Raw genomic sequence first — 72,089 nt, 5'->3', positions numbered from 1 at the left:
AATTTACATAGTATTTTACATACGTTACTCACAGACAATGCAAAGAACTTCAACCTCCAGTATAGCACACTTTACTTTACATACACAGGAATTATTTAAAAAATCAGATTAATCATAAACAAATAATGTTATACACCAGCTTGAACAGTCCCCTGCTGATATGCAGGGTCCATGGATTCCTGAGGTAATACCAGTTCACGTCTATCCGTTCGATTCTATTTGAAACGAGACTCGTTCGACCAGGCAACATGCTTGCAGTCATCAACAGCCCAATGTCGGTGCTGCTGGGCCCAGGCGAGGCGTAAAGCTCTGTGTCGTGCAGTCATCAGGAGTACACGAGTGGGCCTTCGGCTCCGAAAGCCAATTTCGATGATGTTTCCTTGAACGTTTCGCACGCTGACACTTGTTGATGGCCCATCTTTGAAATCTGCAGCAATTTGCGGAAGGGTTGCACATCTGACACGTTGAACGATTCTCTTCCGTCGTCATTGGTTCCGTTCTTGCAGGGTCTTTTTCCGGCTGCAGCGAGGTCGGAGATTTGACGTTTTACAGGATTCTTGATATTCATGGCACACTCATTAACTGGCCGCACCGGAAAATCCTCACTTCATTGATTCATTGAGGATGCTGTGTCCCATCGCTCGTGCATTGACTATAACACCACGTTCAAACTCACTTACATCTTGATAATCTGCCACTGTAGCAGCAGTAACCGATGTAACAGCTGCTCCAGACACTTATCTTATACAGGCGTTTCCGCCCGCAGCGCCGTATTCTTCCTGTTTGCATATCTCTGTGCATGCCTATACCAGATTCCTTGGCGCTTCAATATCCAATGTTGCTTATTAGAGTATCGTGTAAAAAACTGAAGTAAACTGGACAAAAACTTTTCGAGATGTTTGGTAACAAAGTTAAACAACGACTTGTCTTTATATGGCAGTATAGAGAGATACTGTAAATAGTAATGGACCTCTCACACTTCCTTGGGTACTCTTCAAATTACCTTCACTCGTGATGATTTTGTTCGGCTGAGCATCACATATTGAGCTCTGTTTGCAATGTAGTCCTAAATACAACCACAAATCTGATTCTAAACTCGAAAATCTCGCGTTTAGCTCATTAAATTTCAGAGCGATGGTGGTGAATTCCAGCAGAAATCGGTACTTTTATGTGAAAATTAGTTATACTGCATTTGCACAAAAACACTGCGGCGTCTCGCTTCGAGTGCAGTTTCTCGGAGCGGACTTGGCCGACGGTCATCGGCAGTGCCGGCGCCATTCACTCCGAAGCGCGCTCTCGGAACAATTGCGCGCTGCCGCCGCCATTTGCATAACAACTGCGAGCTGAAAACGCCGGGAAAGGCCCGCGTCAGATTGCCGCGCATCACTGACGGCCCGGCAAACAAGAGAAAATCGCGCCGTCCTGATTTACTGCCGGAGCGGGTATTTAAAAGCGCTTTAACAATACTCGGTAAAATATGCCCTCAATTAGGCGGGTGCGATTTATGGGGTTGGCGCGCGCGAGTTATGGCGGTGCGGTTCGAGGAGCAGAGCGGCGGCAGGTGTTCGCGAGGGCTCGTCTCCTGAGGCCTTCTGCGGCCCAGCACAGGGATTCCCACAGGGGCCGATCTCATAACCTGGAAATACTTTATTCTCAACACGTAATATTTGGTTACTTGTTTAGGACGTCTCAAAGAGATTCAAGCGATTTCACAAGCTACCTCAATCTACAATCATGCTCATAAATTAAGGATAATTGCAGAATGTGGTGCCACACAACGTGGCACTACACAAAACTGGCGCTAATAGCATAGGCACATAGGGAACACACACGACACAGATCTGTAAGTCCACGGTATTGGTGATAAGTTGAGAAAACCGTCCCGAAACGCATGTGCTACAAAACGCCACTCCTGCGCATGTACCCCGACATCAATATGGGATATGATCACCATGCACACGTACACAGGCCGCACAACGGGTTGGCATACTCCGGATCTGGTGGTCGAGCAACTGCAGGGGTATAGCCTTCCATTCTTGCACCAGTGCCTGTTGGAGCTCCTGAAGTGTCGTAGGGGTTGGAAGACGTGCAGCGATACGTCGACCGAGAGCATCCCAGACGTGCTCGATGGGGTTTAGGTCTGGAGACCAGACAGGCTACTCTATTGACCTGATATCTTCTGTTTCAGGGTACTCCTTAGCGATGACAGCTCGGTGGGGCCGTGCGTTATCATCCATGAGGAGGAAGGTGGGACCCACTGCACCCCTGAAAAGGCGGACATACTGGTGCAAAATGACGTCCCGATACACCTGACCCGTTACAGTTATTCTGTCAAAGACATGCAGAGATGTACGTGCACCAAACATAATCCCACCTCACACCATCAAACCACGACCTCCATACAAGTCCCTTTCAAGGACTTTAAGGGGTTGGTATCTAGTTTCTGGTTCACGCCAGATGAAAACCCAGAGAGAATCACTGTTCAGACTATACCTAGACTCGTCCGTGAACATAACCTGGGACCACTGCTCCAATGACCATGTATTGTGTTCTTGACACCAAGCTTTACGGGCACTCCTGTGACCAGCGGTCGGTGGAATACACCTTGCAGGTCTCCAGGGGAATAAACCATGTCTGTTCAGTCGTCTGTAGACTGTGTGTCTGGAGACAACTGTTCTAGTAGTGGCGGTAAGGTCCCGAGTAAGACTACCTGCAGTATTCCGTGATTGGTGAGATTTCGGTCTTCTTGTGGTGTTGTACACTGTGGACGTCCCGTACTGTAGCACCTGGACACGTTTCCTGTCTGCTAGAATCGTTGCCATAATCCTGAGATCACTCTTTGTGGCACACGGTGGGCCCGTGCTACGGCCTGCTGTGTTTGACCAGCCTCCAGTCGCCCTAGTATTCTACCCCTCATAACGACATCAATATGTGTTCTTTGAGCCATTTTCAACACACAGTCACCATTAGCACGTCTGAAAACGACTGCACACTTACTCGCTGCACCGTACTCTGACAACCACCGCCGGCCAGAGTGGCAGAGCGGTTCTAGGCGCTACAGTCTGGAATCGTGCGACCACTACGGTCGCAGGTTCGAATTCTGCCTCGGGCATGGATGTGAGTGATCTCCTTAGGTTATTTAGGTTCTAAGTTCTAGGGGACTGATGACCATAGTGCTCAGAGCCATGTGAACCATTTGACACGCACCAAGACACCTCTATATATGTGGACTGCTGCCGGCGCCACCTTGCGACGATCGCAGGTCAAATGCACCGCATGGTCATACCCCGAGGTGACGTAAATCCGCAAACCGCCCACCAGAGCGTTGTTTCATCATGTATCAGCATTATCCTTGGTTTATGAGAATGAGTGTATATTACCCAGTAGGAGTCCTTAGCAGAATATGCCTTGAAGACGCATTTTTTGTGTCTAGTATGGTAACCCACACTCAAAAAAAATTGTAACCGTCTCAGTTTATCAAATTACACGCTGTGGTGAGATACGAGGAGCAGTCAAATGAAAATGAGCACCTGTCGCAAGGGAACGACGAAATGGTTCCATTCAAAAGTAATCACTAAACGCGGTAAGATATTTATCCCACTGGGAGACAAAACAATCAATTCCTTTTTGGTTAAACGCAGTCGGCCGCTGACGGATCTCCAACCGCACCCACTCTTGTATTTCCTCGTCCGACTCAAAGCGGCCTCCACGCATGTCTTTCTACAGGCCACCAAAGATGTGAAAATCACACGGTAAAAGATACGGTCTGTACGAAAGATATTACAGTGCTTTCAACGAAATCGCTGAAACGTAGCATTCGTCCGATTCACAGTGCGGAGACGGGCGTTATCGTGCAATAGCATGAATCTGTGTAGCATTCCGACAGCCAAAGGGCAAACGGCAAAACCAACAGTGGGAAAAATCCACGTCTACTCTGCCAAAGAAATTCGAACCTGTTCATGCAGTTTCCGAAAGGGTCATGATGTCCTTCTTCTTTGACTGTAGATACTGCAACGCGCCAAAAAATTAAGTCAAAACGCCCAGGACTGCTGTCGGACGGAATCCGTCTGTTGCACAATAGCCCCCCTTCTCCACCAAACTGCCAACCACACGAAGGTTATAATTCAACGATTGTGTTAGGAACCACTATAACATCCTCTTACAGCCTGTATCTTTCACCGTGTGACTGTAACATCTTTGGTGACCTAAGTCAGTTTCAGTTGGATGAGGAACTGCAAAAGCAGGTGCGGTTGTGAATACGTTAGCGGCCGACTGCGTTCTACAAAACAGCAATTAACTGCCTCGTGCATCAGTGGAATAAATAACTTAACACGTGTGGCGATTACTTTTGAATGGAATCATTCCACAGTCCCGCCGTGGCTGGTGTTTGGTTTTCATTTGGCTGCCTCTTATAGTACATATACAAAAATTAATAATTCATTATTGTAGTTGCCCAAATATCAACAGCAAAATATTATCATTGTAGGTGATATTAATAAAGAAGCAAGAGTAAGGAGAAAAAATTGTGATTGATGTTATTAATTCCCTGAAGGAATTGAACTATTGCCGTCTCAATGAAAATCCCACCAGATTGAATGCGTGTTTTGACACCATAATTAGTAATGTACACAGATACACTCTTGCATGCGATGTTATAGAGTTATGAATATCAGATCATGTAAGACTATGCCTTCCTGTGGAAAATTCAACCTCTCAGTTCTGCAGTATGACAAGTCGCACATAAACTCCTATAAGAATCCAGTCTAAACGATATGATAGACAAGTTACAGTAAATAGATTGGTCTCATGTAATGGATAATAATAATAAAAACAACTTATAAATTATAGAGTGCAGCAATTACTCGACCTTTTTTAGATTTTATTACGTAAATCCAGATTTCGGCTCTTAGCTAGCCATTCTCAATGCACTATTTTCTATTCTCAATGCATGTAAGCCCCTGTTGTTCGGGCGTCAGTCACAGTTCTTTCAGTTCTTCAGTTAAAGAACTGTGACTGACGCCCGAACAACAAGGACTTACATACATTGAGAACAGAAAATAGTGCATTGAGAATGGATAGCTACTAGCCGAAATCTGGATTCGCGTAATAAAATTTAAAAAAATGACGACTCATTGCTGCACTCTATAAGTCACATAACAGTCACTGGGTGCACCCACTTTCCGAATGGAAGGTAACCTGAATTTTCCTGACAGAGATTAAGTGCGTAGTAGAAAACATATTACACTATAACTAAAAGGCATCGTATTGATATTCCACATATGCAGCATCATAACAACAAGTGGTACACTCTAGAACTTAACAAATTCAGCATAGTACTACTACTCATTCGGTAAGGTAAGCCTCATGAAAGTGATATGAATGTAGAAAATTACATATATATCAAAAATCTCTACACAACCAAAATAAAAAATGCAAAGTGCAGTGCTAGTGATGAGTAGATCTTAAATTCTAAAAATAAATATAAAGCAGCCTAAAATGTCATTAAAAGAGAAATTAATATCGATGAAGAAAACAGTATGTCTACTGACTGCTCAACAAATATTTTGTGAATGATGCCAGCGCCACCACTCCACTCAATAGTTCTACCTTAGAAGCTGAAATCCCACTCGCTCATGCAAAACTAACAAATGAGAACTTTAGTTGGACACTAACCGCTTGACATTTACAAATCGATAAACAAACTAAACAATTCAAAAACAGAAGACGTCTTGGGCTCCAAATTTCTTCATTAGTGTACACCAAAGGAAATCAAAATGCCACTTCTCTCACTGTCAGAGTTGTAAAAGCAGTAATTTTCTCAGAATGTATTAAGCTCATGGTTAAAAAATGTCTCTGAGCACTATGGGACTTAACATCTATGGTCATCAGTCCCCTAGAACTTAGAACGACTTTAACCTAACTAACCTAAGGACATCACACAACACCCAGTCATTACGAGGCAGAGAAAATCCCTGACCCCGCAAGCTCATGGTTACTTTACCATTCTATAAAAAGTGATAAAAATACCAAACATCAACAGATCTTTTTCAGTAGTACCTCTCATATCCAAGATAAAAGAAAATTATATGACTAAACAGAAATATAGCAGTTTAAACGAACAATTGTTCAGATTGAGCTCTCACCTACAACAAATCAGTTGAGGCTTCAGTGAATAATGTTTATGAAAGTTATGAAAAAAGGCTATGTTTGGAACACTTATTGATTTAAGCAAAGCATGGAGCTAAGTGTCACACATCATAACCATCAAAAAATCTGACTATTATGGCATGAAGATCGCACACTTTACTCAAAGGTTGCAGTTTGTGTTTGTTAGTGAGTAGAGATATTCATTACTTTCAGTAAAAGGAGAAATACCTGAAGGCTCTGTTCTTGGGCCTCTCCTGTTTATTGTTTACATTAATGATTTTTCGAATTATACACCTCGTAAGAATATATTATATGTTGATGATATGACACTAATTATAACCAGTGAGAATCTACAAAGATAACAGAGAAACGTTGCAGCTGATAGTCACTGATTTCAGAACAATCGTCTGTGCCTAAACGAGACAAAAAGAAAAGTAATTTTAACCTAAAAGTGATTAAAAATGAAAACAAAACAATAAAATTACTTGGACGGTTCATAGACCAAAGGGGAAAAACTTACAAGTTATCTGTACAGCAAACTAAATCATGTATTTCTCTTATTGTACAAATTAAGAAACACCGTGAGCAAACAGTTGTTACTCCACTTATATTTTTCTTTCTTCATTCTAATCTGGAGCATGGAATACTGTTCTGAGATAATTTACCAGGATCTAAACGTACTTTCAGATGATGACAGAAGACAGTCATATATGTACTATGACTAGCACTCAGAGAATCCAACAGAAACTACATTCATCATTATTCGGCATAATGACATAAATGCTACACAAAATCTGGAAAAATTCAGTTTGAGATGTGGTTGTCCACAATACCAGGAACAGTCACTTTTTAGATTTGCCTTCTTCTAGACTTGCTGCAATTCATAGTAATTATAGAATCTTGTGCATAAAAGTTTTTAATAAGTTACAATCCTCAGCTGGTATAGCACCACTAAATAAATATGAAAACATATTACAAATTTGGCTAAAAACAGTGAATTCTATTCAGCTGAAGAATTCCTAGAAAGTAATCATTGTAATATATGCTGTTCCTAAGTGCTAAAGAAAATCTGTTAGTTTTTAAATAAGCTAGTTATTTTCTGTGTATTTAGATGATTATTGTATGAAACCTGAGTTCACTGTAAACTATAAAGAAGCCAGTTCTATGAAAACATTCAGAAAGGCGAATAAAATATTATATTCCCTTCTATATGAAGTAAGATAAAGGATTCGGATGGATTTTCACTTATGCTTAGGGCTACAAAGATTTTATTTTCAAAACAACCATTCGACTTTATAATGGTGTATCTTTCACGTCAGGATCGGCCACGGAGTGCAAACCGCATACATGCCCAACGTGCTGCATGCATGCAGTCCGGAACTCGCCCTGTCTCGGTACGTCTTTGGTTTGTTAAGTTCGTTTCGGGTAAGTCGGTCCTTCTCAGAGCCACGAGTGCTGCCACCTGCCGTCTATGAGTGGCTGTTACGCGTAGACATTGAACACAGGCAGTGGTCACATTAAAGTGACGGGACTGTGTATGTGCATATGTTGGCACCAAATGGGAATGTCCTATGGAGCGCATCAAACATGATCTCTCGCCATCGCTGTTGGATGACCACTCTCCACTGTTCAGTCTGTCTGTGGTAAACGTTCTTCCACATAAATGGGGTTCCCCAAAATCGAATGCAACGAGGCCACCTGTTACGCATATCTCAACATTATTACCGGGTCTTCCTATAGAGCCATTTCCCTTGTAGAAAAGGCATTCACCTAATGGAACGACAAGAGAAAAAGCTTTGCCTTCCTCAGGCCGATGGCTTTCTCCTTTCTTTGGCAGAATTTTATACTTTTCGTAATAATAAATAACATCATACTAAGGAGGAGCTCAGACCATACAGAAATAAATTGTTTTATATTAGTAATTATAAAGCAATGAAGTAATTGTGCAATTTGCCCTCTAATTACACTTATACAGAATCATTAAATAAACACATCAAATCTCGACAACACTTGCTAGGAAACTGACATTATTCCTTTATAACTTCATCAGTGTACCTCCTATTGTGATCAAGATTCGACCGAATATTTGGAATGACTTAAGAGAAACCTGAAGATGCTGGACTGACTGACTGGCGCTATCAACAGCAGTTTACTGAGACGGAAAACAGAGTTTTCACACATATGTTGATTGAAGCATTGGTATCACTTTTGGAGCATCATTATGGAAACGTAGAAGCTCTTCACGAGGAAAAATGATCACAAGTGGACTGCTTTAACGTAAAAGACTTTATTTTTTAAACGGATATTACGTTGCAGACGGATGCGTCTCATCTGGAAGTGCACACGGCGCTTTCAAATGAAACGTCAGAGGGTGTCGAAAATAACTCAACAGCTGATGAGAGATGTTCAGTGTCCGAAAAATCTAGGAAATTGTTCCTTTCGGCATCGCAATGGATTTTTCAAACTTCATATATTCTTTAACAGCAACAGCGCAAGAAAATGGGCGGTTTTATTTATCAGAAGTTGTACCTTCCTCAAAGCAATTTTCTTTTTAATAAAAGACTAGCTTCTCACCTTTCAACGTTTTACTGAAAGCGTTCAGATGTGCTCTCAAGTCCACTAAAAATACAATGCCTGCAATCCATTCTGGGTCTTCTCACTGTATTTCAAAGTTTTCTGTTTCGTTTAGAAACTCGAAAATAGTGGATATTAAATGGAGAAGTTGTTCCAGGCATGCCCTTCAATTTAAGCAATGTACTTCACAATAATAAATTTATGTGCCGCTTCTGTTCTCTTAGTTCAGTTCCATTAAGACTGTTGAAAACGTCTTCCCAAACATAAGTGGACGAGCACAGGAAGTGTACACAAATTATCATAGGACCAGTTTTTCAGCTACTACTGAAACATGTAACTTGCCAGCAGCATCTTTACTGGCCCTGCTAACAGAAAGAAAATTTGCTAACATCGAATAAAATGGCCTTTCTTTGGATGTCCACTACGCCACGCCACGAGAGAGACTATGGATCTATTGCAATAAGTGGTAAAATGTCCGCCCCCGATAGCTGAGTGGACAGCCCGACATAATGTCAATCCTAAGGGCGCGAGATCGATTCCTGGCTGAGTTGGAGATTTTCACCGCCCAGGGATTGGGTGTGGTGTTGTCCTAATCGTCATCATTTAATCCCCATCGACGCGCAAGTCACCGAAGTGGCGTCAAATCGAAAGACTTACACCTGGCGAATGATCTACCCGACGGGAGGCCCTAGGCACACGACATTTTTAGTTCTGAAATTGTCTTATTATAATGTTGACTCGCATACACTCTTTGAAACTGTCAAGGTAGCAGGGATAAAATGCAGGGAGCGGAAGTTTATCTACAGCCTGTACGGAAACCAGGCTGTAGCTATAAAGAGTCGAAACGCATGAAATAGAAACAATAATTGAGAAACTTGTGACAGGTTGTAGCCTATACCCAATATTATTTTATCTGTACATTTAGCAAGCTGTGAAGACAATCTAGGAGAAATGTAGAAACTAAATTAAAATTGAAACTTTGAGATAAGCCGATGACATTGTACTCCTGTCAGGTACGGCAGAGGATTTGGAAGAGCAGCTGAACGGAATCGACAGTGACTCGAAAAGGTGTTATAAGCTGCATATCGAGAAAAGTAGAAGTTAAGTGATGGAATGTAGTCGAAAGATAGCTGTCTACATTGAAAAGGAAAGCAGACACTAGAAGCCATATATGAGCTTCGTTATTTGGGCAGCGAAATAACTAACGATGGCCGACGTAGACAGTATATAAGATGTAGACTCGGGTTGTAAATAAAAGCGTTTCCGAGAAACAAAAATTTGTTAACTTGAATTTAAAATTTAAATGTTAGAAAGTTTAACTGAAGGTATTTGTATGGAATGCAGTCTTGTACGGAAGAGAAACGTGGGCAGTTAACAGTTCAGACAAGAAGTAAATGAAAGCATTTTATATACACACATCAAAACAAATATTGCATCACCTCGGATCCGAGAGTTCCGGAACAGAAAATTTGAATATAGATCAACATAAACATTTTTCCGCCCTTTTTATTGCTCATGAAAACCCTACAATGCACCATACGGCGAGACCTTCAGAGTTGTTTGTCCAGATTGCTGTACACACCGCTAATACCCAATAGCACCCAGCATTGATGTACTCCTGTGTACGTCGTGGCATACTATCCACAAGTTCATCAAGACACTGTTGGTCCAGATTGGCCCACTCCTCAACGGCGATTCGGCGTAGATCCCTCAGAGTGGTTGGTGGGTCACGTCGTCCATAAACAGCCCTTTTCAAACTATCCAAGGCATGTTCAATAGAGTTCATGTCTGGAGAACGTGCTGCCCACTTTAGTCGAGCGATGTCGTTATCGCCGGCTTCTGTGGTCGAGCGCTTCTAGGCGCTTCACTCCGGAACCGCGAAACTGCTGCGGTCGCAGGTTCGAATCCTGCCTTGGGCATGGATGGTTGTGATGTCCTTAGGTTAGTTAGGTTTAAGTAGTTCTAAGTCTAGGGGACTGATGACCTCAGATGTTAAGTCCCATAGTGCTTAGAGCCATTCCAATCATTTTTGATACTGTTATCCTGAAGGAAGTCATTCACAAGATGTGCACGACGGGGGCGCGAATTGTCGGCCATGACGACGAATGCCTCACCAATATTTCGCCGATATGGTTGCACTATTGGTCGTAGGATGGCGGTCACATATCGTACAGCCGTTACGGCGCCTTCCATGACAACCAATGGCGTACGTCGACCCCACATAATACCACCCCAAAACAGCAGGGAACCACCATCTCGCTATATTCGCTGGACACTGTGTCTAAGGCGTTCAGCATGACCAGTTTGCCTCCAAACACGTCCCCGACGATTTTCTGGTTGAAGGAATATGCGAGACTCATCGGTGAAGAGAACGTGATGTCAATCCTGAGTGGTACATTCGGCATGTTGTTGGGCCTATCTGTACCGCGCTGCATGGTGCTGTGGTTGCAAAGACGGACCTCGCCAAGGACGTCGGAAGAGAAGTTGCGCATCATGTAGCCTACTGCGCACAGTTTCAGTCGTAACACGACGTCCTGTGGCTGCACGAAATGTATTATTCAACATGGTGGCGTTGGTGTCAGGTTTCCTCCGAGCCATAATCCGCAAGTAGCGGTCATCCACTTCAGTAGTAGCCCTTGGGCGGCCTGAGCGAGGCATATCATCGACAGTGCCTGTCTCTCTGTATCTTCTCCGTGTCCGAACAACATCGCTTTGATTCACTCCGAGACACCTGGACACTTCCCTTTTTCAGAGCCCTTCATGGCACAAAGTAATACTGCGGACGCGATAGAACCGCGGTATTGATCATCTAGCCTAGAGACAAAACAAGCTGTGTACCTCCTTCCTGGTGGAATGACCTGAACTGAACGGCTGTCGGATCCCCCCCCCCCCCTCCCCCAGTGTATAGGCGCTGCTCATGCATGTTTGTTTACATCTTTGGGGGCGCGTTTAGTGACATCTCTGAACAGTCAAAGGGACTGTGTCTGTGATACAATATCCAGAGTCAACGTCTGTCTTCAGGAGTGCTGGGAACTGGAAGGTGTAAAACTTTTTTTGATGTGTGTATGATGCTAAAGAAGAACGCGGAAGATTACATCAGTAGACTGGCTAAGAAACTAAGAGAAAATGGAGCACATTCGGGGAAAAAGAAATTTACTGCACAAATTAACTAAAAGAAAGAATTCATTTTGAAGCTAAGTTGTTATTTTATTAATTAATGCTGAATATATTGTAATTTTATAACGAAATCTCCGGAACTAGTAGTAAAGTGATAAGATTGTTTAAGATCCCTCGAAGTGAACTCAGTATATCAGTATATGTTAAATGGGGACATGTGAACAATTCAGTATGGAATCACGCAGAAGTAGCTTGCATAGTCACACTGCGGCGTGCGGAAACGAGAAACTGACAACTGCCCCCTATTGGATATTCAGCTATGCACGCGCGTCCATGATTTTGCTATCTGATCCACAAGTCAATGACGATACATGACATACAGGAGCAACTTCGCGGTCTCTGGGTGAAAATACTGCTTTCTGGAGAAGTATGGAGATGTTTCCTATCCTGCTGTACATAGTTTATGGATTGTAGAAAAGATGGTGATGATGATCATGATAATGACGAAGGAGCTAAGCCAAATTTAATTTTAATTGTGAGAGTCCCATACAAGCAACTATGGTTCAGAGCAACTAAATATAGTATTTACGAATTTTATTTATTTGCTAGCTGACTATCAGGGGTTACCCAGGTACATACACTGCCGAAAAAATAAGTATTGTAGAGTAATTAAATTTCGAGAATACATTTATCTGCTTTTTTTTTCCGATAACGGATCTGATGTATCTCCACGCCACTCTATCCTGTGTAAGCTTCATTAAATCCGAAGAACTACTGCAGCCTACATCTTTCTGAATCCGCTAACCGTATTCATCTCCTTGTCTCCCTGTACGTTTTTTATCCTCCACATGTCCCTCTAACACTAAACTGGTGGTCCTCCCCCCCTCCCCCTCGGTTTCTAAGAATGTGTCCTATCAACCGATCATTTCTTTTAGTCAAGTTGTAAGTTGTGCCACATATCATTAGTTACGTGATCTACCTATCTAATCTTCAGCATTTTTCTGTAGCAGCACACTCTTAAATTTATGTTCGACGTTAACAAATTTATCTTCGCCAGAAATACTTTTCTTGCATTAGCCTACATTTTATATCCTCTCTACCTCAGCCATCATCAGTTATTTTGCTGATGAAACATCAAAACTTATCTACTACTTTTCCTAATCTAATTCCCTCAGCATCACCTGATTTAGTTCGAGTGCGTTCCATTATCCTTGTTTTGTTTTTATTGACGTTCATCTTAAATCCTCCTTTCAATACACTGACCATTCTGTTCAACTGTTCTTTCGTGTCTTTCGCTGTATCTGTCTACAATATTGTTTTCATTTCTTCTTCCTGAACTTTAATTCCTACTACAATTTTTTCTTTGGTTTCCTTCACTGCTTGCTCAGTGCTGAATAACTTCAGGGATGGAAAAATGAAAATGAGCGTTTGGTGTCATTGGCCAGGAGGCCCCTTGCGGGGCAGGTCCGGCCGCCTTGGTGCAGGTCTTATTACATTCGACGCCACATTGGGCGACCTGAGCGTCAGATGGGAATGAAATTATGATGAAGACAACCAACACCCAGTCCCTTAGCGGAGAAAATCCTCGACCCAGCTGGGAATCGAACCCGGGCCCATAGGAAGGCAATCTGTCACGTTGGCCATTTTTTTTTTCATTTGTTTCTTTTTAAATAAATGACGGCCTTATGCATAAAATAAAAAAAATATTTCTTTAAAATGTAAATTAGGTTACTTATTGGATATCAGGTTTTTGTTTTCAAAATACTTACGAAAATTGTATCACACTGCAGTTATGAAATATAGCCCTGGTGTTCTAGCATCACTCCCGCTTCGCACGTCGGGCGAGAATGTTCCACCTTTTCTCACCTCTACCATTGCACTGCGAGAGTGTCCTTGTTTGTTCTCAGTGCCGTGTGAGTCGATGTGAGCGTCATCGGTGTTTGTCTCTCAGCGTCTGGTGTTTTATGATTCAATTTTTGTGATTCCATTTTTAGGCAGCGTTGTCTTGCCCAGTGATGTCATCCATGGCTCCCAGGAACATTCCAAGCACAGGTATGGTCAGTTTTAGCTTTGGCAAGTCCATGCGTCATGTGCAGCTAAGTTCGTGAGAAATTCATGGTTGGCGTGTAGATACGATCATAGTTCATAGACCTGTTTCAGGCTGACAGGCTTCTTTTGCAGCATGGACAAGAAGTCCCTTTCACTCATCGCAGTGGCTCTAATAGTACGGTTATTCTGGCGAACGTGGAGGTATATTATATGAATGGTATGGTGCTTAACCTTCCACCTCAAGATGATGACAGTTTCTTCAAGACCGTCCTACTTCCGTTTAGCAAAACACAGAATATACGGAGGGAATGCTAGTCTGCTCAACATCGTTTACAATTTTATAGAAGAGTTCAATCCATGGAAATGGTGATCAAAGGGAATATTCCTCTCATATGCATGTGTGTGGATACCAGATACATATAAGTTACACAAGCAGGAGGAAAAGGGTGATCATGCCTCACTGCCTCATCCCCCGGGTTCTTCGGAAACTGAGCCAGTTATCCACAATCCCCCTTTCTTCCTACTATATTCCAATAGTTCAAGTCTAGCTTACCCCATTTTCATTCAAAAAAATATATTTTTTATGATGGTGTACGTAAGAAAAATTAATTTTAATGTTTATTTATAAAAGGTGCATGTAAAAAAATGATTGGTGCATGTAATAAAATGATTGGTGCATCTAAGAAAATAAATGGTACACATAAGAAAATGAATAAATGAATTAAGGTTCAAGACCATGTTAAACAAAAATAGTGTAAATCATATGAGAATTCTGGTAGCACTGAGGGGCAAAAATTTCACATTGTGAATTCTATATCATGAAATTCAATCTTTCTATTATTAAGGTTCTTCATTCCCTTATATCTCAAATTCACCTGTCCATGTTAAAAAATTGAACATCCCAATCAGTAATTAATTTAGAATATCTATCTGATAAAAAATTTTAAAATCATTATAAGCTGTATACTAGCTTTTTTCCCCATATCTAGTATTTAAATACTCACATCCAGTGAAATTATATAAAATGTTTACCTCTAGCTCACATAGATTTTTAATCTCTTTCAAGGCACTTACATTGTTGAACTTCTTGATTAGAGTCTCCACTTATACGGAAAAAAATTATTTATATTTTTTATAATTTCTAATATCCATATGGTAGTGTATCTATTTTATTTTTCAAAACATATCTTTTATTATTATGAGGGCTCAATTCTTTCTTGTTTACTTCAACTGTGTAAATTTCATATATTTCACTTTGAATCGTATTAATTCTTCTATTGTTAAACAAACAACCTTTGTTGTTTTTAACAACACATTTCTTAACTCCTTTAGATATTTTCCCTATTTTATCATCAACTTTATGAGCAGACATTTTTGCTTTCAAACCACAAATTCATCCTTCACTTTTCTGTTACATTCTTCTTCCATTTTTCCTAAAACTTTCTTGTTTACTTGTGGAATTCCATAAATATTATCTGCTTGATAATCATTTGTGTCAAAGTAATCATTCATCAATTCATGTCTTCATAAACATCTTCAGTCTCTATATTATACATATAACAATCTGCATCTTGATAACACAACTCAGTATTTTCTCCATATCCCATTTTCGTTATTCTATGGCGAAAATCATTCTTCAGTTGTTTAGATAAATCAAGTATACTCACTCTAATATAGATGGGCTTGTTAAATGTAATTTTTGTCTTGTTTATATGAATGGCCACAACATTTTCATTAAAAACAGTTCTTCCTTTCAAGTTGTTCTTTGCTATAAGTTTATTACATTTTTCTCGATCTGAAACTAATTTTATGTCTGCTCTGTTTCTTACATTTTCTATTGCCTTACCAAACATATACTTGTTAATCAATTTGTAGAAATCTTTTTGGCTTTAACTCCCTTTTGTGTACTCATATCTATATATTTCTTGAACCAATCAGATTGCTTAAATTTTAAGAATGTGTATTTTTTTGAGTGTCATTCCAAGAGACAGATAATGAACTACATGATTATGCTTCTTAAGCAGAGTAGTTATCAACTTCCTTTTTTAGAGTTAGGCTCCACTTTATTTTCAGGTTCAAGTGATATTTATGTAAATAATGTAATTCTTTTGGATATTCTAAATCTACTTCAAAAATATATCCATTTAGCAGGATCTGACATTTGACTTCTTTTGTACAATTGAAAGAATCTGGTTCACCCCATACAAATCCTCCATATGGTAAATATTGAATCATAGCATAACCATATAAATTGTTGGCAACTAAATAAGCTAAATAATTTGACATCATAGTCCAATCCTAAACACTCATGTATTTGTTGTTTGCCTTTACATATCTCGTGCAACATCAAGATATTCATCTTATTATTCCATTTTCAACCATCAGTATCATCTCATAATCATGTAACAAACAAGTGGTGGTTGAGTCATTTTCAACATCACATTGCAAAACAATCCAGGAGCTCTAAAATAACATGAAGGATCTAAATCATAAGGTTGTATACAAGTTCTTCTAAAATTTTCAATCATATTGACCAGTAACAAAACATCAGTTTTCAGATACAAATCGTGATATTCAAGATTTTTTGTATATTGTAAAATTCATCTTTTGCTGGTAACCATGTCTCTTCAAATTCTTCAAAGAATCCATGTAATCATATGAAGAGACACCTTTTCTTATCACTAAATCGAATAAATCTGCTTTGAAAAACTTCTTAACATTTTTCATTTGATCTCACGTCAAATTTGATGAAATTTTATTCAAGTGAAGAAGCCAGAAATTTAAATGTGTCAATAAATCTCATATTCAGACTTCATGTACTCTTACCAAAACTAATATATCAACCTCCATTGTTTGGTATGAAATCTGTCTGTTTCTTATCATACCCCAAATCGTATCCTGCTATATTATGTCAATAAATTGGCACAAAATGTGGCTGTTTTCACTGTAAATTACAATTATTACACAATTGATTTATATTTTTTTCCAGTCTAATAATCATGATGTTGAACTTTTATACAGTATTATTTATTATATAATGACATCCATACTGTGTAAAAAACTTCACATTTATTATGTCTTAATTGTTCTTCAGGAGTACATTTCTTCGATTTCAGGATAAATTCTTCCAGTTTCTTCTACTTCTTATTTGATAAATTGTAAAATTTTTTTATGACAGTTTTGACCTCTGTAAATAATAGGATCTTTATAATACCTGTTTATATATTTAATGTAATAACAGAATTATCCTGATTCACGTTTTTGATATTTCACTGCACATGGGTTTTCTGAATTTGTTAGACAGTTGTCCATCTTCAATAGTAAATCATCAAAATCAGCATAAATAACAAATTGAACTTTCTGTATAAGTGATAATTTTTAAAATTAACATATGATCCTTTCTCTGGAATTTCTAACTTTAATGGTTTGTTAGTCAAACAACTTGATGTGTTATTATCTATTTTTTCTATGCTAGTGAAAAGCAGTAAACATAAATAACAAATAAATTTTGTTTCTTTGCGGTTATTAATTTGACTGTCCACATAATTTTTTATGTACCAATAGTGTGAATTACTTCCTTCATTGAAATAAAGGAGATTTGTATGTACCTGTTTCTTACATTTAGTAATTTTAATGGATACACTTGATATATTTTATAAAACGAATAAACATTAAAGATACATTAATTCTATTCTCAGTATTTGGAATATGATCAGCCACAATAGGAAATTCAAAATTTCAAGTTTCTCATCAAGCTCAAAACCAACATTTTTACATTTTGTTAAACTTTCTGAATTATTACATACTGGATACATTGCAGATGTTATAGGCCATAAAAACCGTTTTTGATCTTTATTTTACACATTAATAAATGCTTTTTTATTTTTATTTCATCTTGTAATACAATGTACGATGATCCTCTCAATGGAATATACTTGTTAATTGCCAATTGTAAACGAGTAATTCTGTTTAATGCCCGTTTAGATCCATGTGCTAGAAAATCACCCATTCTTGATAAATATACTGTTTACAAATCTTAATTTTTAAAAATTATTCTCTTTCATTTGTGATTGTAAGGCTATGTGTTTGGAAACCATATTCTATAATATTTCTGTTCATTTGCATTTGATACTCACAACAAAGTCTTCAATTTATCTGCACTCTACGATGTATTCTTAGGCTGTCTTTTAAATCTTTCATAATTTGCGGTTTTACTGCAGTTAAGATACGATTAGGTTCAAATTAGTTGATGTTATTTTCGTAATTAATTGTTGGTAATCTGTTTATAAGTGCAGTATCAACTACATAATCTCTAACCATTTTCCTGTCTCTTAGTTTCTCAAATAAATTAGTGTAAAGGGGTAACAGTTTTTCTTAGTTAATTCTAGTTTTATATTTTGCAAACATATTGGTAGAAAGTATAAATATTTTTTTCAATAGTTTTTGTTCAGTTTTCTGTTTCGAAAAACACATCACTAGAAAACGGAAATATTTTTTTAATAGGTTATCTTCAGGTTTTCTGTTCCACAGACACATCGGTAGAAAATGGAAATATTTTTTTCAATGGTTTATCTGCTTGAGTTTCGAAAATTTCATCACCATTATCAGTGTTTTGATACGGGAATTTTTTCCAGAGATTGGTCTTCAAGGGGAACACACTTATGGTGTATGATGACTAACAATAAATGCAATTAAGTCAGCATTCCTTAATTTACTATCCCCTCTTAAATTCTTTCTCTTACAGTAATCACAAAGATGAACAACAGTGAATCACTCCATTTGATCCTTCTATGTATAGGAAATATTAGATTTGTAAAAAAATTAGATTCCCAAAATTTCACAATTCAGCTTTCTTATTTAAGAGATATTTAAAATTAAGTTAAAGGTTATTTTACTTTCTTATTCTTCATATGTTCTAAAGTACATTTCTTACATGTATTATTATGCTTACCTTTATGTGAAGGATTTATGTAAAAACAATTGAAATTGTTAATTTCTTGACAACCTTTACATTTATTTGTAGATGAATCAGTTTCCTGCTTTTCAAATGGTTCAAATGGCTCTGAGCACTATGCGACTCAACTTCTGAGGTCGTCAGTCAGCTAGAACTTAGAACTAATTAAACCTAACTAACCTAAGGACATCACACACATCCCTGGCGAGGCTGGATTCGAACCCGCGACCGTAGCGGTCGCTCAGCTCCAGACTGTAGCGCCTAGAACCGCACGGCCACTGCGGCCAGCTTCCTGCTTTTCAGCATATACCATTGACAATAGTATTTTCGAATGTGCTTCACTTGGAATCCACCGTATATGTCCTTTGTAATAAAATTTAGCATTTTCTTTACACATACACAAGGAACTCGATTTTCATTGTAATTTGGTTTTAGAATACGTCGTCATTCACATGTGATGTCCATAATTTTTCAGGGCTGAAATAATTCATCTTTAGTTCTGCCAAAACAGAGTCGATTATAGATTGTCTTTGCTCACAAAACTTAGTTCACCTTCAATCAAATTACTTTACTTTCAGATATTTATTATTTGTTGCAAATATAATAAAAATTGTTTGTAATTAGTGGTAGCTATCACAAGCACATCTTCAGGTGTCGCAAGTTCAGAATCATCAATGCTGAACATATTTGATTTTATTCGAGAGAAGAATTATGAATTAAATTTATAACCTTTGGTTCCCATTGTTCAAAGAGAAAAATGTGTTGTTTACAAATGATATCTTACATTTTTTGTATGGAATTGTAGAGGGTAATTTTTAAACTCTGCAGATCTTATATAAAATAAAAAAATTATGTTCTGATTCTGAAAACCAATGAAATTCCATTTACAGAAATTCCGCATAATGATCCATTAGCTTTAGAACATTAATTTATTCAAAACGAAATTAAAACTTTAAGATTAAATAATCTTGTTCAAGAGAAATGGATTTTACTAACAGTCGAAAATTTTAAAGAATCTGAAATGATGTTCAACACAAAACTATACACAGAAGTAAGAAAATATTACTTAACTATAGAAAAAGTATTTATAGATTATTTGAAATATAGGTCAGAATATAAAATTAACTGAGCTAAACAACAAGCCATTGATTTTGAACAACAGAATCAACAACTACAACAACAGATTACTGAGAAAGATGAAATAATTAGATAAATACAACCACATTTAGTTCCACCAAATGAAGATATTAATTTGAGACATATGTTTGTTCTTTAAAGTTGTTTGATGATGAGTGTGAATATGATTACTATGTTATTATAATACAAATGAGAAATTTATAAAGACAGTTACATGGAATTATAGACAGACATACAAACTGTGAAGAACTGTTGGGGCTTGAGTACAATCCTAATTCCATATATCTGTATCAACAAATGAAAGAAAATTTGAGGATTGTCTGTCATCTCATGTATTTCAATATTTGGAACAACTATACACAAGAAGAATTGATTAATGATATAAAGAATCTTGGTGCAAACATAGATGCAATCAGAAAACTGCTTTGGCAGTTGCCAGTCTAAGATAGAATTAAGGTAATACATTGTCTTTATTTACCCAACTATTGTATGAGTAATCCAATCCCAACCATTTAATGTGCACTTTATCTCCCTTCTTCCTCAAATCTTCTTCAGCTAGATATACATCTGGATATTTTGTTTTCTGTAGTTATTCCTCATAAAAATTTCCTTTGATATCTTTCAATTTATATGTGATTGGATTGGAATGAATAACTGATTCAATTTTAAACATTTCTGTTGACCAGTGGGCTGTATATCCTTTTTCAAAAAGTCCTTTAAGTTTACTGACCCTTACTTTAGCCCTTTTTTAAATTTTGGAAATGCTAGAACCATCTCCCAGATGGGCCACAAATTTTTCTGATTAACTTCAGTAGTCTTCATTTTACAGTTAACTGTTTTTTGTTATGGTATCCATCAACTAAATTTTTAATGAAGTCAAGAAATTAAAATTTTCCTGAAGAGGTGATCTTAACCACATCTTTTCTGTAAGTGTTCTGTTAAATTTTTCAACAACAGATACATTTGATTCATTTTCAAGCGATGGACATTTTTTCAAAAGCATCAATACATTCTTAACTGTATTATCTTTAAGTGGGATGGATAAGAAAATTTAGGAAAGACGTTGATAACATTTAATAAATATTTATGTCCTCGATTTATCTTCAAAGTTATTTTCAATTTGCTGGAATCCATTTCAACTAGATCGATTTGCCACAGATCGAGAGAAATATTATGTCTGCGTTTAAACGTTTTTCTCGTCGGTTTATGTCATTCAGTAATGATTTCTTCATGAATATTATGGGGTAGCTACTACCCCCTTTATCTACAAAAATTTTTTGACGAAATTTTGTTGGTAATCTGTGAGGACTATGAGTCTCAGTAAATTTTTTACGCTTCAGACAATAAATATGACCACTCTGGAGCATGATCATTCTTTTAAACAGAATAAAAATTTAATAAGATTTAAGTTACTTCACCAAATATAATTAACTTTACATCAACTGAAACAGGTTTAACAGAAACTTTCAATCTTACAGTCAGTAAACTTGATTTGCTTACGAAAATTGACTGATTAGTACGAGTTATTTGATAAGGATTGTCATAAACACTTTCTGTAATATCAACTCCATTAAACAATAATTCTTTATTTATATATCGACCGATAACAACAATTTTTTAAAAAATAAACTTGCACTTGAAGTTGTGTGTTTTTGTTCCCCTCCAGTCATAATTGTAAATTCCATTATTTCTTTATCATATAATTTTTCTTTTAGGTTACTTAACTCATCTAGGCATGGAGTTAAATCTGTTTTAGTGAAATACTCTTCTTTCTTGCTAAAGTAATTTGATAGTGACGTAATTGCATCCTTTGTATGAATTGGATCATTTACATTCGCAATTCTTCTACTTTTAAACCCAATATAACCTCTAATAACTTTAAAAATAGCATTAAATTCTTTCTGGAATTGTTTAATTACTTTATTTATTTTTGGATCTATTAATGATTTAAAATGTTTGATTTTAGATTGAAAATCTTCAAACTTTGAAATAAATTGTTATAAATTCATGATGGAAATGTAAATCGCTATTAATCTCATTTCCAAAAAAATGTCCATTTATTAAACTCACAATATCATTCAATTCAAAATTATAACAGCAGTGGTAAAACAAACATAAGCGACCAAATATTACTTCATGAAATTTCGTATCTCTCAGCATTGTAGTACAGATCATTTTTTCCTAAATATTTAACTAGTTCAATTGGCATATTACCACCAAACGAATGAAAAACAAATTTTATAACTTTATTTTTAAATTAACAAATCCAATGAGAACCAATGTATCTAAATTAACTATTACAAATTCATATTCTATAAGATGATTCTGTAATTCATCTCAAACAAAAAAACGCCGCAAAAGCGACTGATGTTTAATTGTTTAACTAATTTTTCTATAGTGAAACCTGATAGCGGATGATTATATTTATTAATTATTTCTTCAATTTTTTTACTAATTTTCCTTTCTTTACCAGTGCTTTATTATGTCTTTCTTTGTTCTTCTAATTCTGCATCACCGTTTTTCTTGTGTATTGCTGCATTTTCAATCGCTGCAAACTCGCCACCAAGGAAACTGATAGTTCCTAGATATGGTAAAATGGGCGAATGTAATGGTAATAATCCACATCGTGTTTTGTTAATCCAGTGCCTTCCTTCTTTTTTGTTACATGTTCAATAATCTTTTTCACCACAGGAAGACCTTGTGTGATGAGCACATTACCACTGGTTTTTTTCTCTTTCTTTCTTTTTTAAGCATCTGTTAAAAATGGTTCAATACTATTTAATTTACCATTATTCACTTTAAATGTAATTGACTTTGGTTTAGTTTTGCCACTAGTAGCAGAGTATAATCGATTGGAAAGTTATTCATTTGTACAGATTTAAAAATTTATTAATATTTTTCGTAATCTTAACCATTGTCAGCCACACATAAGCCCATTCTTAATTTTATCTTTCAATACATGATTCCTCGAACTGCAGCTGCAGTAGTTTTTTCACCAGTTGCAGCATCATTTGGATGCATTCTTTCTTTTACAGCTAATTGAAGCTCTTTATCAGCTTGGTGTCTAGGTTCTAAATCTTTATGATCAGGATAAGCAATATCATGTTTTTCACAAGCTTCATCTAATGGATCAATTTCTTGATCTCCTATCGCTAATATTTCATCAAGTTTAGTAAACATTCTGTAGTAATTAAATTGCAGTAGACGCATCTCTAGCATTGGTAAAATATTTAAAGCTCTATTGACTATTCCTTTTCCATGTTTATCACTTTTCCAAAATGTGTGATAAAGATTATTCAAAAATCTGATTAGATAAGGTATTCCTTTTGGGTTATCAATTATGAAATCACTGAATTTATTTGTTAACGTCTGTGCTATACCAACGTTTTCGTTATGGTAATTTGTATTTCCACCTAATTCTTCTCCATGAATTGTAGCTAATCTATCGATTACATCTCTAACATCATTCATCCAAATGTATTCAACTGGTTTTTCTGTGTATTCCTTTACCTAGCAATTACCTTTTTTCTCATGTGAACTTATGACTGAATTATCTCAAGAATCTGAAGAATCTAAGAGATGGAAACAATCTCAAAAATCTATAGTTGGCGTCAATAATTTGTTTATCAAATACTTATATTTATCACCTCCACTCGATTTTATTTTATCTGGGTTGCTATCAGAATACAGTGCTCCTGAATTGAATAATACATCCATATAATTTGATAAATCTACAGCATCAAACTTTTTACCCCTCTCTTTTACAGTAATCTGTTTTTAGTTAAATCATTCATTAATTCATTAGTTCCTTTATATGTCTTTTCACCAATTGTTATTTTATCTCGATTGAATTCAACTGGTAATTTACCAACATATTTAAACATGCAACAGGTTTCAGACCAAAAACTTTATCTTCACTATGATTAATATACTTTAACATTTACATTTTTAGTTTCATCCTGATGACTGCAAGCCTGATCTGCTTTGGTTTTTTAACAACAGCTTGAGATTCTCTCTCTTTATCATAATTCTTCAAAATGTTTTGAATTTCTGAGTCCCTTAAAGTATCGTCATATTTATCAGAAATATCATCAGCCCAATCTTTTAATGGTTTAATTGGTGATAAATCTCCAAAATATTCTGTATGATGACAATATGGAATCAACTGTTTTTCATTCTCTATTTTCTTCACTAGCTTTCAAAACATTATCACCTAAACCTTCAATTCCTTGTTTTACTTGTTGAATACAATTGGTAACTGGCTGATCTTGTTTTTTATATTTTTCATATTCTGCTCTTGGTTCTTTTTTCCAAAGCTTGAATTGTAATTTCAGTTCTTCAGCTTTCTTTCTATTTCACTTAGCTTTTTTAACATTGTCCAGATCGTAATTTGCAAACATATGTTAAAGAAGAGAAAACTTTAATTAAACATTTCTAATATCTTTGTTGAACGTTTTATGTTTATGTTTAACATTAATGTCATTATGAAATGTTGTATTTTATTTTTGAACTTACCTTCATTTGGTTTTCTAGTCATGTTTATCATAAAAAAATCCAAACTCATCATTTCAACATTTACCACACGTTTCTTTATGATCATCAAACTTTATATCATCTCCAGTGAAGTCATGGCAAATGTGATTTAAATTTGTGTCATCTTGTCTAAAGATATTTAAAACATTAGATTTATCTCTGACTAATTGTTTTGGTATTTTTGAACAAGTTTGAACTAAATAAAAACAGTTATTCCTTTATGTCTTCCTCTAGTAAAATATTCTCTAACTCTAATCTGAGTTTCAAGTATGAATTCATCAAATACCCCCACAGAATTTACTTGGCATACATCTAATGGAATAATTTCATTATTATTTTTAATAAAGGTAGCAATTTTCTCTTTATGCTTATCTTCAGGCTTTTCATATCTCTTTATAAATTCTTGATATTTTGGTTGATCTAAACTTTTAAAATAGACTTAAAATTATTAATTTTATTCCATTTCAACCATCCTGGATCTAGAATATAATTGCAAAATTTCACGTAATTTTCCCTCAGCCACTTGGTGCTATGTTTGAAGCAGAGTTAGACAAGTACTTACCATGTTTATCTTTTGATTTCTTTTCTGGAATGCTTATTTTTGGTTCCCAATCTGTCATTTAAATTAATAAATTTTTATTAATTTAGATGACTCATATATTTCAATTGAGTGGTAAATCGTCTGTTCTGAAAAAAACATTAACTGTTCCCATGACGGACAGTTACACTAGTGTTTCCCAAGTAGGTTTCTATTCAACTTTTTAACTCCAAATATTACATCAAAAAATAATAAACTCTATTTTGACCAATAAACAACACAAATTCCAACTGGTCAGTATTGTCTGAAAAACTTCGAAATATTTATTCATTCAAAAAAGCTTAATATTCACATTAAAGCAGATGAAATTTTGAACAGATTTACTATTGAGAGTGATATAAAATTGTATATGGATATAAAAGATTATATTGTAAGTCTGCTTGGTTTTAGTAACCAAATTGTTGAGGCTCATAAAGAGATTGTTGCTAACGATGTTCTTAAAATTATTCCATTTGAATTAATAAATATAAATTTTAATTTGGCTGATGGAATGTTTGTAACACATACTTATCATTTTCATTGAGAAACTAATATTATTGCCTTATTCAAGCCTAATGCAGAATTTAGTGGACCAATAATTAATTAACCATATCATCCTGTAAATATTGCTATTTTTGATCCAAATCAAAATTTAGAAATAAGTATAACCTCTGAAAATGTCAGTTTGATTGATTTCAGTGGTTCTTATGTAACAGTTGTTTTAAAAATGTCTTAATAAATTTTTTCCTTAATAAATTAGATATAGTTAAAGCAGCTTTTGTCTCCATCATCAACAAAATCGAGAGTTATCAGTTTTACTCATTCCCTGTGAATGAGAAGACTAAAAGTAATTTAAATGTGATACTGAAATTAACATAAATGTTGGTGATGGGTGGCTTCATCCTAATCTTGCCCAGTTATATGTGAATTTCAGTATTATTGGAAGTGATAGCACAGATTGTCCAGCTTATAATAGAAAATCCAATAAAAATTAATCGATAATTATGTGGCAAAACTTTTTGATTTTATAACAATAAAGAAGGAAAATAATTTTATGTCTAGAAGAGAACCTCCTTTTATTTCCTCATCAGTTTTACTGTATTGGACTTCATCTCTTGCTGATAAAATAGATATGGAAGGGAATATTCTTAATTATGGAAAAATAAAGAGCAAGAAAATTAAGTCTTTATCCATTAGGAATTCTTGGTGAATTTTTAAAGATTATAAGGGAATTATGTGGGAGAGAAATTTAACAGTCTGTTTTACATGGTCATCAAATGCTGGAGATTCTATTCTTTGATGGCCTGATCATGATGATGCTGGATTGAAATAAAAGACACTCTTCTAAAAAGAAGAAAAACTGTTGTAGAATCCATGGAAATTCGTGTACCAATTGTGAAATATGAACCAGATTGTGAATTAGAACAAAGGGAAAATATACTGAAAAATCTGAAACTTCCTATATCTTTTTACGAACTACAAACTGTAGAAGTTCCAGGAATAAGTGCTAAGAATAAATTTGAACTATATAAAGTAAATTACTAAAACTCAGAAGAATCTGATATGCCATATTTCACATTTGTTACATTTCAGACAAATCGTAAAAATAATCAGTTAGTCGACTCTTCATTATTCGATCATGTTAATCTACAGAATACATATTTGAAAAATGGAGGAAATGAAATTTTCCCACAGCAGATGTGGAATACTAATCCTTCAAATAATTTTCTCAAAGCATAAGATGCTTTTAAATGAGTCACACAACTGAAAGCAGATCTGGATATTAGTCTATATAATTTCATAGCGAATTGTCCGATTTATGTCATTAATATGACTCAAAGAAAGAATACTGTAACATCACAGAAAACGACTATGGAACTTTGTGCAACTTTTAATGATAATATTCCTGCAGACACTTTAGAATAAGCAGTTATGTATGGTAAGAAAAATCTTTCATATGATGCTTAACACAGAATACTTACTGAAAATATTTAATTATTAATTTTTACTTCTACATAAATGAATGAAAAATTTACAAAATAAAAAATAAACCTCATTCTTATACAAATTATTTAAACATTTTCAAAAAGATAGAGGGAGTAAAAAGTAAAAATTTCGAATAACTCAGCTAAAGGAGTCTTTGACTCTGTCATGTCAGCACTTTGAATTTTTAAAATCAGTTCATATTTGGCTGAGAAATTAGCAAAAAATTGATATATACTGTCACTGGAGCAAGCTCAATGTTACATAAGATCCTGCTCCAAGTGAAGACCAACTCAGACCGAATGCGATTACAATGGGTGGCAGTGCACAACCCATGGCTTTTTATCTTAAGGTCGCACCTTCTCGCTTGGTGACTAGCTCTTACTCTGTCAGTGTGATGGTCATGCCCACTCACTGTGGCTATGAGCCAACTCTCACTGCGGCAGAACCGTGCAACCTCCTTAGACATTCTATTCGCCTAATACAACTACTAACTTCTAAACTACTAAACTTATGTGGCGTTTCAAAAGTTTCGAGAGTGTATGATAGCTGGCGTTAATGGAAGTTCGATTGCAGTTAACAGGGGAACACATTTGGTTTCAAACGCAAATAATTCTTTTTTTAAACTTAATTTTTACGATTACACTCATATTTATGTCTTTTTGACATGGGTTCTCTATTTACAAAATATATTAAAGTGAAAAATATTACCTATTTTCATCAAAATTCGTTCATAAAAGTAGAGCTTTTAGAAGGTACTTTGAAACTTGAAGTCCAACTATATATACAGATTGCCAGCGCTATTGCCTTGCCCTTCAAGGGCAAAAGCTGAATTGCTGTAGAATTGGTTCGGCTGCCCAATACTATTGTAATTTGCTTATTTCATCCACTGCTGCAGCTCATCAAGAAGAAGACGTCAACATCCGCCGTCACCAACCCTTCCAGTTCATGCCCATATGAAGTGCCGAGATGCTGCCAGAAGAAGATGATGGGTGGGTGACGAGAAGCAATCAAAGTCACAGAACAATAGCTACATTTAGCAAAGAGCCCGGAGGGTGAAAAAATGAAATAAAAATAGTACCATCAAGAAGGAAAAAAAACCCTCTGGTTTCCTTCAAATGGTGCCAAAGGTTAAGCACCGTTTGACAACGACTATATTTTTAAAAACAACTCTTCATAAAAATGTTATTGATGCTAGTCAACAATTTTCATTAAACAACTCATTTTATTTATTTTCTTACATCCAACTTTTATAAAAGAAATTGTATTAACTTTATTTTCTTACGTGCACCTTTGTAAGAAACTTGTTCTTCTGAATGAAAATGGGGTGAGCTAGACCTGAACTATTGGAGTATAGTAGGAGGAGAAGGGTGATTGTGGATAATTTCTAACGAACTCGGAGGGTGACGCAGAAAGTGAGGCAGTGAGCCACACTCCCCCGTTTCCTCCTACTTACATAGGACAAGAAGGGACCTGTTTTATATGTAGTGAGACTGGACACCGCCGTACAAATTTCCCCCGTCTTGTCACGGTCTTACAGTCCAATTACGAACAACGTAAAAGGCTAACTTTGGCGTATCTGTTTCCCCAAGTGACATTCATTATGCCTAAACATGTTTCTGAAGGGCAACGCAAGCCGTTGCGTGATGCTCCTACGCATTTCCGCCATTACCCTCGCGTCGAGACTTGACCACTGTAGCTTCCGCGCCGCCACCACCTTCACTTCAAAACAAGCGTAGATGGACGCAAGACCGTGAGGAATTAGACGATTCCTCTACGTTTCTCCACTCATCTGAAAAGGTTCCGATCGAGGGGGCGTCTCACCCCCCTGAGTTTATACGGGGTGATAACATGTCGGTTGTTATTGAAGATTCGAAACCGTCCAGCACTCCCTCCGGCTGAGACAGCCTCTTTACATCACATGAGGATAGTCCTGTTCTTGAGCTCCAAACAACATCTACGGATCTGACGGACATCTTCCTCAAACCCACTCACGTTGCCCATGTGGCAATCGCCTTCCACTACACCCGCAACAACAAAATTTTCTACCTTGAGCCCGTGACATCTCGAAAAAGAAAAAAAACAGAAATAGGGTAGAAGAGAGGGATCCACCTCTTTATATTCAGATTCATCTGTTGACTCTGTCTTGGACTGTTAACGGTCATTTGCAAGTAATCAACTGCATAGTTTTGGTAAGCGGTAGACGCAGGCTTATACCTTTCTTACCTCTAATGTGATCAGAATTAGTTCCGAGCTTAGACTTACGTTGCTGCGACAATTTATTTACGATTCAGGTGCAGATCTGATATTTTTGCAAGAAGTGTTATTTGAAAATTTTTATGTTCCTGGCTTTTCTACTTTCTTTAATAATGCTCCTGAACTATCTACTGGTACTGCGTTATTTTACAGAGAGGGAATAACACTGACTGATTTCGAAGTTCTTGATAACGGTCGAGGATTAGGCTGCACTTTTTGTGACCTTGTTTTGATTCTGCTTTGTGCCCCTTAAGGATCTGATCGCACCACAGATCGCGCCCGTTTTTATAAAGAGGATATAGTTTACTTATTTCGTGAAACTATGCAGAAACTTCTATTAGGCAGAGACTAGTTATTTTGCGTCCTGTGGATCAGAGCGCTAATTTTAATTACAGTAAGGAGCTACATGATTTGGTCCGTTCTTCGAAAGAACGAGATTCGTGGATCCGTCAAAATCCCGTTCTTGTCAGGTATACGCATTTTGCAGCTACTTCCAGCAGCCGACTCGATTGCTTTTATCCCTCTGACTCTTCGTGTGCACAGCTGTCAGGGATGAACGTGATACCGACTTGGTTCACTTATCGCTGTGCCGCAACTGTAACTTTAAATCATGTGTCGCAACCAGTAAAACTCTGTCACCTTCCCTGAATGTTGAACGCATTCCTCTTAAAGCATCCTTACTTCGAGATTATCGTTCGAGAGGTTTGTATCCGTAGCTTGCGTTAGCAGGACCCTTATTCTTCTTATGGAATGGTGGTCAGGGCATGGCAAGCCTTTGCTCCGGAAAGAGTTAATGCGTTACAGCGCTGACAGGGCGAGGGATCTCCGTCGAACACAGAAATTTTATTGTTCCGTCTTGCGTCAATTTTATGACGGTACCAGACATGTTACCTTACGGATTATGGATGTCCGCCATGTTAAGGCGAAACTTCTTTAGTTAAAGAGGCAACAACTGGAAGCACTCAGGGTGCAATCAAAATCCCGCTCTTTCCTACAGGATTATGGTTCAAATGGCTCTGAGCACTATGGGACTCAACTGCTGTGGTCATAAGTCCACTAGAACTGAGAACTACTTAAACCTAACTAACCTAAGGACATCACACACATCCATGCCCGAGGCAGGATTCGAACCTGCGACCGTAGCGGTCGTGTGGTTCCAGACTGTAGCGCCTTTAACCGCTCGGCCACTCCGCCCGGCCCTACAGGATTAACTGACTTCCTTGTATCACCTTATCCGGTTGCGGACGCGTTGCAAACGAGCGCGTACCACTTCCCTCACTCACACCGATGGTCACATACTGACTTCCCAATGTCACATTTCCACAGCAGTCTATCATTACTTCACTGACCTTTATGATGATCCTGCTACTGATACGATTGTCCCTCGTGGGTTTACTCGTCTCCTCGATTGCGTGATTACTCCTGCATGACTTTACTTGCGATGATAGATATAGCCTTATTATTCATTCGCCAACGCAAAAGTCGCGGGGACTAGACGGAATTCCTAAGCAATTTTGACCTCTTATAGATGATTCCATTACGTCACTGGTAAATGAGGTGAACCGGGAAAGGGGGAGGGAAGTTGATTCCTGACCTTTGAGATTGGTAAAATCGTTCTAATTCCGAAGACAACTGGACTTCCAGACATTGATAAATCCCGCCAGATCACACTACTTAATTTCGATTACAAAACTGTCCTCCAGGTGGTTAATAGCAGTTTGTCAATACAGCTAGAGAAAAGTCTTCCTGTCCGCCAAAGCTGTGTGCCTAGGCGCACGATTCTGACTTCTGTAATAGAGCGTCATGACGTTGTCTCGGTGGCTGCAGTGACTTCTATTTCTGGAGCCATACTTTTTACTGATTATAATAAGGCATTTGACCGGGTCAGTTACGGTTTCTTAACGCAGGTGCTCAAGGCGACCGGCTTCAATCATACTGCGTATCAGGTATTATCTTGCCGTTTTACTGGTATTCACGCATCTGTCATAGTGAATGGACAATTTACTCACCAGGTCACCATCCAACGGGACTTACCAAAGAGGAGCCCCCTCTCTATGTCGCTTTTTGTTTGTCCTTATCGCCGTATTGCTGATCAATTAAGTGGCTGGAAGATATTAGGAGAAACCTTATCGATACGAGCGTACGGGGAAGATGTTATGGTATTGGTACGTCATGTCGATGATCTACCCTTGCTCAAGGACATATTGGATTCCTTTTGTTCTCTCTCCGCAGCCCGCATTAGTGTATGGAAATATACCTTACTACCACTGCAGGGTTTTCAACACGTTGTCATTCTACGGGCAACGGTTGTTTCTCGCCACCAATCACATAATAAAAGGCAAGGCCTCCGGTCCATATTGTATACTAGTCAGGTTCCTCTCAGAGTATGCTGATAAAATAGCTCCATATTTAGCAGTTATATACAACCACTCGCTCTCAGAAAGATCCGTACCTAATGACTGGGAAATTGCTCAAGTCACACCAATAGCCAAAAAGGGAAGTAGGAGTAATCCGCTGAATTACAGGCCTATATCACTAACGTCGATTTGCAGTAGGGTTTTGGAACATATACTGTATTAGAACATTATGAAGTACCTCGAAGAAAACGATTTATTGACACATAGCACGGTTTCAGAAAATATCGTTCTTATGAAACACAACTAGCTCTTTATACTCATGATGTAGTAAGTGCTATCGACAGGGGATGTCAAATTGATTCCATATTTTTAGATTTCCAGAGGGGTTTCGACACCGCTCCTCACAAGCGTCTTCTAACCAAAGTCCGTGCCTACGGAGTATCGCCTCAGTTGTGCGACTGGATTCGCCATTTCCTGTCAGAAAGGTTACAGTTCGTAGTAATAGATGGAAAGTCATGGAGTAAAACAGAAGTAATATCCGGCGTTCCCCAAGGAGGTGTTATAGGCCCTATATTGTTCCTGATCTATATTAATGACATAGGAGACAATCTGAGTAGCCGTCTTAGATTGTTTGCAGATGATGCTGTCATTTACCGTCTTGTAAAGTCATCAGATGATCAAAACTACTTGCAAAATGATTTAGATAAGATATCTGTATGATGCGAAAAGTGGCAATTGACCCTGGATAAAGAAAAGTGTGAAGTTATTCACATGAGTACTAATAGAAATCAGCTAAATTTCGATTACGCGATAAGTCACACAGATCTGAGGGCTGTAAATTCATCTAAATACTTAAGGATTACAATTACGAATATCCTAATTTGGAACGATCTCATAGATAATATTGTGAGTAGAGCCAACCAAAGACTTTGATTAATTGGCAGAACACTTAGAAGGTGCAACAGGTCTACCAAAGAGACTGCTTACACTACGCTTGTCCGCCCTATTCTGGAGTATTGCTGTGCGGTGTGGGATCGCATCAGATAGGGCTGACGGATGATATCTAAAAAGTACAAATAAGGGCAGCTTGTTTTGCATTATCGCGAAATAGGGGAGATAGTGTCGCAGACATGATACGTGAATTGGATTGGCAGTCATTAAAACAAAGGCGTTTTTGGTTGCGACGGGATCTTCTCATTAAATTTGAATCACCAGTTTTCTCCTCCGATTGCGAAAACATTTAGTACATAGGGAGAAGTGATCATCACGATGAAATAAGAGAAATGAGGGCTCGCACAGAAAAATTTAAGTGCTCGTTTTTCCCGCGTGCCGATCGAGAGTGGAACGGCAGAGAGACTGCTTGAAGGTGTTTCATTGAACCCTCTGCCGGGCACTTTTTGTGAATAGCAGAGTAATCACGTAGATGTAGATGTATTTGTAGGGAAAATTTCAGAAAATATAAAAAATAAAATAAAACAGTTAAATAAAAAACCCACGTATCATGTTCATGTGCGGGACCAGCATAGTGACAGGTGGGGGAATGCATCGTGGCCTGGCCTCGGGTTTTGACCACTGCCCATCTCTCCATCCAGCCTGAAGCTGAATGTGTCCATTCATTCCTGTAAATACAACGAAAAAAAGAAACGTGCGTAATGCAACAGAATCCGAACCTTGAGATCCTAGGTTCAAATTCCGGATATGGGCTGGGACTTTTCCTCGTTCCAGTCGCTCCAGAACGGCTCCATACCCACTCACCCTGCTACAGAATGAATATCGCGTATCTTTTCCGAGAGAAAAAGGTGGCCGTTGCGATAGGCCCTGCACCATCAACCTTCCAGTGCTGCAGCGAAGAAAATCTTCACTATACGAGCTATCAGCGCAACAACCCGGTCGCGGGACTGTGCTGAGGTCTTTCCACTATTTTTAACTTTAATTGGTTATGGCAACTGACATTTTGAATAACGTCTGTATAGAAACAGCTTAGCATTGTTATAAACTGTTATGTATGGCAAAAGATTTTAAAAAAATATTCTGTAACTATCATTGCGTCTAGTAGTTTTCATAGTTAGTCTGACAGTGAGAAGGACGAACGTCACTGTACTGTGTCGTCGACAGCGAGTACCATAAAGAAATATAGAAAGAGCGCAAGCTAAAGTCTTCGAAGGATGGAGATAGAACTGGGCTGTGTCGCGTTGTCAAAGGAATCATGCCGGAATTTTCCTACAGTAACGTAGAGAAACAGCTCAAAATCAAAATCTGGCTGCCTAGGCTGGGATTTGAAATCCCGACCTCCCGGCTGATAGTCCAGTGTCGTACCACTGCGCAACCTCGCTGGGTGTCCACCACGAGTCGATTGGAAACGTTTTTCTTTTGCAAACACGACACACGTTACATATTCAGTAAATTCGTCTTTTTCTCGGTGTCCTCAGTACACTACAGCCACAAGTGCAATCAGAGTGAGAAAACCGAACGAATTACAACTTAACGAGTTAATTCTAAAATGAACTGTAGACTCCGCAGACACGGTCTCATATTGGTTTGTTCGAACAGATAACCTGTGTCGGCCTTACAGCCATCGTCAGATCTGGAAGAGGAAAATAAAAAGAGCAGACAACACGCGGAATCCGCAGCTGTGATATATATTATGTAAACTGAAGGTGGAGGGGGCAGTCGACCGAGGGACGTACCGAGATAGTTCACAGAGGTGTGGTAAGCACTGTGTCCGGGAGGTGCAGTGGGTACTGTAACTACTTGGTAAGCAGGAGATCCAGAGTTCGAAGCCTGGTACACTACACATTTTAACTCTCCGCCACTGACTCCGCATAAAGTCCCGAAGCAGCTAACATGATGAGTTCCTTTCCTCTCTCCCACTCCACCTTCAGGTTACATAATACGTATCACATCTGCGGATTCCGCGTGGTGTCTGTTCTTTTTATTTACCTCCTTCAGATCTGACGATGGCTATAATGCCGAAACAGGTTATCTCTTCGAACAAACCAATATGCGACCTTGTCTGCGGAGTTTACAGTTCATTTTAGAATTAACTCGTTAAGTTGTAATTCGTTCGGTTTTCTCACTTTGATTGCATTTGTGGCTGTATTGTACCGAGGACATCGAGAAAAAGACGAATTTATCGAGTATGTAACGTGTGTCGTGTTTGCAAAGAAAACGTTTCCAACCGACTCGTGGTGGACACCAAGCGAGGTTGCGCAGTGGTACGACACTGGACTCTCAGCCGGGAGGTCGGGATTTGAAATACCAGTCTGGGCAGGAAGACTGATTCTGAGCTAGCTTACTGCAGGAAAACTACGTGTAATGTCCCAATGCAGCTGACATCATGCGTTCCTTTCCTTTCCTTTCCTTTCCTTTCCTTTCTTATCCCTCCACCTTCAATTTACATAAAAAATAACGCTTTCAAGATTTGTGAAATCATAAAAGAGCGTAAGTTAATTACATATAAAAATCAAGTTATTTGTTGGAAGGAGTGTAAAGTAACCCACATTTCTAACGTGACTTCTTTCAATAAAGTGATCAGATATTTTATACATAGTTGTAATCTTCGTCAACTGTGGTATACATTTCAGAATGAAATTCAGTAATCAGTTGCAGTTATTTTTATTTTCTTTTACTGGTTTCGATAAATTAATTTGTTATCTTCAGAAGTCTACAAAATTGGTTATTGTAAATCTTTAGACCTTGGCTATACATTTACGTAATGTATAAGAAGTATATTAGAAAAACTTTCTTAGTATTGAATTAGCAGATGTCAATATCCTCTTCGCAGAAGCATAATACCGTATTACTTTCAAAAAGGTACATATTGTATGTGATAATTGCAAACACATTTAAGATCCGCTTTCGTGAGCACTTGCTCAACATGGACGGTGAGTATCCATACAAGTCTACTTTTGCAGAACATCTCAAAAGCGAGAAACATCCTCCCCTTCTATCCTTACTTAACATGGAAATTTTGCGTATACTTGGCAAGGGTTAAGAAATGAACCTTTTCGGAGAATTTGAAATATATAAATGTTCCGATCTAATTCAAAAGATTTCTTGAGGGATCAACTTGCATTAAAAATTTGAACGCGTAGAACCTCTTATGAAATGTGAAAATTTGATCATTTCTTTTATATATTACAACTTTGTGCCATTTTTTCAAATTTATTATATATAACTGCTTTACGATCCTTTTTAAATGCTTTTATACATGTACCTTGCTACTGGCACAACAGTTTCACATGAACATAGATGTGATGCAGTTTGTATTAACTAGCAATCTGTCAATCTGTATTTACAATAATGAAATACAGCATGTACGTTTTTGGCCATATTATGGCAACATGCTTCTACGGAGAAGATACTGACAGCTGCTGAACTAACATTAAGTATGTTCTGTAATGTATTCTTTACGTAAATGTATAGGCAAGTTCTAAAGATTTATAATATCCCTAAGTTTTTAGGCTTCTGAAGTTGATAAATTAATTTGTCGAGACTGGTAAAGTGAAATAAAAGTATTTGCAACTGACGACTGAATTTTATTCTGAAATTTGTCAGTTGCATGGGTCAAGTTGGGGAGAACAATTCTAAACTTCTGTCACTGAATGCTTGGAACTAAACTGATGGCTGAACATATGCTCCTCTATTAGCGAGAAGACGAGGTGGAACAGTTAATGTCAAAAACGTGACTTAGATGTGTCAATACTGTATATTTAACTCATTACAACAGCAGGCTTTATCAGGAGCAAGAGAGTGGATACCGTAAGAAAAATCCATCACTGAATTATTCACGGCAGACAATACATATTTATTAGCAATATTAAGGAAAGACAAAAATACAGCACAAAATATTTTTCGAGATTTTACCTTATAATTATAAAATACAGGGGTACACAATAAAAGATCTTTCGTAGAGGAAAACGCTTTGCTATATTATTCATCACAAACAATACACATTCTTTCGCAGTACTGTGGAATGATAAATATATGGCACTATAAAATTTGTCAAGGTGGCATCTTATAGTTAAAAACTAACGGAATACACAATAAAAGATCTTTTGCAGAGGAAAATGCTTTAATCTGTTATTAATTAGGAACAATATATATTTCTTCGCTGTATTGTGAAATGACAAATATATGGCACTACAAAATTTTTCAAAGTTGCATCTTATAGCTAAAAAAATACAGGAATACATAGTTAAAGATCCTTGATCAGAGGTACTTAGTTACATAGGGCAAGTCACGACAAAGAGTTAAATACGCTGAGTGTCAGTTACACTGTGCACACAGCCGCCATATCGACGCCTACCACAGCCAATGCCTCCTGGCGTGAGAGCCAGAACTTATTGATGGCGAGTTTCGCCACCACCTACGCCAGAAAGGACGTGGCGTTGGGGGCCAGAACGAGAAACCCAAAGATGGTTTAGGTCTGGTAGGAGTACGGATCGTGGTAGTGGTCGTTGTACTTGTGATCGTCGTAGAACTGGTTGGTATATGTGGTCTCAAGGTGGTTGTAGTAGTGGTTGTACTGGTGGTAGTAGGTGGCAAGCTGGGAGTCGTACTTTGAGGCAGTTCACTCGTCGTTGTTACTGTTGGTGCAGATGTTGGACTGGCAATGGTTGGTGAAGCATCAGTTGGTACATTAGTTGGCTTTATTGTAGTAGTAGTAGTAGTAGTAGGTGGATTTGTGGGAGCTACTGTTGGCACATCTGAAGGAGTGGCGGTAGAAGGAATTTCAGTTATAGTTGGCCTTGTTGTTGGGGCTTCTGTGGGTGGGGTGGTAGCTGGAGTACGTGTAGGTTCTTCTGTGGGCTCTTCTGTTGGTATCTCAGTGGGAGGATTTGTAGGTTTTTCTGTTGGTGCGCCTGTAGGAGCCTCAGATGGTTCCTCTGTGGGAATGTCTGTTGGTTCTTGTGTTGGCACTGCTGTAGGAGCTTCTGTTGGATCTTGTGGTTCTTTTGTTGGCTCCTCTGTTGGAGCTTCTGTGGTTGCATCGGTTGGCTCTTCTGTTGGTGCCTCTGTGGGCTCTTCTACTGGTTCTTCTGTTGCCGAGTCTGTGGGTTCTTCTGTTGGCTCTTCTGTTGGTGCTTCTGTTGGCTCTCCTGTCGGTTCTTCTGTTGGAACTTCTGTAGGAGCATCAGTTGTTTCTTCTGTTGGTGCTTCTGTGGGAGTTTCTGTTGGCTGTTCTGTGGGATCTTCAATTGGCTCTTCTGTTGGTGGCTCTGTGGGAACATCTGTTGGCTCTTCTGTTGGTGGCTCTGTGGGAAAATCTGTTGGCTCTTCTGTGGGATCTTCAGCTGGCTCCTCAGTTGGTTCCTCTGTAGGATCTTCTATTGGTTTGTCTGTTGGTTCTTCTGTAGGATCTTCTATTGGTTCCTCAGTTGGTTCTTCTGTAGGATCTTCTATTGGTTCCTCAGTTGGTTCATCTGTGGGATCTTCTATTGGTTCCTCTGTTGGTTCTTCTGTTGGATCTTCTATTGGCTCTTCTGTGGGGTCATCTATTGGCTCCTCTGTTGGTTCTTCTGTTGGATCTTCTACTGGCTCCTCAGTTGGTTCTCCAGTGGGGTCTTCTATTGGCTCCTCTGTTGGTTCTGCTGTTGGATCATCTATTGGCTCCTCTGTTGGTTCCTCTGTTGGATCTTCTATTGGCTCCTGTGTTGGTTCTTCTGTGGGGTCTTCTATTGGCTCATCTGTTGGTTCTTCTGTGGGGACTTCTATTGGCTCCTCTGTTGGTTCTTCTGTGGGGTCTTCTATAGGCTCTTCTATTGGTTCTTCTGTGGGATCATCTATTGGCTCCTCTGTTGGTTCTTCTGTGGGGTCTTCTATTGGCTCCTCTGTTGTTGGCTCTGTGGGAGTATCAGTTGGTTCTTGTGTAGGAGGGTTTGTTGGTGGCTGAGTAGGAGGATTAGTTGGTTGTTCTGTTGGTTGCACTGAAGTAGTTTGGGTTGGCAACTCAGTTGTTGTTGTTGTAGTTGTTGGTTGCACTGAAGGAGTGTGGGTTGGCAGCTCAGTTGTTGTAGTTGTAGTAGTTGTAGTAGTTGTTGGAGGCTGATGAGCTGCACAGCCCGCTTGGTCTGGCCAGTCACATATCATAAGGGTTGGGTTGAACTCTGTGCCACTCGGGCACGGCATCAGTACTCCATGCCCATTTGCGCAGGAGTAGTACTTGGTGCAGTCTGTTGGGTGTGGCACGTTTATTTTGTAGTTGGGGTCACTTTGTGGCAGACATCCCGAATCGTCTTCTGCCCGAGGCATTCCTTTCGCCTGGGCTATCAGACTTACCAGGAGCAAACTCAAAATTCCATTTGGCCGTCCTGAAAAAGTAATTAAAATTTGTTAGAACATTTGTGAGGCTAGCTCCGTCCATTTACACAGCTATATAAGCATTATCTATTACACTTAATGAATGACACTTTTCGTTTTGTGCAAAACATGTTCATATCTTTTGTCTCTTGACTACCATCATGGAGTTAGATCTCTATAACATATAGTTTACGAACTGAGTTTCAGCTTTTAACTGTTCAACATAATAATGTCTCTACCTTCAAGAAGAAATCATAGTACTCTAACGTAAATGCACAGTTCTTGATAAGTACAACGAAATTCAAAGAACTGTCTCATACTCCTTGTAAGAACGTAATTAGTATATCCAAACTCACATTAAAAGTTTTGATGGATTTTAGAAATTGACTAGACAATATTTTAAATAGGAATTAATGTACTGAAATGTTCTGTTTTCATACTACAGAAACTAACAATTAACACAGCCTATTCTACTTTTAGCGTCTGCTGGATGGAAAAAAAAACTCAATGGCCAGTACCGTATGGTCACTTGTATTCAATCATTTACTGTGTCATACTCTTCATAAGGAGCTTGTGGAAGTCTGTATGAGGGAGCAAGTCGCTATTGCGCCGATCTACCGGCGTTAACTCGATCTTTACCAAACGATAGGTGGTATTTCCCTTTACTTAGACCTCAGCTGCCGTTATAAGACTGAACTTATCTGTTCCTCTTGTCTCATCAAGGTAAATAATGCTTGACTGCATCAGAAATGTAACCCGGGTCTCAATATGCACGCAGACGGACACTGGGCAGCAGAACGGGAATCATTCCTTGCAACCAAGGTTATTCCTAAATTTGTGAACTAAAGGCGTTGTGGTGACAATGTCCAATCACAGACATTACCTTAATAGTAGACCAACAGTGACGAGGAGTGTACAACGGCGTATGTTACTGTAGAATGTTTCGATTGTTACTTAGCATTGAGAAATGGTAGCAAATCAACTCTCTTGCACCAGAAAGGCCTACATGATGTTTAGTTTTTTGCAAATATAATAATTACTTCCTATAGTGACTTTCTGTAAGTCTTTTAGATCATAAAAAGAGAAATGACCAGACAAGATCTGATTGCAATAATGATGATGCACTTTAGAGATGCGTCACATCATTTACATATTTAGGGTTAACACTAGGAAGTGATATGAAATTGAACGAATACGGAAAACTGTAGTAGCACAGGTGCCTGAAAGATTTAGATTTGTTGGTATAATTCTCGGAATGTCAAGGTACGTGTAGGGGAAGTCGAATACAAGACACTAGTGCCATCAATTCTAGAGTACTGCCCCAGCGTTTGAAGTCCTTAACAGGTGATCAGCTATTTTTCCTCACTTAAGACACGAATGGAATAATGGCAGAAAAATCTCTGACTGTGTTACGAAATGCCCTCCACCTTGCTAAATACATACATACACGTAGGAATCTAAAATGTAGATTCCATAGTCACTGCAGAAAGAGGAAGTTCATTTTACCTGTTTGTACCTCTAGTATGGATACTGTACTTTCCTAGTGATAAGTGGTAACGACTAGGCCTTCGTAACAAGATTTAAAAGTGTGAAAATGTGGAATGGAATTTAGAAACACGTTGTAGATGGGGAGCTATGAAACATTCTTCGTCTCCTGGTGCCTAACTTCGGGATCAACAAGACCAGTGAGGTAAACCTTGAATGTTTGAGACGAAATTTACTGTCTCTCATTCGCACTCTAGCTCAGTCCCCGTGCGGAAACCATAATTATAGAACTGGAATTTCACATCTTATTCTGAAATCTGAGTCATGATTAAACGCAACTTTTCTTCAAGAAGCACTTGTGACACTCCCTATGACAGCGAAGATCTGATAGCACTACTAAACGAAGCGATAAAAGCGCCTTGCTTACAGTTCTTGTTCTGAGGATGGAATCCCTCTACCATCGCAACATTATTCATGATTTTTGCATCTATTGGGCAACACACACAACGAGACACACAAAAGCAGCCTTTTCAGGTGAAACCAAAACTGGAAACCACACACTCCAATCAATAAATGACAAAGAGTCATGTACGTTTAAAACAACCGCCAAGCCAACGACTTGGGCCTACACAGTCCGTAGTTCTTGGCGTTTTCCTCGTCAGTATTGACTATCAGCAGAGCAGTGTACTGTAGTTCGCAGCACATTTTGACAATAGCAAAGATAAACAAGTTAAACGGAATGCTGAGTATACGCATCATTTTGGAAAAAAAAAAGACAATCCCAATGCTCCACTCGCATGTGAAATATCTTGAAGTGTTTCCACGAAGAGTACGGCCATCCCTGATCCAAGTACCCTGTCATTTTCATTTTCTTTCCAAATACTCTGAAGAAAAAGCTTAAGGTTTCAGGGCTGTGTGAGAGACGCCATCTCCAGAATAAACTGCCTCTGCGATATCGTTCGTCACTATATTTCGAAAAAAGCTACATTTTTTGTTTTTCTTTATTCGTCAATTAATTCTCCCCCATGGTTGCGACCTGTCCTCGACTATAGAAGCGACTTTCTGCTTACATAATTTTAATGAAAATTGACATAATAATGTACAATAATAAAGGAAGTTAAAATACGGTATTAAAATTGTAAAATATGGTATTGCAAATGCTGATGCTGTATAGTGCTGAGTGACGAGCTGATTTTGGTAGATGGTCTAAGGATGATTGCGAGGGGAGAGCAAGAAGTGTCTTCCACTTCGTTAACTCGAATACCCATCAACATCAACGACACTGCTTAAATGCTTCAACAAAATATTCGTCCTAATAACACATTTCTTACCCTAATCGAACCTCATTTTGTGGAAGTTACAACATAGAACTGACCTATAACTAATAGCAAATGTACATATCTTCTCGGATTTCTGAGTTGGAAAGCGAGAATAGGTTGAAGCTATCTTGAAATTTCCGATTAAGCATCTGGAGTTGAGCAAACGGAAGTGTTCTTTATCAACACAAAATAAACAGGACTGGTCATATTATTAGGGTACTATTTGTCGTGACGTATTAATAAGTGTGTTTTCTGACTTGGAACTGTGTCCTTAAAAAATGTTCAAATGTGTGTGAAATATTATGGGACTTAACTGCTAAGGTCATCAGTCCCTAAGCTTACACACTACTCAACCTAAATTATCCTAAGGACAAACACACACACCCATGCCTGAGGGAGGACTCGAACCTCCGCCAGGATCAGCCGCACAGTCCAGGCCTGCAGCGCCTGAGACCGCTCGGCTAATCCCGCGCGGCAACTGTGCCTTAACTCTATAACACATGTCATCTAAATCTGTCAAATCAATACCAGTGAACAAGCAGTTTACTACAGATGTAGTCTTTCGTTCCGATTGAAGCTAAAAACGACAGAGCTCTTGCGTAACCTCACGGATCTTCACATTAAGAAATATTTTTAGCGGTGGAAAAGACCGAATGCACGCCTGTGTATCGTCTGAGACGGGTCTTAAGTTCAAGACGACCACAACTAACTGAAAACTCCATAAATGTTCAGTTTTTCCTCAACAATTTCATTTCTTCTCGTACTCAACATTTACTGACGGAACATCCAAACATGCTTGTAGCAAAACACTTGGTTCGAGTCAAAGTGTTATAATCTTAGGACACTGTTCCACTCATCTGATCTTCAACATTCTTCCGTAACACCACATTTCACAGTATCCTATACTCTACTTGTCACACCTGTTTATAGTCCACGTTTCGTTTCTGTACAACGCTACACTCCAGTCCAATATCTTCAAAAAGACTTCTTAAGACTTATATTTTTATTCGATGCTAACATATTAATATTTTAAAAAAGGCTTTCCTTGTTACTGACAGTCTGTATTTTATGTCGACTCTGCGATGGTCATAGTCAGTTATTTTTCTGCCCAAACGGAAAACGTATCTACTACTTTTAGTATCTCATTTCCAAATTTAATTGGAACCACAGGATCGCCTAATTTAGTTTAACTTAATTCCATACTCTTATTGTACTTTAGTTGATGTTCATCATACAATTTTTTTTCAAGACACTGTCTGTTCTAGTCAACTGCTCATCCATGTCCTATCCCGTCACTAGCAGAATTACATTGTCATCAGCAAACCTAATGGTTCTTATTTCTTCTCCCTTAAGTATACCTTTCTTTCCAAATATGTCATTGGTTTCCTTTCCTGCTGGCTTAATGTACAGCTTGAACGATATGAGGGAGAGGCTACCAACTTTTCTCACTCTCTTCTCAGCTACTGTTTCCCTTTGATACCCTTCGACACAAACTTCAGTCTGGTTTCCATACAAGTTGTAGATAACTTATCGTTCCTCATATTTTTCCCTCTTATCCTCAAAATTGCAAAGAGCGTTGTCTAGTCAACATCGTTAAAATCTTTCCCTAAATCTTCAAATACTGTAAACATTGGTTTGCCTTTTACGGGCTATTTTATAAGAAGAGTCGTAGGGCCAGTACTGCCTTGCATGTTCCCACGTTTCTTCGGAACGCAAACTGATCTTCCCGTAGATCGGCTTCTACGAGATTTTCCATTCTACTATAGATAAGTCGTGTCATAATTTTGCAACTATTATTGCTTTGATATACGTGTGTGATAGAACTACAAGATAATCGTCAAATTTAGCGCGAAAAATGTAACTCAGCATTGAAACGAAGTGGCGGTTGCGACTGCAGATATGTTGATATCCTTGAGTACGTCAGCAAATAACAAAGCGCCAACATTTATATCAAAGAATGATGTCGTATATGAGGGATACAGTGCCGAGAAAAGGCGTCCAGTGTGTTCCAGCTGCTGCTGGATATTGCGCTATGAGTGTTCCTGCAAATCCAGCGCCTTTTATTCGACAGTTTTCCCACAAGAACAACCAACTTCTGTCCCCAAGGACCCTGTTCTCTTTTTTTGGCACCAACAAATTTCGTTTCCCTCCGTTACAAGTTGCCCCCAGTGTATGTATAACCTAAGCAAAAATAACTTAATAGCCATCCACGAAAAGTGTTACTGGAGTAAATTAAACGTTAAATACATCGCTGTGATCGGTGGGTAAATTCTGAAGATGATAAAACTGTTAATTATTTAGCTGCTTCCGAATACAACTAAGTGATACGAAATGAATTCCTTTTCAAAATGGTTAAAATGGCTCTGACCACTATGCGACTTAACATCTATGGCCATCAGTCCCCTAGAACTTAGAACTACTTAAACCTAACTAACCTAAGGACATCACACAACACCCAGTCATCACGAGGCAGAGAAAATCCCTGACCCCGCCGGGAATCGAACCCAGGCGTGGAAAGCGAGAATGCTGCCGCACGACCACGAGCTGCGGACGAATTTCTTTTCTCTACGGATAAACCTAATACAGGGTGTTACAAAAAGGTACTGCCAAACTTTCAGGAAACATTCCTCACACACAAATAAAGAAAATATGTTATGTGGACATGTGTCCGGAAACGCTTACTTTCCATGTTAGAGCTCATTTTGTTACTTCTCTTCAAATCACATTAATCATGGAATGGAAACACACAGCAACAGAACGTACCAGCCTGACTTCAAACACTTTGTTACAGGAAATGTTCAAAATGTCCTCCGTTAGCGAGGATACATGCATCCACCCTCCGTCGCATGGAATCCCCGATGCGCTGATGCAGCCCTGGAGAATGGCGTATTGTATCACAGCTGTCCACAATACGAGCACGAAGAGTCTCTACATTTGGTACCGGGGTTGCGTAGACAAGAGCTTTCAAATGCCCCCATAAATGAAAGTCAAGAGGGTTGAGGTCAGGAGAGCGTGGAGGCCATGGAATTAGTCCGCCTCTACCAATCCATCGGTCACCGAATCTGTTGTTGAGAAGCGTACGAACACTTCGACTGAAATGTGCAGGAGCTCCATCGTGCATGAACCACACGTTGTGCCGTACTTGTAAAGGCACATGTTCTAGCAGCACAGGTGGAATGTCCCGTATGAAATCATGGCGGTGAATCGAGGAAGTACAGTACATACTGACGAAACTAAAATGAGCTCTAACATGGAAATTAAGCGTTTCCGATCACATGTCCACATAACATCTTTTCTTTATTTGTGTGTGAGGAATGTTTGCTGAAAGTTTGGCCGTACCTTTTTGTAACACTCTGTATACAGAAGAAAATACATTTTCGATTGAGCACTCCTTATTCATAGAAGTAAAAACACCAAAAGAAAAGCTGAAGGAGCAGAAACTTCACAATATTGTCTAAGGTTGAGACCTTCTACTATGCTCATAGAGGGCCACAGTCACATTTAGATAGAAGACATGAGCTGCGTCAGAACGCGCCAAGAAGACTATTAACTCGATATATCACGTACTGATTTCCAAGTAGATTCCACTAGGCCTCTAGCCATTACAAATTCAGACAGCAAACTATTTCTAAGTATTATTTGTAACGTATTCTGCTTTGTTCCTAGTGTGCGGAGGCAAAAAGCAGATCGCCAGTGAAGTTTATTCGTGTGATGGGCGAGGATTCCAGTGCACTATTATACTCACATAAAGTAAATTTTGTGTGATAACGATGCATGGCAGAGCATTATGAGAAGTTCCAGTAACTGTGCTGGCAAGCCTTCACCTTACGTGCGCATGTTGTTACCTCTCTTCTGAGATACGGCATACACGAATGTTGCAATCACCTTCATTACTACAAGTGGAATTTTTGTTTCAGTATTGCACTTCCTTACGATCATTCAAAGACAATACTATCATGCAGAGATCAGCATTTTAAACAAACAATCTGATAATGCTAAACACCCTAGCTGATATATCGTTTATATGTATTAGAGCATTAACTATCGTGTTACGTTCCTTGGAGCACACCGGATGTAGCTTTCGTTGCTGTCGAATGCTTGTCTGACCTGTATAACCTACTGGATTCTAGTAATCACAAATTCACTGAGACAGTCACATACTTAAAAGATACTCCGTATGATCGTTTATTGTACAACCAATGGCTTCAGCATCATAGGCACCCTGCGGCCACAATCGTGGGCCACACACTCTCCCTCAACACCGACTGTTCGCATAAATTTACTATTTTATCAATGAAAGGAATATGCCTTAGTCATTAACTCGTTCTTTCGAACAGAAAACAGGACAAGCCTGAATAGGACCTTTGCTCTGAGCGTTCCTTACAAACTTGATCACGTATATAGATATTCCATCTATAGTTTTCGATTAGTCAGCTTGCAAAAACAAAATATGTGACGTAAACAGCCGTATCTTATGATTGTATTGATTAAGAAGCTTTTTTTTTCCAAACCACCAAGGCACCACAGATCTTAGTATTCGACATAAATTTCAACCTGATATCACTGTCTGTTCCAGAGAGAAAGGGATCTCAACAGACAGACAGACATACAGATGGACGCGAAAGAAACAACAACAAAAATATTTTTATATGATATAATTACAGATTAACAATTTTCGGATTTTTTCCTTTATTTGTACTGTGAAACTTTGCTTCTTGCCAAATTTCATGATCCTAGGTCAACGGGAAGTACCCTAGGTTTTTACAAACGAGTTTGCGAACATCAGAATACATGACGTAAATGGCTGTATCTTTTGAACGCATGAACTTAGAAGGTTAAATTTTTTTTCATCACCGAGAGACCTCGTAGACAAGGCAGTACATTAGGACTTTGTCTTTATGAAACAGGTATGCCTCTTCATATTTAAAGCGCACAAATGTAAATTTTGTCAGTACTACTTTTCAGTATGGTCTATGTATTGTTCTTAAGCTGTATTCAGTTTGCGAGTGTATTTATATTTTTCCCATTTTTGCTGCAGATCTGATGATGATCATTAAAGACCGAAACCGGTAATCTGTTAAACAAAAAGATTGTGATCATAGACGGAAATTAAAGGAAACGTATCTCTCTCTTTCCTAGTGTTTATCCCGTCGTATGGGGTCCTCCGTTTTCATGTTTTGATAAATTTATTTTACTTGAAGTTCGTGACCTTCCTGAAACCTCAATTTTCAGTCAACTTAAGGGAGGGAAGTAGTGTGCGCCATCTGTCAATCGTGCAAATTTTTTTCTCTTTTATCGTATTTAACTCTGTACATCGTATTTTCTGAGGCGGAGATCGACAGCCGGCCAGTCATTTTCCTAAGGGAGCATGAAGAATCTTGAAACTACACTCCGGCTGCCAGGTGTACCAGGCCAGCGGCCGTTACCCCGCCAGCGCGCGGGATTAGCCGAGCGGTCTCAGGCGCTGCAGTCACGCACTGTGCGGCTGGTCCCGGCGGAGGTTCGAGTCCTCCCTCGGGCATGGGTGTGCGTGTCTGTCCTTCGAATAATTTAGGTTAAGTAGTGCGTAAGCTTAGGGACTGATGACCTTAGCAGTTAAGTCCCATAAGATTTCACACACATTTGAATATTTTGTTACCCCGCCACGCGGATTCGGTCCGGGTCTGGCTCGTTGCTCTGTCTAGGATGCAAGCTATGCAAAGCAGTTAAACGAAAGTGAGTACGTACAGTATATGACATTCATATTATGAATATGGTGCCCGTTCGAGCGATTAGAAGCTAGCCCTACTGCAACAAATGGTTCAAATGGCTCTGAGCACTATGGGATTTAACATCTGAGGTCATCAGTCCCCTAGAACTTAGAACTACTTAAACCTAACTAACCTAAGGACATCACACACACCCATGCCCGAGGCAGGATTCGAACCTGCGACCTTAGCGGTCGCGCGGTTCCAGACTGAAGCCCCTAGAACCGCTCGGCCACACCGACCGCCCCACTGTAACACTTAAGGACATTACAGGAATGAAAATTATTTCCACTGCTCGTATTTTGATCCACATACTTCAGGTTTCGTGATTGTTGAAGACGGAAACAAACGGGAAAATGTGATAAACGCGGAAGATGTGTTCGGAAACTGATTTCTGTAAAGTCAAGAAGCCGTAGATGTCGACCTCATTCAGGACGCGATTTCCACCTGGCATGAAGGTCTGAATCCTAACGAGGGTTCTCGAACATCATCACACCATTAGAGTAAAATCTTGTACAACCACAATGCACAATTATTCAATAGTACACCCCTGTCTGTCTAAATACCATCTGTTTTCCAAAGACAGAAAATGTTATCTGACAATTGAGCTAGTGGAAGACTTTTGGCTACAGATGGTTGTTAGTAGCAAACAGTGATCCGTTGATGTATCTGTACAAATTTTCGAAATACGATAGCCAAAAGGGAAAAACACAAACTGTAGGCCAACTATCGTAAACTCTGAAGCAAACGGTGTTTTTTGTCCCGTATGACGCGTTGCAGTCTCGTGAAAGAGAACAATACGTTTCCTACGTCTGAAACGCCTGTTATTTTTCATTGCCCTGCGCAATTACTTCATTGTTCGAGCATGAGAACTGCCATTACGAACCCGCCATTTCAACAGACGCCAAATGCTGTCCAACAGCTGCTCTGGTGAAGGAACAGACTGCTGTTGTTTACCAGTCGACAAACTGGTTTCCTTAGCACATAATCGTCGCCCTAAATAACTCCACCACGAATGACCGCAACGTATAGCAATGCGGCTAAGAAGAGTGTTGCATGTATTCATGATACCTCCTGAATGCATTGAAACTTAGTGTAGAATATTTCCATCTCATTTAATATATCCCTTGAACACTGAAAGTATTTCGTCCTGGAATACTAAAAAGTAACTTTTTGGTCGGCTGCCGTGTATTTCGACTGCAACAGATTTGTGCAACGGTAGATGACGGAGGACTCAGTGCACCGTCGGTGAACTCGGTGCAGAAATTTCAGTTGTAGTGCTTATCCGCAAATCGTTTTTAGTGCCTCAACAACTGCTATAGTGAACCACACAATCACTTACAGTATTCTTTGAGTCCCTGTAGTTTATTTTGCTCTAGTGTACGTCTTCTTCATGCGTACTGCAGCGATCAAATTAATAAGGGACTTTTTTCTAGACTTTCGTCTTTAAACCACTTTGATACAGCGTTCAACCAGTGTCTACCCTGCAGAATTTTGTGTACCTGTCAAGTTCTACTTCACTAAAATTCCATCACTAACTGAATTACATTTTCAGATATTTACATTACCCCTGTTTGCGCAGATTAATACAGACGCTGTTGAAAATTATCTAGAACCTGAACTGTCCTCTAGAAAAAAAACGCAGTGATTCCTATAATTTTAATATTTTCAACAATATCCATATTAATACTAGAGGCTATATTAGAATTTATCATGATAGTGAAAAAGGAATCAGACAATGGGAGTATCTAACATCAGTACTATCCATAGCACAAGTAGAAGTATGGTTCAAATGGCTCTGAGCACTATGGGACTTAACTTCTGAGGTCATCAGTCCCCTAGAACTTAGAACTACTTAAATCTAACTAACCTAAGGACATCACACACATCCATGCCCGAGGCAGAATTCGAACCTGTGACCGTAGCGGTCGCGCGGTTCCAGACTGTAGCGCCTAGTACCGCTCGGCCACTCCGGCCGGCACAAGTAGAAGTAGTTTTCAGATTCCTGAACTAGGAGAAAGAAAAAGTAATACTTATTAATGAAGCAATACTAATACATCAGTAATTTACTGATGCCATTATACAATGTGTGTCTAGTATACATGAACTCGAACACACAATAGCGCAAGTTAACACTGAAAGTATGCCAGTATGCTTTGAAAGCAGTAATAGTAGAGCTAAAGTATTGTACAATCAACGAATATGAACAGAAAAACCATGAAAATTAACAATGAAATAACTGAAACTGTTGAAGAGTTTTTTTTGTATTTAGAGCGGTGGAGGTTAACAACCGGATGGATAGAAAAGAAAAATACTGAGAAACATAGCTGGCCTTTAGTGCTCTTGGTAACGCAGAGTCTTCAAAGCTAAGCAGCCGATCATACGACAAGGGAAACTCATTGTCAGTGTCAATAACTGATGAGGAAACGGTTCTATAACAGCGTGCCTCGACAGGTGACGAAAAGAGATATTACTGGAGGTATGGACCATCTGCGCAAATAAATGATTTTTTTTTAAATTGTGCCATACGCGTGTCGCTTCTTTTTATTTCTGAGGCATCTTCAGTGGCGATTTTGTGATATTTTTCCATAGAAATCATTCTGGAGTTGTTCATAGTTGCCCTGCGTGCACCAGGATGCCCGATTTTCGGCGCTTTTGAAGACATTTCAATTGAACGTTTTACTTTCCCTGTGTGTTGGCAGTGTGTCTTTACTTTAAATGCAGTGACAGTGAAGCGTTCAGTTAAAATGCAGGCATCGTGGTGTACACAAACCAACTGAGCACAACTCCAGAACGATACATATGAAATAACTATATCACAAATTGGCAAGTGACGGTGGTTCATAAGCAGAAACTAGTAAAACGCGCGTATCACAACGTAAAAAGCCTTATATTTAGTTGTATGGACGGGCCGCATCTCCAGGAATGCAAAAGCAACTGAAGAACGACAGAAAACATAAAAAAAATTCGAAAGAAATATGTTGGCAATTACTTGGAGGTGAGGTAAGAAAATTGATCAGAGAACAAACTGAAGTGGAAAGTGTAATAATGATCGTACTGAAAATGAGGTGGAGGTCGGAAGGACGTGTAGCCAGGCTTTTGAATGACACACTGACCAGGAAAGTTCTCTGCGAGAATCCAAGATCGAGACGACAGCCTAATATGTGGAGAGACGATATTAGAAGATATTCAGCACCAGCATGAATGAATATGGCCGAAGGCTCAATTGCGAGGAGAGAAAAATCTGGAGGAGGCCAGCGAATGTCAAAGCGTAGATAATGAAGATGAGATAGCTGTTAATACGTTTTCCCTCCCACTGCTTTGTTAGTACTGATAGAACTATTCACAGTATATCTACCACTAACGTTCCCCTTCTTCCTCGACCGTTCTTTCTAGTATTCACGTTGTCACATAAATTACATCATCTTGCATTTTGGAGCGACGAATAAATGCGTATGACACGTCCAGCCCTTGTTTTCGAGACCGTCTCGGATGCCGATTCCTTCCATTCGCGAACATTGCTCATCGCGACCACATCTCTCAGAAGGACTTACACTTTCAACTGTCCCTTCGGCTATTTCTGTAGGACGAGCACCGATAATACAATAGTTTTGGATCCCAGTCTTAGTCCTAGATTTACCTCTAATAACTTTTAAAAATCATGAATAATCCGATACGAGTAACAGAAGTCGTCTTATGAAGAACAAATTATTCACTAGTTCCACCGTAAGGATACAAATTCGATAGTGGAGACCAAGAGAGCTGAGATCAACTGAGAGGAATATCGGAATGGACTTACCCATTGCTTGTATCGTTGTTAACCAGCTTGTTCGTGTAGTGGATAACCGGCAATAGACGGTCCCCAGACGCGACATTCTTATATGTGCCGCGCTAATCTAAGCTGCAGTGCCATCTGTCGACAGCTGTAACTTACATACGATCGCGGCACTCAGCGTGACATGTGTTGACCGCTGATAACGCTACTTCGACACTCGAATTCTTAGCACAATTATTATGCCATTACCAGTACGCAGATTACGATCGCAGAGATATTTTAGAGGTATGCTTAAGTGCTACGGACAAAGTCTATTCAAACCATGTCGACGACATAGCATTCCTTTGTGACGTACGAATTCGTACGGCCACGAAGTGTTGCGCTCTTGCCGAAATTCCCAGTGAAGGTTTTACCTACTTATTCCAAATCTCTCTGGTAGTTTGTATGGTTTTCTGCAGACAATGTCACTGACAATTTCATCTTCCTTTAGAAATTATGTGAAGTCCATAATACTGTATAGGATAATAGATACGTACGGACTACAGAGAGTAAGTTACACACGTCGACTCACGCTAAGATCGTCAAGCAACAAGAGTGTCGCATTGCCAGAAGAGAGTAAACGTTCCAGGTTACTTCCAAGCTGCGGTACGGATAACAAGCGTACCACAGCGTGGGCGTAAAATGGCGCAGCGACTGGAAATGTCCTCCAGAGTTGAAGTACGCCTGAGGGTACGATTCTTGTGGGCAAAGGGTCTAAACTGCATACCGATTCACTGTGATATTCTAGTTGTGTTTGTGTACCAAATGCAATGTCGCAATGTAATGCAAACTGACATACGCGAAGGTGAGAACACAAACATCGTTGCCAACGTGAAAGTTGAAAAAAGCTACAAAAACGAATGCTCCAGATGGAAATTTCACATGAGCTGCGTTCTAACACAGATCTGGAACGCAACCACCTTTATTACACGTTTTAACTGTCAGTTGTTGTTTATCCAAAGCCAACTCAACACAAAACCAAAGTAATATACTCATGTATTTTGACGAAAGCTGAAAGACAGTGAACTGTAGAAATTCGTAGCCGGTAACAGTACTTTCTGAATAATGTAACCTAAAAGCAATTTTTGGCGTGGATTCTGTACGCCATCAGCAATTTATTTCACATAACAGCCATGGTCTCCAACCATATCTTTATTTGACGTGACTGCATTAAATTTTTGTACCTTCCTAGCCAGTGCCTCAATGAACCTAACCACATTTTCGGGCTATCCGCGTTTTCTTTTTAATATTGACATTATATTCATCAGCATTCATTAACTTGTTCGTTCTCTGCGAGCACTGTGATCAATCCTAAGAAACAAAGCCAATCTATGATCACTCCATTGATATAAAGTTTCCCATGAGTATTACTTAATGTCATCTATCGGCTTTTGGATACACTCCGTGAACAGCAGTTTCGATAAAAATTATTGGCCCATGTGTTTCTTTACTTTGGCCCGGTTGCCTCATTACCACTCTTTTATTCTCAACACAAGGTCCAAATAAATTATCTGACTTTTTATAGTAGTGGTGTCCGTCAAAGTGTAAAACAAAGTTTTTCCACTTCACAGTGTTAAACGCTTTTCCAAGTCAGCATGAGTTAGAACGTTGTTTTATATTCACTCAGTTCCTCTCCTGTTCTACATTCTAACGAGTCTCACCAACAGGTTCTCCACTTGACACTCTGTCCATCCCAGTACTTGTCTGACAATAAGTAAAAACTCATTGTGCCATATGGCTCTAATTTTTCGCAACAAGTCTCCTTTGTGTCGTCTGTTGAAGTATGTTGTTGTTGTTCTGGTCTTCAGTCCTGAGACTGGTTTGATGCAGCTCTCCATGCTACTCTATCCTGTGCAAGCTTCTTCATCTCCCAGTACTTACAGCAACCTACATCCTTCTGAATCTGCTTAGTGTATTCGTCTCTTGCTCTCCCTCTTCGATTTTTACCCTCCACGCTGCCCTCCAGTACCAAATTGGTGATCCCTTGATGCCTCAGAGCATGTCCTACCAACCGGTCTCTTCTTCTTGTCAAGTTGTGCCACAAACTCCTCTTCTCCCCAATTCTATTCAATACCTCCTAATATGTTATGTCCAAACTATTTATTGTCCATGTTTCACTTCCATACATAGCTACACTCCATACAAATACTTTCAGAAACGGCTTCCCGACACTTAAATCTATATTCGATGTTAACAAATTTCTCTTCTTCAGAAACGCTTTCCTTGCCATTGCTAGTCTACATTTTATATCCTCTTTACTTCGACCATCATCAGTTCTTTGGCTCCCCAAATAGCAAAACTCTTGTACTACTTTAAGTGTCTCGTTTCCTAATCTAATTCCATCAGCATCACCCGACTTAATTCGACTACGTTCCATTATCCTCGTTTTGCTTTTGCTGATGTTCATCTTATATCCTCCTTTCAAGACACTGTCCATTCCGTTCAACTGCTCTTCTAAATCCTTTGCTGTCTCTGACAGAATTACAATGTCATCGGCGAACCTCCAAGTTTTTATTTCTTGTCCATGGATTTTAATACCTACTCTGAATTTTTCTTTTGTTTCCTTTACTGCTTGCTCAATACACAGATGGAATAACATCGGGGAGAGGCTACAACCCTGTCTGACTCCCTTCCCAACCACTGCTTCCCTTTCATGTCCCTCGACTCTTATAACTGCCATCTGGTTTCTGTACAAATTGTAAATAGCCTTTCGCTCCCTCTATTTTACCCCTGCCACCTTCAGAATTTGAAAGAGAATATTCCAGTCAACATTGTCAAAAGCTTTCTCTAAGTCTACAAATGCTAGAAACGTAGGTTTGTCTTTCCTTAATCTATTTTCTAAGAGAGGTCGTTGGGTCAGTATTGCCTCACGTGTTCGAACATTTTACGGAATCCAAACTGATCTTCCCCGGGGTCGGCTTCAACCAGTTTTTCCATTTGTCTGTAAGGAATTCGCGTTATTATTTTGCAGCCTGACTTATCTACATCTACATCTACATGATTACTCTGCAATTCACATTTAAGTGCTTGGCAGAGCGTTCATCGAACCACAGTCATACTATCTCTCTACCATTCCACTCCCGAACAGCGCGCGGGAAAAACGAACACCTAAACCTTTCTGCTCGAGCTCTGATTTGTCTTATTTTATTTTGATGATCATTCCTACCTATGTAGGTTGGGCTCAAAAAAATACTTTCGCATTCGGAAGAGAAAGTTGGTGACTGAAATTTCGTAAATAGATCTCGCCGCGACGAAAAACGTCTTTGCTTTAATGACTTCCATCCCAACCCGCGTATCATATCTGCCACACTCTCCCCTATTACGTGATAATACAAAAACAGCTGCCCTTTTTTGCACCCTTTCGATGTCCTCCGTCAATCCCACCTGGTAAGGATCCCACACCGCGAAGCAATATTCTAACAGAGGACGAACGAGTGTAGTGTAAGCTGTCTCTTTAGTGGATTTGTTGCATCTTCTAAGTGTCCTGCCAATGAAACGCAACCTTTGGCTCGCCTTCCCCACAATATTATCTATGTGGTCTTTCCTACTGAAGTTGTTCGTGATTTTAACATCCAGGTACTTAGTTGAATTGACAGCCTTGAGAATTGTACTATTTATCGAGTAATCGAAATCCAACGGATTTCTTTTGGTACTCATGTGGATCACCTCACACTTTTCGTTATTTAGCGTCAACTGCCACCTGCCACACCATATAGCAATCTTTTCTAAATCGCTTTGCAACTTATACTGGTCTTCGGATGACCTTACTAGACGGTAAATTACAGCATCACTGCGAACAACCTAAGAGAACCGCTCAGATTATCACCCAGGTCATTTATATAGATCAGGAACAGCAGAGGTCCCAGGACGCTTCCCTGGGGAACACCTGATATCACTTCAGTTTTACTCGATGATTTGCCGTCTATTACTATGAACTGCGACCTCCCTGACAGGAAATCACGAATCCAGTCGCACAACTGAGACAATACCCCATAGGTCCGCAGCTTGATTAGAAGTCGCGTGTGTGAAGAACGGTGTCAAAAGCTTTCCGGAAATCCAGAAATACGGAATCAACCTGTGATCCCCTGTCGATAGCGGCCATTACTTCGTGCGAATAAAGAGCTAGTTGCGTTGCACAAGAACGATATTTTCTGAAACCATGCTGATTACGTATCAATAGATCGTTCCCTTCGAGGTGATTCATAATGTTTGAATACAGTATATGCTCCAAAACCCTACTGCAAACCGACGTCAATGATATAGGTCTGTAGTTCGATGGATTACTCCTACTACCCTTCTTAAACACTGGTGCGACCTGCGCAATTTTCCAGTCTGTAGGTACAGATCTATCGGTGAGCGAGCGGTTGTATATGATTGCTAAGTAGGGAGCTATTGTATCAGCGTAATCTGAAAGGAACCTAATCGGTATACAATCTGGACCTGAAGACTTGCCCGTATAAAGCGATTTGAGTTGCTTCGCAATTCCTAAGGTATCTACTTCTAAGAAACTCATGCTAGCAGCTGTTCGTGTTTCAAATTCTGGAATATTCCATTAGTCTTCCCTGGTGAAGGAATTTCGGAAAACTGCGTTCAATAACTCCGCTTTAGCGGCACAGTCGTCGGTAACAGTACCATCGGCACTGCGCAGCGAAGGTATTGACTGCGTCTTGCCGCTTGTGTACTTTACATACGACCAGAATTTCTTCGGATTTTCTACCAAATTTCGAGACAATGTTTCGTTGTGGAACCTATTAAAGGCATCTCGCATTGCAGTCCGTGCCAAATATCGCGAGTCTGTAAATTTTAGCCAATCTTCGGGATTTCGCGTTCTTCTGAACTTCGCATGCTTTTACCGTTGCCTCTGCAACAACGTTCGGACCTGTTTTGTGTACCATGGGGGATCATTCCCATCTCTTACCAATTTATGAGGTATGAATCTCTCAATTGCTGTTGCTACTATATCTTTGAATTTGAGCCACATCTCGTCTACATTTGCATAGTTAGTTCGGAAGGAATGGAGTTTGTCTCTTAGGAAGGCTTCTAGTGACACTTTATCCGCTTTTTTAAATAAAATTATTTTGCGTTTGTTTCTGGTGGATTTGGAAGAAACGGTATTGAGCCTAGCTACAACGACCTTGTGATCACTAATCCCTGTATCAGTCATGATGCTGTCTATTAGCTCTGGATTGTTTGTGGCTAAGAGGTCAAGTGTGTTTTCGCAATCATTTACAATTCGCGTGGGTTCGTGGACTAACTGCTCGAAATAATTTTAGGAGAAAGCATTTAGGACAATCTCTGAAGATGTTTTCTGCCTACCACCTGTTCTGAACAAGTAATTTTGCCAACATATCGAGGGAAGGTTGAAGTCCCCACCAACCATAACCGTATGAGTGGGGTATTTATTTGTTACGAGACTCAAATTTTCTCTGAACTGTTCAACAATTATATCATTGGAGTCTGGGGGTCGGTAGAAGGAGCCAATGATTAACTTACAAGGGGAGGCCGCCAATTGTGAAATTCAGATTCGATTCATACTGCGCATAATAAAAGCTCATGGCCAGAGGTGTAATGTCGCAAAGCACCAAGATGCACTTCTCAGCCGTTGTCGAGAAAATCGACAGTTAAAAGAAACCGTTGTGGTGAAATACTCTCTACGTTTAATAGCTTTCTACAGCGTCGTTGCGCAGCGGTAAGCGCTCGGGTTAGTAATCCAAAGGTCGCCGGATCGAATCTCGCGCCATGCAATTTTTTTTATTATTAGTTTTTTTGTAATTCAAATATATATATATATATATATATATATATATATATATATATATATATACTCCTGGAAATTGAAATAAGAACACCGTGAATTCATTGTCCCAGGAAGGGGAAACTTTATTGACACATTCCTGGGGTCAGATACATCACATGATCACACTGACAGAACCACAAGCACATAGACACAGGCAACAGAGCATGCACAATGTCGGCACTAGTACACTGTATATCCACCTTTCGCAGCAATGCAGGCTGCTATTCTCCCATGGAGACGATCGTAGAGATGCTGGATGTAGTCCTGTGGAACGGCTTGCCATGCCATTTCCACCTGGCGCCTCAGTTGGACCAGCGTTCGTGCTGGACGTGCAGACCGCGTGAGACGACGCTTCATCCAGTCCCAAACATGCTCAATGGGGGACAGATCCGGAGATCTTGCTGGCCAGGGTAGTTGACTTACACCTTCTAGAGCACATTGGGTGGCACGGGATACATGCGGACGTGCATTGTCCTGTTGGAACAGCAAGTTCCCTTGCCGGTCTAGGAATGGTAGAACGATGGGTTCGATGACGGTTTGGATGTACCGTGCACTATTCAGTGTCCCCTCGACGATCACCAGTGGTGTACGGCCAGTGTAGGAGATCGCTCCCCACACCATGATGCCGGGTGTTGGCCCTGTGTGCCTCGGTCGTATGCAGTCCTGATTGTGGCGCTCACCTGCACGGCGCCAAACACGCATACGACCATCATTGGCACCAAGGCAGAAGCGACTCTCATCGCTGAAGACGACACGTCTCCATTCGTCCCTCCATTCACGCCTGTCGCGACACCACTGGAGGCGGGCTGCACGATGTTGGGGCGTGAGCGGAAGACGGCCTAACAGTGTGCGGGACCGTAGCCCAGCTTCATGGAGACGGTTGCGAATGGTCCTCGCCGATACCCCAGGAGCAACAGTGTCCCTAATTTGCTGGGAAGTGGCGGTGCGGTCCCCTACGGCACTGCGTAGGATCCTACGGTCTTGGCGTGCATCCGTGCGTCGCTGCGGTCCGGTCCCAGGTCGACGGGCACGTGCACCTTCCGCCGACCACTGGCGACAACATCGATGTACTGTGGAGACCTCACGCCCCACGTGTTGAGCAATTCGGCGGTACGTCCACCCGGCCTCCCGCATGCCCACTATACGCCCTCGCTCAAAGTCCGTCAACTGCACATACGGTTCACGTCCACGCTGTCGCGGCATGCTACCAGTGTTAAAGACTGCGATGGAGCTCCGTATGCCACGGCAAACTGGCTGACACTGACGGCGGCGGTGCACAAATGCTGCGCAGCTAGCGCCATTCGACGGCCAACACCGCGGTTCCTGGTGTGTCCGCTGTGCCGTGCGTGTGATCATTGCTTGTACAGCCCTCTCGCAGTGTCCGGAGCAAGTATGGTGGGTCTGACACACCGGTGTCAATGTGTTCTTTTTTCCATTTCCAGGAGTGTATATATATATATATGAATTGCTTATGCATGTTGGTGAAGGCGGATCGCTCTCCAATTGTACCGCCTTCATTTTTCCGTTTGTTTAACAGGGTGTACCAAAGCTCTCACGCCCGCACTGATTTTCGACGATGTTATAAGTTGCGCTAAGGACCGCATCTACCTTCTTTCGAAGTTAGCAGGCAACTACGCTGTTATGCGGCGGCTCGTTTCGGCCCATTCAACATCTGTCCTTCAAATGTAACGAGCGAGTAACGGAGTTTATATTTCATACCTGCCACAGCGAATTTGTGCTCGTGGGTTCAAATGGCTCTGAGCACTATGGGACTCAACATCTTAGGTCATAAGTCCCCTAAAACTTAGAACTACTTAAACCTAACTAACCTAAGGACATCACACACACCCATGCCCGAGGCAGGATTCGAACCTGCGACCGTAGCAGTCCCGCGGTTCCGGACTGCAGCGCCAGAACCGCACGGCCACCGCGGCCGGCTGTGCTCGTGGGGTCTCTATTCTAATTCGAACGTTTGACTTACGCTATACGTATTCGTTTCGGAATATCGTTTCTACGTCTTCCGTTAACTATACGTTGTTAACATTATGAAGACAATTAATAACATTTGTGAAATACAACTTTGTTTGCGGAAAACAATGATATTCGAAGTCTCCAGTTTTTCCACGACAAACGACTTTCAACAACTTATTATATGCATAATTGTTGCAACTGATTGCCGGGAATTTTATATATATTTGAATTACAAAAAACAAATACTAAAAAAGAAAGTTGCATGGTGCGAGATTCGATCCGCCGACCTTCGGATTACGAACCCGACCGCTTACCGCTGCGCCACGACGCTGTGGAAAACTATTAATCGTAGAGAGTATTTAACCGCAACGGTTTCTTTTAACTGTCGATTTTCTGGACAACGGCTGAGAAGTGCATCTTGGTGCTTTGCCACATTACACCTCTGGCCATGAGCTTTTATTATGCGCAGTATGAATCGAATCTGAATTTCACAATTGGCGGCCTCCCCTTGTTAGTTCAGCTGTTAAGTATAACCTCCACCCATACCAATTCGCACTGTGTATCTACTTCGACTTCACTACAAGATAAACCACTACTTACAGACACAAACACTCCACCACCAATTCTGCATAATCTATCTTTCCTGAACAACTTCTGAGACTTCGTAAAAATTTCTGCAGAACTTATTTCAGGCTTTAGCCAGCTTTCTGTACCTACAACGATTTCAACTTCTGTGCTTTCTATTAGCGCTTGTAGCTCAGGGGCTTTCCCAGCACAACTACAACAATTTACAACTACAATTCCGACTGTTCCTTGATCCAAGCACGTCCTGTATTTGCCATGCACCCTTTGAGATAGCAGCCCACCCCGTACTTTCCGAGGCCTTCTAATCTAAAAAACCGCCCAGTCCACGCCACACAGCCTCCGCTACCCGTGTAGCCGCCAGCTGAGTGTAGTGAACTCCTGACCTATTCAGCGGAACCCGAAACCCCACCACCCTATGGCGCAAGTCAAGGAATCTGCAGCCAACACGGTCGCAAAACCGTCAGAGCCTCTGATTCAGACCCTCCACCCAGCTCTGCACCAAAGGTCAACAGTCGGTTCTATCAACGATGCTGCAGATGTTGAGCTCTGCCTTCATCTCGTAAGCAAGACCGGCAGCCTTCACCAAATCAGATAGCAGCTGGAATCCAGAGAGAATTTCCTCAGATCCAAAGCGACACACGTCATTAGTGCCGACATGTGCCACCACATGCAGCTGGCTGCAACCTGTGCTCTTCATGGCATCCAGGCGAGGGCTCAGTCCCACTGCGGGCAGCAACCGGGGCAACCACAGCGGCAGACCGATCTGGGGACAGACGGGACGAGGTTGATATCCCCGTGATACCCAAGTCCGGCTCCACACAGTAGTGCCCATTGGCAACAGCCTCAAGCTGCGCGACATAAGTCAGCGCCGCTTGCAGCTGTGAGCGAAGGGATGCCAACTCAGCCCTCATCCGAACACAGCAATCACAGTCCCTGTCCATTCTAATCGCTGTTGAACAACAGTTACTGAAACACGAGTCCGTGCCTAGATAACGCAAGGGAAACACGCAAAGAATGTATGAACTAACCTGTACAAATGCCTAACGACTGCGCTACAATCTGCCTGAATTTACGAGTACAGTAAATAAAACTCGAAATTACACCTCCTATACGAAACTCACACGCAATTTAAGTTAGAATCTACGAAGTAAACACTAAAGCGCGATGCTACAACTCTCAAATACTATAATACGCCCGAAATTTATGAATTAAACAATGCAAGTACCCAAAAACACGCAAAGAAATTAAGAATTAAACTATGTAACAAATAAGTGAGCTAGGAGTATACGACTTGCTGCCGGAAGCTGCTTATTCAACAGCGGCAGGCATAGTTCGATAATTTTCACATCTGTCAACACCCGCTTTCTTTGGGATTGGAATTATTATATTCTTCTTGTCGTCTACTCCCGGGGCCTTGTTTCGACTCAGGTCTTTCAGTGCTCTGTCAAACTCTTCACGTAGTATCGTATCTCCCATTTCGTCTTCATCTACATCCTCTTCCATTTCCATAATATTGTCCTCAAGTACATCGTCCTTGTATAGACCCTCTATATACTCCTCCCACCTTTCTGCTTTCCCTTCTTTGCTTAGAACTGGGTTTCCATCTGAGCTCTTGATATTCATACAAGGGGCTCTCTTTTCTCCAAAGGTCTCTTTAATTTTCCTGTAGGCAGTATCTATCTTACCCCTAGTGAGTTAAGCCTCTACATCCTTACATTTGTCCTCTAGCCATCCCTGCTTAGCCATTTTGCACTTCCTGTCGATCTCATTTTTGAGACGTTTGTATTCCTTTTTGCCTGCTTTCTTTACTGCGTTTTTATATTTCTTCCTTTCATCAATTAAATTCAGTAAGTATCTCTTCTGTTACCCAAGGATTTTTACTAGCCCTCGTCTTTTTACCTACCTGATCCCCTGCTGACTTCACTACTTCATCCCTCAGAGCGACCCATTCTTCTTCTACTGTATTTCTTTCCCCCATTCCTGTCGATTGTTCCCTTATGCTCTCCATGAAACTCTGTACAACCTCTGGTTTAGTAAGTTTATCCAGGTCCCATCTCCTTAAATTCCCATCTTTTTGCAGTTTCTTCAGTTTTAATCTACAGTTTATAACCAATAGATTGTGGTCAGAGTCCACATCTGCCCCTGGAAATGTCTTACAATTTAAAACCTGGTTCCTAAATCTGTGTGTTACCATCATCATATAATCTATCTGATACCTTCTAGTATCTCTAGGATTCTTCCATGTATACAACTTTCTTTTCTGATTCTTGAACCAACTGTTAGTTATGATTAAGTTATGCTCTGTGCAAAACTCTACCAGACGGTTTCCTCTTTCATTTCTTACCCCCAATCCATATTCACCTACTATGTTTCCATCTCTCCCTTTTCCTACTCTCGAATTCCAGTAAAAAAAAAAGTTTCAAATGGCTCTGAGCACTATGGGACTTAAGGTCTGAGTTCATCAGTCCCCTAGAACTTAGAACTACTTAAACCTAACTAACCTAATGACATCACACACATCCATGCCCCAGGCAGGATTCGAACCTGCGACCGTAGCGGTCGCTCGGTTCCAGACTGTAACGCGTAGGACCGCTCGGCCGCCCCGGACGGCCGATTCCAGTCACCCATGACTATTAAATTTTCGTCTCCCTTCACTACCTGAATAATTTCTTTTATCTCATCATACATTTCATCAATTTCTTCATCATCTGCAGAGCTAGTTGGCATATAAACTTGCACTACTGTAGAAGGCATGGGCTTCGTGTCTATCTTGGCCACAATAATGCGTTCACTATGCTGTTTGTAGTAGCTTACCTGCACTCCTGCCACCGAACTTTAACCTATCCCTTTCCATTTTTAAATTTTCTAACCTACCTGCCTGATTAAGGTATCTGACATTCCACGCTCCGATCCGTAGATCGCCAGTTTTCTTTCTCCTAATAACGACTTTCTCTTGAGTAGTCCCCGCCCAGAGATCCGAATGGGGGACTATTTTACCTCCGGAATATTTTATCCAAGAGGACACCATCATCATTTAACCATACAGTAAAGCTGCATGCCCTCGGGAAAAATTACGGCTGTAGTTTCCCCAAGCTTTCAGCCGTTCGCAGTAACAACACAGCAAGGCCGTTTTGGTTAGTGTTACAAGGCCAGATCAGTCAACCATCCAGATTGTTGGCCCTGTAACTACTTAAAAGGTTGCTGCCCATCTTCAGGAACCACACGTTTGTCTGGCCTCTCAACAGATACCCCTCCGTTGTGGTTGCACCTACGGTACGACCATCTGTATCGCTGAGGCACACAAGCTTCCCCACCAACGGCAAGGTCCATGGCTCATGGGGTTGAAGTATACGCCTTAAAATCCGTCACTAGTCTTCTAGTTTTAAATGTTTCACACACTGATTTCTATTATTTTTACTGCATATCGCCTCATGTTGCTTTCACTGAAGCATCGCTTTGTTGCGGAACATATGCACAGCAAAAAAAATTTGCATCAGCCCCGGTTACCAGATCTCCTGAAGTTAGACGTTGACTGTGGATGTTGTACCACAGACATAGTTCCTTTGACTGTTCAGAGACGTCACTAAACCCGCCCAAAGATGTAAACAACCATGCATGAGCAGCGCCTATTAGATTGAGGTGGCCCGACAGCCGATCAATTCCAGTTATTCCACCAGGAAGGAGGTCCACTTCTCATGTTGTCTGTAGTTCAGCCATTTCTAGACGATTAATACCGCTGTTCAATCACGTCCGCATTGTTACTTTATGACAGGAAGAGCTCTCAACAAGGGAAATGTCCAGGAGTCTCGGAATGAACCAAAGCGATGTTGTTCGGATATGGAGGAGATACAGAGAGACAGAAAATTGGAATAGAGATCAATATAAGCATCATTTCCGCCCTTTTTATTGCTCATGAAAACCACACATTGCATGTTGTACCATCACACAGCGAGACCTTCAGAGGTGGTGGCTCAGATTGCTGTACACACCGGTACCTCCAATACTCAGTAGCAAGTCCTCTTGCGTTAATGCATGCCTGTATTCGTCGTGTCATACAATCCACTCATCAAGGCATTGTTGGTCCAGATTGTCCCACTCCTCAACGGCGATTCGACGTAGATCCCTCAGAGTGGTTGGTGGCTCACGAAGTCCACAGCCCTTTTAAATCCATCCCAAGCATGTTCGATAGGGTTCATGTCTGGAGAACACGACGTCCTGTGGCTGCACTGATATGAAGTGTAGTAACCGAAATACATAGGTTTAGGCCATAACAATATTTCTCCCATACTTAACGCTGGGTATGGCAATAAACACAGCAATAAAATAAAGCACAAAGCAAGGTAGGGCAGTAGATGGCACGGTGACTGAGTGCGCCCATATCACAGGAAAGCAAATTTGTCTCATAATTTCATTATTTTGATTGGTTTCCGTTACACACACAGTAAATTGTAAGGTAACGACTTCTTAAAATGAATCCACGACCTGGCATTGTCTTCCAGCCTCGTCCAAACATGCTTTCAACTCACTACTCCAACAGCACAAAAACATCATGCCAATAAACTACAGGCTATTACCCAGAGCATTCTGAGACGTTTCAACATACTTAAACTAACCAGTTGGCTATCACAGCTATCTGCGTAGAACATTTCAGTTGCCTTGTAGGCTCTTTCTTCATATGTTTCCAGTCATAGCCATTAGAATCACAAGCACCTGTAATAACTGTCAGGCAGCAGCACAGAATCAAAGACTAACCTCATTGTATATACCTACAAAATCAGTCATTAGTAACAAAGTATGGTTCAAATGGCTCTGAGCACTATGGGACTTAACATCTATGGCCATCAGTCCCCTAGAACTTAGAACTACTTAAACATAACTAACCTAAGGACAGCACACAACACCCAGCCATCACGACGCAGAGAAAATCCCTGACCCCGCCGGGAATCGAACCCGGGAACCCGGGCGTGGGAAGTGAGAACGCTACCGCACGACCACGAGATGCGGGCCGAGTAACAAAGTAATCTATGCCATATCACAGCAGACACTTGACACACATGTCCACATGGTTTGACAGCCATAGAAATCGGACAGCTCCAGTAAACGAAAAAAACATTATTATTACTTGGACATAAACATACTAAATTTGAAGATTTTATTGTGTTGCAGAGTGACTGGTTCACACCCTTTTCTTCCAGCAATCAGCCTGCCGCAAGTGTCTGCTGTCTTCTTTAATACTTACAACTGCTTTCTCCGTTTTTCACATTGCGGGTAATTTGACAAAGTTATTTTCATTCCTTTGTGTGCGAATGTATGTGCTTTCTTCGGCACTTCTACGTTTTTATTTACAGGTTTCATTTTAGCCATTTTACGATATTCCCCCACACTCGTCACATTACTTTTGATTACGGGCACTAAAGATCTTGCTGTCCTGCGCTCTCGAAACCTTATTATCATCATCATCATCATCAGAACCAAGACTATAACACAAAGTAAAAGTACTGCACTGTTCGGTAACGTTAATGTGACCGCATGTCAAAAACCTCAATAACCACCTACTGTAGCGCGGACAGCTTCGAGACTTGGGGGAAGAGAGTCAGTGAGTTTCTGGGAGTTACCGGCAGGGATGTGGAGCCATGCCGACTCCAGTGGCGTGACCGGATGCGTTAGGTTTCTCGGTTGAGAATCCATGGCGAGAACAGCCCGATCGAGGTGGTTTGAGAGATTCTCGATTGGGTTTAAATCTTTGGATTTTGATGGCCGAGGGAGTGCGATAAACTCATCCTGTTGCTCTTCGAACATTCACGTGCAGCACGAGCTGTGGCATGCTGACGGATGCCATTGTGCTGAGGAAAAGTAAACTGCATATACATGTTGACATGATTCCCAAGTATAGATGCATAGTTATGTTGATCCATTGAGCCTGCCAGAATGACGAGATCACACAGAAAATGCCACAAATACATCACCCAGACCATAACGGCCCCTCCTCCTGCCTAGACCCTTCCGAAGATTAGTGCTTTCAAACGTTTGACGCCGTACACGTCAACGGCCACCTGCCCGGTGGAGCGTAAAACGTGTTTCATCTGGAAAGGCCACCTGTAGCCACACAATGGACGCCCAGTTGCGTTCTTCTCCGACAAACAGGTCAGCATGAGTGCATGAACCAAGCTGCTGAAGCCCACACGCAACAACGTTCTCTCAACGATCGTTGAGGAGACACTGTTGGTATTCCTTTGGGCTCATCTGGGGCGTCAGCTGCTAAACAGTTGCGAGCCTGTTCGCCCGTACACTATCCGCAGCTGTCGTTCGGCCCCGTCAGGTATAACTCATGCTACACCACAGTTGCTTCGGCACCAGTTCGGATAGGGCCATTTTGTCATGTACAGTGTATTTTAACCATCACGGCACGGGAACAGCTTACAAAATTTGCCTTTTCGGAAATGCTTCCACGCTTGGCACGAAAGCCAATGATAATGCCCATTCTGACGTCAGATCAATCGTTCCGTTTCCACATCACGACAACGACTGCACTGCTTCCCCCATCACTGTGGGATTCAGGTCAGGACTCTGTGCAGGCCATTCCATTACAGGGATGTTATTGCCGTGTAACCACTCCGCCACAGGCCGTGCATTATGAACAGGTGCTCGGTCGTGTTGAAAGATGCAATCGCCATCCCCGAATAGCTCTTCTACAGTGGGAAGCATGAAGGTGCTTAAAACATAAATGTAGGCCCGTGCTGTGATAATGCCAAGCAAAACAACAAGGGGTGCAAGCCCCCTCCATGAAAAACACGTCCACACCATAACACCACCTCCTCAGAATTTTACTGTTGGCACTACACACGCTGGCAGATGGTGTTCACCGGGCATTCGCCATACCCATACCCTGTCATCGGATCGACACATTGTGTACCGTGATTCGTCACAACGTTTTCCACTGTTCGATCGTCCAATGTTTAAGCTTCTTACACCAAGCGATGCATCGTTTGACATATTACCGGCGTAGTAGTGGGGAAGTAAATAAAAATAATTTGCTGCTGCTGTGGAATGAAAATACTTTTATCTTCAAACATCGCTAACGGTATTATTAGTATTTTATTCATATTACTTGTTTGGAATTGCGTACTGTTGGTTTCTTTTAGATAAAGGATTAAATTGGTCGCTGTAATCAGAGAATAAAACTGATAATTATTAGTGTGATTTAATTACTCCTGCTATCAAAAAATGATGGGCTTAAAAAGCCTATTTCCAGATAACAAGAACGGAATTGGTCCAAGTAACAGACATTAGGAACAATTCTTTTACAATATGAGTTTGTTGTTAACAGGGCCTCTTACTTCCTGACAGATAAAACTGTGTGTCGGACCGCGACTCGACCTCTGAACCTTTGCCTTTCGCGGGCAAGTACTCTACCGTCTGAGCTACGCCAGCACAATGCACAGGCTCTCCTCACAGCCGTACTTCTCCCAGTGCCTCGTCTCCTACCTTCCGAACTTCACAAAAGCTCTCCTGCGAACCTTGCGGAACTAACATCCCTGGAAGAAAGGATATTGCGGAGACATGGCTTAGCCAAAGCCTGGGGGATGTTTCCACACTGAGAATTTCACTCTGCAGCGGAGTGTGCGCTGATGTGAAACTCCCTGACAGATTAAAGCTGTGTGCCGCACGGAGAGCACTTGCCCACGAAAGGCACAGATCCCGAGTTCGAGTCTCGGTCCAGCACACAGTTTTAATCTGTCAGAAGTTTCATATCAGCGCACACTCTGCTGCAGAGTGAAAATCTCATTCCAGGGCCTGTTAATCTAACCCCCTTGTTAACGGAGACACCGGTGAGCGGTGGAGAGGCACTGGCAGCATAAAGTATGATTTACACGCTCAAACTTTACGATCTACGCAATCAAGGCTTGAGACAACAAAGAAATGTACTGTGCTAAAAGTTTATAGTACAAATAACAGTTGTCGTGAAAAAATAGCGTTTTGATGATTTCCAAGTAGAGCCACAACTCACTAAATGACTTAACTAGGAATGAGTCTATGGCTCTGTGTAGCCCACAAAAGTGCTACAGTGAGAAACAGTTACATGGTCTGAAATCGACAGAATTTACGATGGCTTCTGACCATCCTATACAGTATTAGTGTGAGTTCGTTAGTTAAGTTACATGCTCTGTAGTGCATTTGTACGAATCTTATTGCACTGATATGGTGCGAGTCACTTTAAAAACTAAATACACGTGATTTGTTTGTGAGTATGGCATTGGCATTTGCAGATTACTAAATAGCACACCAGCTTAAATTTAATAATAGTGGACATATTAATTTCACAAGCTGTGACAAGGTCGCAGATATAACAGTGGTCCAGGAAACACTGAATAAATTTATCTTATTTGCGTTCAATTGTCACAAAACTTTTGGTCCTTAACCTACCACTTTCGGTCAGCAGTGACCATCTTCAGACCTAACACGTTATAAAACAGATCTGAAACTGGTAGTCTAAGGTGCAAACGTTTTGTGATCATTGATGGAAATAAAAGAAATTTTTTGAACATAGTGTTTAACACTGCTCATGTAAATAGTAATACACTTAAATACCGTTTTATTAACTATGGGTGCTACCACTTTTTAACAAAAAAATCATCTCTGAAATAGAAGACTGTTCAGATGATATTATTTTTGTCTAGATTCAAAATTTGCTTTGCTATCTGTCAGACACGTTATGTTATTGGTAAACGATCAGTATTTTGCCGATGCGTATAGAACTCCTTTATGAAGCACTGACATATTTAGCTACGAGTAATAATAGTTTTTTTCTAGCTTTGTAGCTATGAATATTACTATTGTTCTTAAATTGTGTCGGATTATTTATGACGAATATAATTGAGAAGTATTCATACTGTGAAGGGTCGGTTAAAAAGCGTAACTTGGTTGTGTGCTGGCGCTAGTGTTTGCGATGTGTGTGTGTGTGTGTGTGTGTGTGTGTGTGTGTGTGTGTGTGTGTGTGTTGTCTTTCAGTATTTGCCTTTGCCCCGTATAGCGACGTCTTAAACTTCCTTGCACAGAGCTCTCTGCCTGCATTTGTGCGTTGACAATGAGAGGGCGTTCTCCTGTTAAAATATGGAAGATGCCACTCACTTGCATTTCCATAAGTTGTATGAACATGAGGCACTTGCAAGATGATAAAAGATGAGTACCACATTGTATTTTTACGGCTATCTTTTGTGCAATAAGCACTTTCTTTTCAAGTGGCGAACTAGTTCTGAGAACTATGTTATAACGTGGCAGTGGTTGGAAATATGCAAAATGTGTTAAGATTCTGATTCGTCTTCTTCCAAAACTAGCAATTATACGAAGAAAAACGATCCTGAACTCACTTATTTGAACAGTTCACTAATGCGCTTTTTCCATTTCAAGCTCTAATTACTTAACACACTCAAAAGTTGGAACTATCTTTCCTCTTTACTGAGTCTTGTAAATGTGCCACATTAAAACTTGGTATTGTTTTCTAACTGTACAGAACTGAATATACAGGATGTTTAAAAAAGAATACACGTATTACAAAGTATTATGTTGTCAAAATTATCGATCGCTACACCACGGCTTGGTTATTGGAGGAACGAGCAGATTGTCTAGTTCATATTCATTGATGCTAGACGTCTTCTGTTTTCTTGGCTGCCGTTACGAGTTGCAAAACGGCTGTTCCGCAACAGAAATCATTTTGTGTTCTACAGTTTGCAAGGTGTAATTCCGTCATTACATCTGAAAAACGTCCCAGGTCGAGGTACCAAACTGATCCTCCGAATGGATTAAACATTCTCAGATGATATCGACAGTTTGTAAACACACGATGGGTATGTAAAGTGAAGAGTCCTGGCCGCCCTCCAGGTTGTGACGAAAATGGCGCACGAATTCAAACCGCTTTCCATCTCGCCTGCCCGTCGGGAGTTACAACTACCTAAAACAACAATTTGGCGTGTTTTGAGACATCGGTTGGTTCCGAAATCGCGCAATTTACAACTGTTACAGGCTCTACTTCATGGTGACAAATCCAAACGTGTGGTATTTTCTGACACGCTTCAGAATGTTATTGGCAATGATAACACTTTCGCATAACTTGTCGTTTTCAGTGAAGAAGCGAGTTTCCACATTAGTGGGAAAGTAAACAAACACAATTTTCGAATTTGGGGCCTGCAGAATCCACATGCACACACTCAACACGTACGAGATTCACCCAAAGTGAAAGTGTGTTTTGTGATATCTCACTCACCTGTTTATGGCCCATTCTTCTTGGATGGAAACACGGTTAACGGTCAGCAGTATCTTGCTACGTTACAAAACTGGTTGTTTCCGAGGCTGAACGAGCGACAACTTCATTTTTCAAGACAGGGCATCGCCTCACTGGAGTCACCAAGTGGCTGAACATCTGAATGAAACTCTACCGAGCCGTTACATGGGTGATCAGACCGCCGGCGACTTAGCAGTTCTCATCTTGCCCCCCTCGGTCACTGGATTTGACACCCTGTGTCTTCTTCCTGTGGGTTTCATCAAGGACTACGTTTATGCACCAACACTACCACAGAGCCTAGAAGAGCTGAAGAACCGAATCCGTACTGACATAACGTCAGTGACGAATGAACATGCTTACCCAAGTACGAGAGGATTTCGACTGAGTGGTTTCCTCTGAAACAGGACAAGCGACGGCATCTGGCTGAGGGATAGTGTTAGCCACAAACAGCATCTGGAACCTGTTTGTCAGACAAACCGGGGAGACCTTACGTTCGGCCGCCTGGGAAGTCTTTCGCCGCCTGCTACGGCCCGGGGCGACCTCCCACTCGACCACACGTGAGGGGGCAACCTCAGTGCGAGCAGTAACTGGGCTGCCCTTCGGTGCGGACCGATTGGCGGACACAGACGTGCTGGAGGTCCGTTGGATCCCCACGGCCGGCCCTCAACAGTCTACATCTACATCTACACCTACATGGATAATCCGCAAATCACATTTACGGGCCTGGCAGAGGGTTCATCGAACCACCTTCACAATTGTCTATTATTCCAATCTCGTGTATCGCGCAGAAAGAACGAACACCTATATCTTTCCGTACGAGCTCTGATTTCCCTATGTAGGTCGGTGTCAACAAAATATTTTCGCATTCGGAGGAGAAAGTTGGTGATTGGAATTTCGTGAGAAGATTCCATCGCAACGAAAAACGCCTTTCTTTTAATGATGTCCAGCCCAAATCCTGTATCATTTCTGTGACACTCTCTCCCATATTTAGCGATAATACCAAACGTGCTGCCTTTCTTTGAACTTTTTTGATGTACTCTGTCAGTCCTATCTGGTAAGGATCCCACACCGCACAACAGTATTCTAAAAGAGGACGGACAAGGGTAGTGTAGTCAGTCTCCTTAGTAGGTCTGTTACAATTTCTAGGTGTCCTGCCAATAAAACGCAGTCTTTGGTTAGCCTTCCCCCCAACATTTTCTACGTGTTCCTTCCAGTTTAAGTTGTCCGTAATTGTAACACCTAGATATTTAGTTGAATTTACGGCTTTTAGATTAGACTGATTTATCGTGTAACCGAAGTTTAATGAATTCCTTTTAGCACTTATGTGGATGACCTCACACTTTTCATTATTTAGGGTCAACTGCCAATTTTCGCACCATTCAGATATCTTTGCTAAATCGTTTTGCAATTTGTTTTGATCTTCTGATGAATTTATTAGTTGATAAACGACAGCGTCATCTGCAAACAATCTAAGACGGCTGCTCATATTGTCTACAAAATCGTTTATATAGATAAGGAACGGCAAAAGGCCTACAACACTATCTTGAGGAACGCGAGAAATCACTTCTGTTTTACTCGACGACTTTCCGTCAATTGCTACGAACTGTGACCTCTCTGATAGGAAATCACAAATATTCCATAAGTACGCAATTTCACTACAAGCCGTTTGTGTGGTACAGTGCAAAAAGCCTTCCGGAAATCCAGAAATACGGAATCGATCTGAAATCCCTTGTCAGCAGACAGTTTTCTCCGAGGTAATTCATAATGTCTGAACGCAATATATGTTCCAAAATTCTGCTGCATATCTACGTTAATGGACCCGTAATTTAGTGGATTACTCCTACCACCTTTCTTGAATATTGGTGTGACCTGTGCAACTTTCTAGTCTTCGGGTATGGATCTTTCGTCGAGCGAACGGTTGTATATGATTGTTAAGTGTGGAGCTAATGCATCAGCATACTCCGAAAGGAACCTAATTGGTATACAGTCTGGACCAGAAGACTTGCTTTTATTGAGTGATTTAACTTGCTTCACTACTCTGAGGATATTTACTTTCACGTTACTCATGTTGATAGCTGTCCTCAATTCGAATTCTGGAATATTTAC

General features: G+C 40.2%; 1 protein-coding gene across 1 annotated transcript; it reads right to left on the bottom strand.

Moving 5' to 3' along the window:
- Nucleotides 1-23,918: 23,918 nt before the first annotated feature.
- Nucleotides 23,919-51,340, bottom strand: LOC124712221 (cell surface glycoprotein 1-like). Its single transcript, XM_047242515.1, has 3 exons — nucleotides 51,337-51,340; nucleotides 37,150-38,613; nucleotides 23,919-24,118 (listed from the first exon to the last, which is right to left on the bottom strand). Exons 1-3 carry the CDS (start codon nucleotides 51,338-51,340, stop codon nucleotides 23,919-23,921), a joined length of 1,668 nt encoding a protein of 555 aa, XP_047098471.1.
- Between the last annotated feature and the right edge of the window lie 20,749 nt (nucleotides 51,341-72,089).

The sequence above is a fragment of the Schistocerca piceifrons genome, chromosome 8 (genome assembly GCF_021461385.2).
Source record: "Schistocerca piceifrons isolate TAMUIC-IGC-003096 chromosome 8, iqSchPice1.1, whole genome shotgun sequence".
Lineage (NCBI taxonomy): Eukaryota > Metazoa > Arthropoda > Insecta > Orthoptera > Acrididae > Schistocerca > Schistocerca piceifrons.
Note: the sequence above shows the minus strand (reverse complement) of the source record. Positions and strands in the feature narration are given on the sequence as shown.

Excerpts from the sequence above, each read along its gene's own strand:
- LOC124712221 (XM_047242515.1), bottom strand. Across the intron at positions 24,119-37,149 it reads CAGTTCTACGACGATCACAA|AATATTTTGGAGATTTATCA; the intron begins GTACAACGACCA and ends GTCATCATACAG.